The sequence below is a fragment of the Sciurus vulgaris genome (genome assembly GCF_902686455.1).
Source record: "Sciurus vulgaris genome assembly, chromosome: 12".
Classification (NCBI taxonomy): Eukaryota; Metazoa; Chordata; class Mammalia; order Rodentia; family Sciuridae; genus Sciurus; species Sciurus vulgaris.
The window spans coordinates 37,746,352-37,818,440 of NC_136473.1; the positions used below are offsets into that span (position 1 = coordinate 37,746,352).

The window sequence follows — 72,089 nt, forward strand, 5'->3', positions numbered from 1 at the left end:
TCTTAGGTGTTTAGAGAAGTGCTGATGCTACTTACTGAAGGTGTGCCTTGACTCTGCAGAATAAAATGGATTGTGGAAATTTTAGCTATGGAGATGTGTTTTGTTAATCTAAGGTGACCCTTCATGCAGATATACACTTATGAGAGAAGTAGAGAATTTGCAACATGGAGAGAAGGAGCTGCTTTAGCAGACAACCTGAAATCAATATACTTATCTTTTCTTTCTGTGTTTTAAAGTTTTCTCTGAGATAATTTAATAATCATTTAATGATCATAGAACAACTCTGGATCAGGCATTGCATATGCTGAAGGTACATTGTGAGCAAGGACAGAGAGAGCCCTTTCACAACAAGATCACTGGTGCCAGGTAACAAGGTTGCTCTGATAGTGTGCTCTTGTAAAGCAGTACTGGACTTGACTGTTGTCCTGAGACACGCCTTGTTTTCCTGGGAGAACCCATATAAACATTCTTAGTGACTGAGAAATCTTGTGTCAAGGGACTTGAGTAAAAATGTTGAAATACAAAGTTTGAAAATGCTAATCTCTCTAAAAGCTGTCTATCTGATGATTTCTATATAGTTCTAGCATATCCCAGAAACTAACTAAACAACTTTCCCATGAGACCCATAAATTATGAGAAATATTCAACTAAAGAAAACTGCCAACTTTCCAAAAGCTACACATTTTTCAAAGCTTTATCAGAAAGTCTGGTCCCACTGTGAGGCCAGTTAGAAAATTAAAAATAACCTGTCTATGATGCTACTCTTGTCTAATATTTCCAATAGGATTCATAGCTAAAACTAAAATTTTAAGACATATATTTGAAAAGAACACTTCTATTTAACTTTTATCTGCCTTAAAGCTAAATTTTGGACCTTACCTACAAAATCTGAGTTCTCTTCTCCACCCTCCACAGTACTCTGGGGTTCTTCCCTTACAGTGCCACAGGAGCCTGTCCCCTCCTCAGTCCAACACCTTTAGGAAAACAAGGTTCCTATCTATTTTGGTCATCATTGTATATTCCAATGCTGGCAAAATGCCTAACAAATACTAAGCACTCATAAAGTTTTCTGAATAAATGAAAAACAATATGCATTGTTTTAGAAAATTACTTTTTAGTTATATGAGTAAATATCTTGCTCATACACGGTTGATTTATTAATGTATACCTATAAGTTTATTTTTATTTTCATACCTATGAGTTATTAAAGTCGAGTTAGTTAATGTCAAGAGCATGATTCTGGAGTTAAACCTTCCAAACAAACCCTGGTTCCTTCAGTGACTTCAAGTTGCTCCTGTTACTTACTGTTGGAATACTCCTGAGGATAAAATAAGAGAATTAAACTGCATAGCCCAGTACCATGTTTGCAATACTTCTTTCATTAGTCAAATAAAGCATGTCATAAGTTATATCCCACCACCCAGGAAACAAGTCCTTCAACCCACACTATTAGCTGTTATTTACAGGCTTTTCCTTTTCAAAGAACTGACCTCAAAAGTAAGCTTGGGCCTTTTAGAAATACTAGATGTGTTAAAAACTAGACATGTTATTTCTTTCTGTTGTCTACTCAGATGAAGTAGCAAGAGACTTCAAGAGAGCAAACATTGTAGTCAGTCCACCAAAAATTTCTACATGACACATCTATCAAACCCATAAGGAGCAAAACAATAATCATCAATTTTATTTGTACAGCAAAACACTGTGCTATGACTAACATGCTTTTCTTTGAAGTTGGCATTTGTGAAATGTTCATAGGTACAGATTTTCTGTTGACTGGTTTAACAATTCAACATCTGGAAAATGTACACAAAGATGTTAAACCTAGTGCTGCTTAATATAGCAAAAACAATTTTAAATATAAACATTTGCCACTTGGCTTAATTAAAATTTGATTAAAACCATTGTGTGCTCAATACTTCAGAATTTTCATCCACTTACGGTCTTGTGTCAAATTTGAACATTAACAAAGAGAAAATCTTTATCTTCCTACTCAGAAATACATTTCAAAATTATCTAAAAGATAAATCAACATAAGAAATATAAAGCAAGAAAAAATAGCAGTTTCCTAAATGGTTTCCAACAAAATGTTAACTTCCAGGTGTTCATGTATTTTACTTATGTAACCTCATCATGTTTAAATGAGTAATAACTGTATTCATTGCCTTTTCTGATATGCAGCCAGATTTGTAAATCAAGTTTGATTTGGAAAACAAGATCCTTGCTAGCCCATCTCTACAGAATTTATCACAGTGCAATAATTTGTTGAAAAATATAAATATAACTGCTGACTAAATGTAAAAAAATTAATGAGCAGTCTACTAAAAAGAAACATAAAAATCTTATGCATTTTTTTCTGGAAGAAAAACCCATGAATTGGTTGCCTTAATAAATAAGAAATCTTGACAAGAACTTCACAGACCAAGATCCCCTTTGAATTGAGAAGAAAAACTACCAATCTAAACCAGTTCTTGCATAAGGTTTAGAGCAGTAACAGAGTTGTGTTTGCATCCTCCTTTTTTCTCCCTCTCAATTTCACATTCAAACACTCAAGACCCTCCTGCTCTATCCCACTTTTAACAAAACCTGCTTTCAGGGAAGTATTAGATATCTGTCATGTATATGTTGACATGAACTCAGTTCATTGTTCCTTTTCCCAGGTGTCTTGGTGAGATTTAGCTTGAATAATCTCCTTTTGCTTTGTAGTCAGGTTTTTTTTTTTTTTTTTTTTTTTTTTGGTGATCAGGCTCCAAAGTGATGCCTCTGGGCCTCAGATGTAAAACTGGTTGGGGCAACTTACTTAGAATACAGCATTTTGTACATCAATGCTATGTTTGAAATGCATACGACGTGTAATTGACTTTTAGTTACACATTTTTAAAAGGATTGGTGGGTTATTGTTATGGTTTGGATTTGAGGTGTCCCCAAAAAGCTCATGTGTGAGACAATGCAAGAAGGAGCGGAGGAGAAATGATTGGGTTATGGAAGTTTTAACCCAATTAGAGAATTAATTCCCTGATGGGATTAATTGAGTGGTAACTGAAGGCAGGTAGGGTATGGCTGGAGGAGGTGGGCCATTGGGGGTACTGCTTTGGGGTACATATTTTGTATCTGGCGAATGGAGTCTGTCTCTCTGCTTTCTGATCTGCTTTCTGCTTTTCCTGTAAACTGCTTTCCTCTGCCACACACTTCTGCCTTACCTAAAGTCCCAAGGAATGGAGCCAGCAGTCTGTGGACTGAGACGTCTGAAACTATGACCCCTAAAACAAACTTTTCTTCCTCTACAATTGTTCTGGTTGGGTCTTTTAGTCACAGTGGCCAAAAAACTTAAATAGTTAGGTTCACATGAGCAGCCTCTGCCCCACTGATATGAAAAAATTGTTCTATCTGTCCCTGCAGATGGTAATGGATGATTTGACCCAATACCTTACCACTGTCACCAAAGATAAGTTAGTCAGGAGCATGACCAGCTGGTTTCATGGGATGAAGTTCTACTGCTGTGTCTTAAGGCCAGCCTACACCTGGAGGACCTATATCAGGTCCTAACTCACTCCTGCTGAGTCCCACTGATAAAGAGAGTGCTAGTTCTTTAACCAACCAAGACCTAGTTTCCATGTGAACTCTTTCAACATGATTCTACCCATTCCCTTCATCTGCGTATGCAGAATCTGATATAGTTGATAAGTTGACACTCTAGACTTGCCTCTTCAGAAAGAATCATTGTACCACCTACTTGTGTTTTGTCATGGGAGGCCATGTCTTCATGTAAGGCTCATGCATTTAAAGAAAAAACAAGCTACCTTTCCTCCATGTCTTAAACAAATGCAACGTGAAAACTATGAAATGATAAGTTTTGATCTTACTAAAGGAATTTCCGACCCAAATAGGTGTCAGAAATAGGTAAGGAACTATTTTGAGGGTTCTGAGGACCATTTCCAAAATTCACAAAGTTAATCATCTGGCTGCAGTTAACTCCAGTGAAAGGACAAGTTGAAGGTTTTTTTCTCCTTGAATTTTGAGCAGAGGTTTTTCACTCCCAGCAAAGTATAGACGTACATATTCTGTATGGTACTCTATATTTTTGAACTCAAAATTATGAAAAACTTCTCATGACACCAAAATTTTATTTTAAAATATACATTAATCTAGGCTGAGTTTGCAGCTCAGTGATAGAACACATGCTTAACATGCATAAGGCCCTGGATTCACTCCCAGCACCAAATAAGTAACAAATAATGCATGATCTAATCTAGGCTCATAAGGATTATAAATGTTAACATTTACTGAGGTAAAAATGCTTTCATGTCCTCGTCTTTTGGCGACTCCAAAAATGCAGTTCAAATGATAGGAAAATTATTTTGTAAATTTATTGAGAAGTTTCATAAAATGCCAATTTTCAATCACTCATCCAAGCATTAATTTAATACCTATGTCCAAGAACTGTGCAAGCTACTAAGAATACAATGGTACAGATGACAGAAAATGCAGCTGTTAATTCTGTTTAGCAAGAGAAGAGCTGAAATCCCTTGCTACCAAAACTACTCTTGTCAGATGAAAGGGACAGGAAGAGGATCAATTGCAAATGCTCAACCAATTTTATCCCCATACTGCTTAGACAGAGTTGATTATTCCTGCCCCTTCTCAATAGACCTCTCATTTCTCTAAATAGTCTTCCTTGTTCCCTCATCTCCCTGACCACTGTTGAGGTGAAAGTCCAGAGTTCTGCCTTTGGCCTCCTCTCTAATATATACTATTCTCATGGCAAAATCTTCTGGGCACAAGGCTCTAAACATTTTCCATAGTCTGAAGACATAAATTTATGTCTCCTGTTCACACACATCTTTGAGTGCTGTACTTATACATGCAACTTTGAGGTCTGCACATTGGCTATTTAGAAGCCATCACAAACTTAACATATCCAAAACTAAACTAAGGTTTTCTCTACCTCCAATTTCCCTGTGTTGGTTAATGGGATAATTCCATCCTTCCAGGTGCTCACGTCAAGACCACTGAATTGGTTCTTGACTTCCATCTTCCTTAATGTATCCCAGTCAATATGATAGTCATCTTACTGACTCTGCCTCCAAACTATGTCCAGACTCTGACCATTCCTCCTCACCACTTCCATTTCTCACACATCTGTTGCTTAAATTATTGCCCTTGTCCCAGATGACCTTTCAGATTCTGCTTTGCTTCCCTTAGAATCAATTCTTAACATATTAGAGAAAGTGGTCCTTCAAATATTTGGCTCAAATCACTCTCGCTCTCGTACTAAAGTCTTCCAAGGGTAAACTTCAGACTAAGAACCAGTATTGTCACAATAGTCAAAGAGGCTCTACAGAACTTCCCTCATTACTGCTGCCACTTCATTTCTCAGTGCTCTCTCTTTATTACTGCACATCAGACATGGTGGTTTCCTTGAGGATATTTCTAAAATGCACCACCAGTGAGTAAAATTCTGCTTCAGGGCCTTTGATCTTCTCTCCTTGTTGCTGAGAATATTCTTTCCAAATACCTCCTAATCTCACTCCCTCATCTCCTTACTCAAATGTTATTCTCTAAATGAAGCTTTTTCTAAGCATTTTATGTAAAATTACAATCCCTCTCAGTCACTAGTATTTCCTATTTCCCCTTTTCTACTTTAATTTTATCCATAATTATCATTGTGTGACCTCCCCCTATTTTTGCAATTCATCTTTCTTATTGTCTGTCTACATTCATTGAAGTATAAGCACTGCTAACAGAAAGGAATTTTTGTCACTTTGTTCAAAACTTTATCTGTATCTAAAACTCAGTCTAACACATAGTAAGTGCTCAATAATAACAAGTAAACCAATTATTAAAATGTTTTATAATTATAATAGTTACTGTTATTGAGTTTAATGGTGGACGTGTTAAATCAGTCAGAAAGGGCAGAGAAGGCTTCTCCAATAACTTTACAATCAAGGATGGATGATTGGCACAAACTAGTCAAGTAGAAAAAAGAAAAAAAAAATCTGGCAGTGTCAGTATGGTTATGGCCAGGGGACCAGAATTATGTGCTCTAAGACCAAAAAGATACTGAATGCTACTGGAGAAATAAATACACAGAGCAGCAACAGCCAGCAAGAGCCCAGTTTCAAAGGGCATGTAAGTCATATAGTAGTTTGAATTTTTGTCCAAAGGAGAGTGAAGCACCAGTTAAGTTATTTTAAGTTGAAGATCAGTGTGATTAGACCGCCATTTTTAAAATTTGCTTTTTCTCTAATATGGAGAATGATAGGAGACAGCAAGGTCTCTATTCTCCTAGAACATTAATTCTATGGAGAGCCAAAAATGAAAAAATCAAATATATCTCATCTGTTCAAAGCATTCATTTTTTTTCCACATTTTAAAATTTCAGATGTAGGCTATGATAAACTTACTACCTCATTTTAAAAGCATGAGGTAATATGTGGTATAGAAGGAAAATGTGATAATATGACAAAGAGATAAATATAAGAAAGAGTAAATAGAAAAACATTTTGGGCCTATCACAGTGGTGGCATTTAAACTAAGATTTAAATGAAAAAAAGAAGCCCTCCACAAGAGGATATGGAAGGATCACCTATCAAGCAGAGGAAATAATCCATACTAGGATTTAGGAGTAGGCATAAATTTGGTGTGTATATCAGTTGTCTATTGCTACATGAAAAACCACCTCAAATTTCTGAGATTTAGTACAGCAATTTGTTACACTCCTGTGGGTCAGTCTTGTGGGTTGGGATCAACTATAGTGGCTCATCCCATAATGGTCAGGCTTGTAATATGACTAGTAGTTGACTGGAGATTGACAGAAACAAAGGAAGAAACCTAGTCATCTGTCATCCATCAAATAGCAGAGTATGGTTCAGCCTTCATCCACATAAAAAAAAAAAGAGAGATCCCAAATGTGCAATGTTTATTAAACCTCTTCTTACATCATATTTTCTCAGGCCTCAGAGGTCAGAGCAATTCACATGGTCCAGCCTAGTATCGATGTGGGAGGGCCACACCAGGGCATGAATTCCGAGAGGGTGACTCATTGGTTCACTTACGATAGTATCCCACAGTGAGTTTGAGGAAAAGGATGAAGGTCAATGTGGCTAAAGCCTAACCAACAAAGGATAAAGGGTAGGAGAGAATAGATTTAGGGAGGTAGATGTATAAGGTGCAGATGATGGAGAACCTGGAAAGGTTCAATTGTTTTCTAAGTGAATGGAGGGATACCATAATGTTTTAAGCAGGAAATGATTCAGTTTACACAGTTCAGTCTCACTATATATAACGCATAATCACAAATGTGTATGGTAATAGGGAAAGAAGGTAAGCAGGACTGTCAATTATGAGACCACTCTGCCAGAGATACTGGGAAGGGACAATGTGCATGACCAGGGATGGCAGCGGTGAGACGAGAAGTAAAGGAAGAGAAGATCCTTGGGAAGGAGCACTAAGGCTTGATGACATCTGGGGGATAAGGGACATCAAGAGCCTGGTTCTCTACCCAGTGAAAGATGCAGGTTCCAGCAGCTGACAGGGTACCCAGGTCCAGGCAGTGACTTCTTCCTAGTAAACACTCTAAATTTGCTAAATGAATGATTGTGTTATGAGAGCCTTAACCCAATCAGTACATTGATCCCTGTCAGGGATCAATTATATATACCTTATAGGTATATATAATTGGTGAGCTGATCTTAGCCTCTCTCTGCTTTCTGATCATCATGTGAGCTGCTTCCCTCTGTCACGTTCTTCTGCCATGATGTTCTACTTCACCTCAAGCCCCAAGGTATAGAGCCAGCTCTTTATGGACTAAAACCTCTGAAACCCTAAGCCCCCAAATAAACTTTTCCTCCTTAAAATTGCTCTTGTTAGGTCTTTTAATCACAGCAACGAAAACACTGACTAAAACAATGAAGGAATACATTAACAAATCAGCACTCCCTTGATGTTTAGTTTCAATTGTAATTGTGTGAACACAGTCAGGGACTGCTAATTCCAAGTTTTCATCCCACTCTGGGGTCAGCATTACTGCTTTCTTATATTGTCTATTGCTATATAGCAAATTATCCCAAAAGACAGTCGCTGAAAACAACGGCATTTATAAGGTAGGAATCAGGAACAACTTAGCTGGATGGTTCCGACTCAAAGTCTCTCATGAGGCTGCAGACAAGATGTCACCCAGGTCTGCTATTGTGCAAAGGCTAGCCGAGATTGGAGAATCCTGTGCTGGGGTTGCTTATTCACACAGCCAGCAGGGTGGCCTGTTTGCTGGTAAGAATCACAGGTCCTGCCCCATACTAGGCTTCTCCACAGACCAACTGAACATCCTCAGACTACAGCAGGTGGCAGCAAAAGTTGTATCCTCTTAATGACCTAATCTCAGAAGTCATACATTAACACTCTACCCATTAGAAACCAGTCACTGTTCAACCCATATTCAGAGGAGAAGAAGCAGATTACATCTTCTGAAGGGAGGTGTGTCAAAGAATTTGTAGGCAGATTTTAGAACCACCAGAACTACTAATAATAATCACCACCTTCTGAGGACCTGATATGAGTCCAAAATTTTACTAGCTATTTTACATATGCTGTCCATTTTGCCATCAGATCTGCATCTTACAGATGAGTGGACCAAGTCCTGGGTTTGCTGACTTGGAGATATCAAAACCCTGAGGAAAGAGGTAAACAGAGCTAGAACTCTAAATCCAGTCACTCTGACGCCAAACCACTTTCTATTTGGCCCCCAACACATACAGTCCTTTCCTTAAATTGCACATAAACCTTTAGGGGAAAAAAAGTTGACATTTCAGAAAACTAAATACAGCATCCATTTGTTTTAAACTATGTACTACTCAGAAGTTCTGACCACTTTGTCATAAATATAACATTATATTAATTTAAAACTCACTGTTTTGAATTCATGATAATCATTAAAGCTTGTAACAATTTAAACTTATTAAACAAGTTGTTGGTATAAAAAAGATCCCATTTTAAATGTGATAGCTTTCACAGACATCAGTCACATAAAATTTGAAATCATAATATTTTCACTAAAGCAGGCCTAGCAAGATTTATATAGTCAAAAGCTTCTTGGATGAGAGTTTATGTCTCCTTTTGTCCTGGAAGCAGTTAATACTAAAAATTTTTGCTAAGACATACATTTTCACTGGTTCACTATTTCAGACTGACTTCCTTCTTCATCCTCTCCACCCACAATTATATGAAGTTTTAGCCTTGAACCCAAATTGTTAACAATGGGAAGTTAATAAAGAAACATCTTTTGGGGAGTACCTCTGACACTTGTAGATATGCTAAGAAGTGTAAGTTACAGCTGCACACAGAAGCCAACCTGCTGAGCTTGGAAATGTGCTTAACTTGGATTGTGCCTGCCGTGAATTATAAGCTTATTTTGGAGGATGCTGAACATCTGTCCTGAACAAAACTGACTGACATAAAGAAATCACAGTGGAATTGAGCTTCCAAAGCTCTGAGAGAACAAGTTAGAATCATGTTCTCCAATCTCCAGCCTGAGGTTGACGCCTGCCTTCCAAATTGGTTCACATCTATATCTGAATATAGACTAGGCTATGCTAGGAAAGGACATGCCCACCTCCCCTCAGGGTGATGGGGGTCTCTTGCTTGGAGATGCATTTTTATTTTTTTCCTCTGTGAAGTCACTAATAATTTCCTTAAAAAATTTTCCCTAACTCATATCCATACATTTCTGCTTTCTCATTTTCTCTCGCTCTCTGGTTTCCATATTTCCATCCCTCACATACACAGCCAGGTCCTCCTCTGGCTGCCTGTTTTAAATGCAGTATTTACTAATTTTGGAAGAGCCTGAAATATACTTACCATCTATAGGAAAAGTTCACTGTGTGCCAGACACACTTCCAAGTGTAGATCATACACTCATTCTCCTCATCTCATCACTACCATATAAGGAAGATAATTTTAAAATGAGGCAGCCAAAGCACAGAGACTAAGTGATCAAGTGACATATGTACCGTCACAGACCCAATAAGGGACAGAGTCAAGGTAAAACTCCCATTCTGAATAACTGCCCAGCTTCCTCTCAAGCAGACTCCAGTGTGCACAAAGAAGATTGAAACTGAGTGCCAACAAAGGTTTAACCTTGATTTCCAATGTTCACATTGCTTTTGCTCTTTCAGCTCTATAATTCAGGAAATTTGTAATCCTATTACCACATGGCTCATTATTCCATGGATTTGAATAGAACATGAATCAAATTTAAAAAAACCCCAAACACAACTAAACAGTAGCAAGTAAAAGTCTGATGTACATGGTACAGCAGTCTCCCCTTATTCTGCAAAGGATACATTTGAAGACCCTCAGTGGATGCCTGACTTCACAATTGTACGTAACCATATATATACTGTTTTTCTTCTATAGTTTACATGTGTACTTATGATAAAGTTTAGTTTGTAAGTAGTCACAGTAATAAATCAATAACTAAAAATAGAACAAGTGTAATAATATACTGTACTAAAAGTTATGTGAATGCAAAAATATCTTATTGTACTTGCATGTTTTCACAAAAAGGAAGCATTTTATGGTTTATATTATGCATGCCTGAATTGTTGATGTCACTACTCTTTCACTTTGAGGCCAATATCAAATAAAATAAGGGTCACTTGAACACAAGTACTGGTCTACCTTGACAGTCACTTAATAGACAACTACTAAATAACTAACAGGAAGGTAATATGTACAGCATGGATACTGTAGAAGAGGGATGATTCATATCCCAGGCAGGGTAGAACAGAATGACATAAGATTATACAATACTACTCAAAATAGTGCTCAATTTAAAACTTGAGAATTCTTTATTACTGGAATTTTCACTCAGTATTTTCAAATTATGGTTCACTATGAGTTAGTGAGTTACTGAAATAGGGGGAAGACTGAATAAGGGAGAGAACTACTATATATGTTTATGTTATCATCTTCAATATTAATAACTACTAATTTTAGTTTTCTATATTGGAGCTAAAGGGGCAGTTTGAACTAAAGAGCCATTCTATGAAATGTGTGAGGGATAAGGTATCCCTCTGTGACTTTGCAGGCAGATAGCCTGGGTTTGAATCCCAGTTCTACCGCTTGCTTTTCTGTGCCTCAGTTTTCACATATGTAAAATGGGCATGATGATGATACATACTTTGTACACTTGAAGTTAAAGGCTTAAATACATATTAAGTTATTAGAGCAGTGCTTGACACATAATAAGCTCTTAGAATGTTGGCCACTATTTAACTTGAGCAGGTATGATTTTCACCCACATTTTGCACATAAAGGAAACAGAATGAAGGAGTGGTAGAATGACCTCTCCTTTCATGATCATACACTGGGTAATTAAAGCAATTTTTTACTTCAAACCAAGTGTTCTCTTCACACCACACAGTCTTTTACAGAGGCAAAGAAAATGCAACTCCACTTTAGTTTGCACCTATCAGTCCACCATATCCCTTATCCTTTAACATCCCCACAACCCCCAAACTCCCACATTATGATGCTGTGGTTATGTGATTTTGCCTACAGGACAACCCTGGTAAAGACAGTGCAGTTGCTGATTTACCATAAACACTGTTTAGAATTGCTAATTTAAACCAACATTTAATATTTCCTGAGAATATTATTACCCCCAGATTTAGAGATAATCATCTAAATTATTGAATATTCCACAGTGACTTCTTTAATTCTCCAATGCCATTTTTAAACTACTTCTGAATGGCAGATTGTCACCAGAGGCAGCCTAAGGTAAGAAACAGAGAGGCAGCTTAGCCTAGAGGATTTTGACCTTTTGCTCTTGCCTGTGGCTGGATAGTGACTCTACCCATAGGTCTGTAGGGAGGTAGCCCCTTGAGGAAGGAGAAGGTCATGCTCTTCTAGGGATAGACATACATTCATGATCAGCTGACAAAACTCAAATGAGGTGACACCTTCCTTCCTAGATGTCTCTGGCAACCAGTGAGACGTATCGTGCCTTTTAACAGCTAGTGTCCTGAGGCTTTTTTTTTTTTTTCCACTTGTTCGTAAATAGAAATATTTCAAAGTCATCACCCCTAAATTTGGCCCTATGTGAACATGGACTACAAAAAGTACCATGTTCTACAGATACTGAAGTGTGAAATACTACAGCTTCTCTCCTAGAAGCTTAGGATGCATTAGGGGCAATGCAACTACATTCAACTTCTGTAGAAATGGCATTTTGTTTAAAAAAAAAAAAAACAAAAAACTCAGTTAAAGTGAAGTGCAAACAAGGAAGTATTTTGTACATAGAACTTGACATTTAACTTTAATATTGGGGAAAGAATGGTTAGCAAAAGACTAACTTGTTGCATGCTAAGAATGACTTCAGAGACAAAGTAAGACCCAAGTACCTGGGAGCTGAGGATCCACTTATTGTTGCGTGTGTCAATGTCAAGCAGTGGAAGACCATAGTTCAGATTTTGTGTTGTTTATTCTATGCAAAGTCAATTTACAACCTTAACACTAGAAAGTCTTCAAAATACTAAGTTGAGATTCTTCACATAGTCCCCTTAGGGATTCTTTCAAATATCTTGATAGTGTTACCCATAGCATGCTAACATACTCCATCTGAAAGAACAGTAATTATGAGTTTGATGTAAACATTTCCTACTCCACATTCCATCTTGGCTAATTGCTAATATAAAAACAATATATTTATTAATCAAGTAGCTTAAAATGGGAGAATGCATTGACATAGACTTTAGCAAAATGCATTAATTCACAGGAAAAAAAAAATACAGCATCTCCCTATTTTTTAAACATTTCTAAAAAGATTTCATTTGTTTTTCTACCTTTAATTATATTTGAGACTGTCTCAGATAGCTTGTCTTATAGCCTGAGTCAGAAAGTTACATTTCAAAATCAACTGGGAGAAGCATACTATTCTTTGGACAGGAGTCAGCTCACTGTCACATGCTTATCACAGCAATCATTTCTCACTCATAAGATGTGGAAGTTCCAACTAAGCAAATAAAATGTAATAATAATAATAATACCAAGCTTGCATTAGAGAGATGATGTACATACCCATCCACTGGGGTAAGAGAAGGAGATAAAGGGCACAATATTGCATGATTTGTATCACTTGGAGTACAGGACCTGAGAATTCATAAATCTGTGTATAGGGAAAGGAAAGTCTTAGTCATTTTAACAATGTAAATAAAAATGAAAATGATCAGTTTTCTGTATTTTCACTCATTCACTTGTTTCTTAAAAAATCATAAAAATATTTTAGAACTTATCTATAAATGAAATAATCAGAAATTTTTTTTATTTATTCAACAAATATTTACATTTACTTCCCATGCAAAGTAAGCCACATGTAAGCAACCCTCAACTCAAAAATCAGGTTCCCTAACCAAAACACACTTGTAAATTCACTGTTTAGAAGTCGAAACACTTTCTAGAGACGTTATGAAATAAATAACTGTTAGGTTTCTAGGTCAGTCAATAAAGGCCCTTTTAATTAATAATGAAGCTAAAATTTTCTGCTTCTGAAATGAAAAATAGAACAGGATACAAAGTTAACAAGTTTTTTTCCTCAGTGTTGGAGCATATAGTTATGGTAGGTATCAGTAGTGAGTCTCGTAATTAGACCAGAATCTAAAATTATGGGTGCATTAAAGACCACAATGGAACCCATGAGTGAATACCAAAAGACATCCAGGCTGTTTAGTTTTTAAAGAAGCCAGTTTTCTGTGTTAATACATATCATCTATGTCAAGAAATAGTGGCCTTAACTAATTAATTAAATTCTTCCAGTTCCTGCTTCACTTAGAACCATCTGTTTATGTGGTTTCATTCAACCTGTGACACTCGATGTTATTAACAGCACCTGAAATACTATACCCTTCTGATATTACTTCCTCAGCCTAGTTAAACCGGTTTCACTAGAGAATTGAAGGGTAAATGCAGTTGAACAGAGACGCTGATTTGGAATGACTGATACAATTTAGTATTTGTTGGTTAATAAGAAATAAACTTAAAACCAATACTTCACACTCTAAGTATGCTGAAGATATATAAACACAGTTTATAGCTTAATTGGGGAGATAAGCTAATATGTGTGTATTTTTAGTAAGAATTGATAACAATGCAGGGTTTGTGGTGGGATAAAGAAATCACAGTTAAATGAAGAGAATTAAGATTTGAAAAGTTTGAGCTTCCTGGGAAGTAAAGAAGACCTGAACGGAGACTTCTAGACAGGATGAGGATGAAGAGAATATGTAATCCCACATTGCTACCTGCTTCTACCAGAAAGTTCTTCTTACCTGCATATTCTGAAAATAAAAACCACAGAGGTGAAGGGATTGTAGGGATCAAAGGGATACCAGTCTGATTATGATGGGGAGTAATAGGGTTATTCATTTATTCATTCAGTGACAACTTGGTCTTTAAAGAAGAGTAATTCACAGTTAATGGGGTAACAGTAAAAATCATTACAGTTTTTTTTATTATTATTTTAAACAGTAGAATGACTTTCTAAAAGTGATGTAATTGGAGAAGTTAGCCCTAGAGCACCGTGAGTTGCATTCAAGAAAACACAAAAATCTCTTCATGGATGTCAAGAAAATAAGAAGAAACAAGAAAATATAGTAATTCTTGTTTCATATATAACATGTATAGATTAAATTTCCCCCTTTAAACAGATTTCAAAATTAGAATGGCATGATGACATGAAGCAGCAACGAGACCCAAAACTAAATGACAACAAGGACTGAAAATAGAAGAAAACATGGACCATGAAATGATTATAAAAGAAACCAGTGTTGCAAAATAAATATCATATTACAATGCAAGGAGCAGATCTTTTACCAAGAAATTGATATTTCACAAGTGATAAAATTTTCCATGATGTAATTTTTAAATTTCTATAGGAATATTTCTTTTTCTTTCAATATAGTTTATCTGCTTATTTTTATAATAAAATGCTTTATATTTTATCAAAATAAAAGTAGACCCCAATTCTACTTTTATGAATACTCTTTCTATGTAAGAGTATTTTATGTACGCGCAGATTCTAAATTAAAGGGGGAAAGCCTATTTAGGAACACAAAAGTTGGAAAAGCTATTAAATGCACCAGAGCTAATATTCAGATTATATGCCCTTTTAAAGAGCAAACTTGTGCATAAACTCCCTTGAGTTTAAAAAATCTTACACAATTACTTTCTGAGTACTTGTTTGGGCATATTACCTGAAAAAAGCAAACCTTGGTAAAAATGGATCAGTAATTCAATCTTCCATTAGTCTGACCATCCCTTCCCAAACCCCCTGAACTTCCCTAACTCATCATCAATTTCATTTCCAGGTTATTTTAATGGTGGTGGAGCACTTGACTGACTTCTCAAAAGTAAAAGGCTCATTTCCCCTTCCTCACATTGACACAGATCCAGTCTGCTTGGGGAAGGCAAGTGACAGGCTCAGTGTCACCTCTACCTTCCCTGGTGATAAGGAAACCTGCAGCATTTTGCCTTAGGCTATGTCTCTTATGAGAAATTGGACACAAAGATTTGATCATTCTGACTCCCAACATTCATTAAGATAGCACCACATGCCCTAAGTTCAGGAACACCTGAGTACCCTAATTCTGCACACCATTCAGCCTCCATTCTTGGCTATTTGTATCTGCCCTGAAAGTAGACCTCATAACCCCCATCATACATATCATATGCAGCATCGATTAGTTTGATAGAATAAAGGAATTTCTTCTTTCTGCTCAAACCTGGTAATTATTTTCACTTCCCACACCCCATAGTCCTTTCTTGTATCATCTCAGACTAATGGCTAAAAAAGGGAAGAGAAAAAAGGCAGAACACTGCAGGCACAGGGCTAACTGGTGTCACAAGCAACTTCCTTCCACACCTGTCTGATAACAATATCAATGTCTCCTGACTATGGTGAGCTGACAGTTACAATGGACCAAAAAGCCTAAGAGCTTCACCTGCTACCCAGGGTCTGTCTTCACAGTCCTCTCCTACTAGGATCTTTTGACATTTCTTCCAGAAAATATTTTTTTAAAAAGAAAGAGAAGAGACCTAACAGACCATCTAAGTTCAAAGCTTTGGCTGAAGTAAATACACTGACAATTCTGTCAAAACATCAGCTTTCCTCTGTTTATTACTTTGTACTGGTATATATACTACAATCTTTCAAAACCCCTGGCATGCAGACTTGATAAGTTGACCTCAGTGCCCAGAAATCACATTGTCACCATCTGTCTTGTTTGCCTCCCTCTCACCTGAGTTGACCACATGGGATGTTGGTGCTCTGGGGAGGCATCCCTCACTTCTGACCGAATCACAATCCCCCATTGCTCTGGACAAATGAAAGAACTCACTATTGTCACACCTTCAGTATTTGGCAAAGACAGATCAAAAAGACCCAGCTCCCTTACTCATCATTTTCTATTAACTAACATGTTTAAGAGATTTGATATCTTTGAAGGAAAAAGAAATAGTGCTGTGCAGTCTGTAAAACAAGGCACTGTCTATACAGAAACAAGAGACCCTGATATTTTTTTCTTCACAATTGCACACTTAAAGAGAATCCCAGACCAGAAGGCAGGAAGATCTCCTGGATGACCTTCTCTCTGTTTCCTGCCAAAGGAGGAAGAGGCTCCTGAGACTATGCAGCAGACTGTGGGAAGTCAGGGTTACGTGGCTCCAAAAAATCTTAAAAGCTGAGCAAACGTTATTCATTAAGACAAATATTGGTGCTTTTGACCAGGTCACTATTTAATGAGAAAAGAGATAAATGCTTGAAATTTCACCATAGATTCATAGTCAAAAGACAAGGCTAAGAAAAATATCTCCATACATACGAGTTTTAAAAAATATCACAAAGTTTGCATTGTAGAAGCAGGAATCTCCCAGATGAATAGGTGGAAACCGGAATTTAAGGATTAGCTGAAATAGTGTTGGAATTAGAACATGGGATATGGAACTAGTGTACAGCAGTTTGTGGACCCCTCTGATTGAGAAAAGAAGTGTGTGGCTATATACCATGGTTACCCCCCATCCTACCTCAGTCTTCACTTTTATCCATTTTTTTAAAGGCCATTTATTTACTTAATAACCTTTAAATGGTTATAACAAAACTAGTTTTTATACGGTATATTTAGTCCTTTAAGCACAAGGTGACCTAAGAAATATTAGAGTTCCCATTTAACAATTGAGGAAATGATGACAGGAGTGTTATTAAAGTTCAATATCAGAAATAATGGACTAACCTTCTGCCTTGGATGGGAAGAGTAGGTGAGGCCTCCCTTCTCTGAGAGAGATTCTCTCCATCTTTACTGACCACTGACTCCTGAGGAATGTTCCCCACCTATCTCTTCAGCAAAGATGAGCTTAGTTTCCTACTTTTGCTAATGTCTTCTTATTTGCAGGCTCAGCTAACAACCCTGACCACCAACTAATCCTGTGTTATTATCTTCTTATTTTTAAATATTTGAATATTACCTAATTAGGGCCAACACCAATCTAGACAGTCCTTGACTATTTTGTTCTCATATTTGTCTTTATCCTCCAGATGTGGCTTTACTGCATGTGCTTGACAAATCAAAAACAAGCAAAACCTAAAAGGTGTCTGGGTGTGGGTGTAAGTATGACATGTCATCTCTTATCACCTAGAAAGTACTCTCAAAACTTTCCTTACACATTCCCTGTGTCTGTCCACTCACTGACCAAATGAGAATTAACAATGGATACATAATGATCCAGACTCAAAATTCACTGATCTTTGTGAAATGACTCAAGTCCTAACTTCCTCATTAACAACAATGTTTGTTTAGGTTGCCTGCTGCCCTTTATTGATAAGAAAAACACATTAAGGTAAACAGCTACAGTATTTTGAATTTATAAACAGTCATGATATAGAATAAACAAGTAATAAAGGAAATCAAGACTAACTTACAATAAACAGAACTATAGCATCTTCCTGTCATTCACATGGGGTTTATTTGTGAAAAAGAATGAATTACTGAATTAACCATGGGTGTGTGTCATTTATTATAAAGTACAATATTTTGAGGAGTGCAGCATATAGACCTGTTAAGGCCAGCAGAGATCAACCGAAATGCCATGTCATAAAGGGCTGTAATTAGTGATCAAAGATAGAGACAAAGGAAGGTAGGGAGGGGAGAAGAGAGGGATGAAGGAGAGCAAGTACACAACATTACTTGATAACTCATTGCAGGTAAGACAGAGCTGTTCTCCCTGCTCCCAATTCATTCTTCTTTTCAATTCATCCTGCTGCCATGATCACCTCTAAAATAGACCTAATGTTGCTGCATCTCTTTACCTTCCACCTAAATCCTTTTGTAGGCAACAGTGGTTCTGTAAATTCTTTTGGATTGTGACTAACAGAATGGAATGCATTTTACCTCTTGATTCAGTACAAATGCACATGTGCTTGCATATTCATTCATACACACACACACACACACACACACACAGTAGAAGACATGTTCAGTGGAGAACAAATTGGTGGTTTCCAGGAACTAGGGAGTGACAGGAAGTGGGTGTAGCTATAAGGGGTAGAACCTTGTGGTGATGGTACAGTCCTGCATCTTATTTATGGTGGTTATTATACAAGACTACACGTGTGATGGAATTACATGGATCTTTATATGGCCATTCAGACAAATAAGTGTGTGCATGACTGGTGAAGTCTAAATAAACTCTGAATCATCCCAATGTCAAATTTCTGGTTTTGAAATTATACTGTGGTTATAGAATGCTAACATTGGAGGAGAATGGAGGAGGGGACCCATGGGCCTCTCTGGATGTCCTTGCTAGTTCCTGTAAATCTTTACTTGTCTTGGAATAAAGAATTGTTTTTTAAAAGTTTTTTTTAAAGAAAAATACACTTCATAAACAGAAGTAAATTTCATTCAGCATGGATGATGTCTTCTGATGTTTTTAAATTCTCTTTCTTTGCATTTATTTTTTGATTTATTTAAATGCAGACTGTGATTTACCAAATGATTTCATTATCTATTTCCTGGATTATGAGATCAATAATTTGAATACCACTGATCTTAAGAAAGACTCAATAATTTGGCATGATCAAGGCTCAACTTAGCCTTCTATTTTCATTTCCTATCTCTATCCACCAGTCTCATTCTTTAATCACAGGAAATAATTCACCATCATTTTATTCAATGTTTTAGTGTAAGGTCTTAGTCACTTTGGAATATTATTCTCTTTTTCTTCTATGCTGTATTTCCTCAATTTAAGCACAGTGCTCATTTTCTGACATCTTACCTGGATAAACTCTTTACCATAAGCTCCTTTGGCACCTTATACAGATTTCTACTAAATTTTATCTCACAATATATGTCAAATGTCTCATTCTATGGTTAATAATTCACACTGGAGACCATGTTTGCTCAACATTGGGTCCCAAATGCTTATACAACCTTTGGACAAGCTACTTTCTCAATAAATGCTGAAGGAACAAATGAATGAAATATCAAGGTGGAAAATATATTGTCCTTTGTCTAAGTCATCTTGCTTTTGACTCAAAACTAGTAGGACAAATTCTGTGGGGGTCTTTTGTGTATTTTATAACATTTGGGTTATATAGATAATAAAAATACATTCCATGTAGAGAATTTGGAAAATATAGACAAGTAAAAAATTCAAAAACATTTAACCCCACTCTCTAGAGACAATGATTACTAATATTGATTTTTCCTTGAAGTGTTTTATGCACAAATTATACACAAATGTATACATGTACATGATACAGTTGAAAACATAATGCTTATATGCCTTATTTATTGTTTCTTGATTGGAGAATCTTCCATATCATTCAATGTTGTTTAAAACACCATTTCTAAATACTTCACTATAGGGATGTACCATAACAATTCTGATTTTTAACATGTAGTTTATTTTTTAGCTTTTGTCACTACAAATAAAGCTGCCATGACTGTCCTTGAACATGTATTTTCATGTAAAAACAAATAGAAACAAAACCTCTTACCATCATTGTGTAATGCCTTTCATTTTGGCTAGTTTTCACACATACACACACATATAGATAATTAGTTTTCGTGGGTTGTGGGTAGATTGGCAGTTGTCTGAAATGGTCTGTGGGTTGCTGGAAGAGCAGACTCACCTAATACAATTGACCAGGGCCAGGCCTCAGAACAGTTAGACCTGGAATAGGGTGTATAGACTGGCTTTGTACCATTTGAAAGTTTGTTCTTTTAACAAAGTTGGTGATAAAGTTCTTAAAATGTTCAATGTTGTTCAGATGATGTAGGAAAACATGCAAACCCAGCTTTTGAGCCATTCCAATGCACTCGCAAGCACAGTAGTCACCTGATTTGGCTCTTGTGTTGGCTCTGTTCTACAAGCCACAGCACATAGCTTCCGGCTGGAGCTAGATGAGACTCAGGCTGCCTCCTCCTATTTCCCTGTCCCCTACCGCCTTCCACTGGCACCCATTCACATGCACCTTTTTCAGTTGCTTCCAGCCGCCCAGATCCTCCCTGACACTCATCGGACCAGGACAGAAGCTCTTGAGCCTGGCCCGCAGTGCTCACGCTGCACTCCCGCGCTCTGCCTCCTGCCTGAGGCTTCAGAGCGGCAGGAGGCCCAGTAGCCAGGCACTCTGCTCCTGCACTGCCCTGATCAGCCCAGCATTTAATATGTAACACAGTCGCGCAGCTCTTGGAATTCCACCTTGTGGAATGTACGTGCTCCCACCCCGCCCCCACCCCGCCGCTAAATTCTCACCCCCTCCAAAAGTCTTCCTCCTCCTCAAAAGGAACACACAAACACTTCTTTCCTGATAAAGAAAAGCACAGAAATGTTGCTTTGACCTTAAGATTGTTGAAATAGGAAGGGGGGGGTTCTAACCCTGGAATTGCCATTCCTTAATTATAGTGAATATAGGGATGGGATGTCATTTATTTCTCAGTGACTTCCTTTGCCCTTCAATGGTCGTATTCTTAAATGCCTGAACAGAATGAGAACGGCATAAGGTCATCATGTGAGCCCTGCACAGTGTAAACACGGTCCCTGCACGCAGCAGTATTGTTGCAGGTGGGCGGTAGCAGGACTCTGTCCTGGGCAGCATGCACACACACCCTGCCGGCCGGGCACCTCACCTGGGGTGGAAAACGCGCCTGGGAGCAAAGCTACGAACAAAGAACAAAGGCAAACGCTCACATCCCTCGTGTTCTTTGCTGCCTAGCACACTCCTTCTCCATGTGGTGCTGGCTGTCATTGTGCCCAAAGGTAAAAATAGCTCTACTTTCAAGCTTCACCTCAATAAATTAGGACAAGGGTTAGAGGCCAAGGTTCTAGCAGAGGGATCCTTGGTTGCAACAATGGGATGGCCCCTCAGACCAAGGGGAGGTTAGTCCTGGGGTCACAACCTCCGCTAATTTGCTTCTACTCACTTCATTTGGCTCTGACAGCACCACCCACCTAAAGATCAGGTGCATGTTCCTTGATTCTGAATGGTCTTTGAAAAATGAATATGTTCAACTGAATCTATTTATCTTGCAGGGAAATGAATATAATTCCAGTCAATGTTCAAAAGACACATTTTTTTTAGCCTGCACAGTAGTATATGGTTAAGGTAAGGTAGCGTGTCAAGTCAAAGTCTTTTGTGAATCCAGGGCAAAGCTCTTTTCCAATGACATAAGGTAATTATGAATAGAAGGGTAATCCTCCTTCAAGTCCAGCAGGAGCTCGATTCCAACTATTCATATTGGTCATACCCACTTGGAATGACAAAATCACTGATGGACAACGGAGGACACTGATATGCATTATTCACAGGGGCCTCTTCAAAGAAATTCCATAAATTATAGGTTTTCTGAAACTGAAAGCTTCAGTGAGCTGGCAGAGAATGCCAAGGGTGACAAGGTGTAATCAGCATGAGTATTGTTCCTGCTTAATTTGTCCCTTATAGGCGGCTGCATTTTATGCCCTAGGAAGAAGGGCTCTCTGTGCTTCATCAGCACTGCCTTTATCTCTTTCCAGACACCCTAATCCACTGGTTTTTGACCTTGGAGGTTTTTAGAATACCAGGACCAGGGTCACACTCTAGTGAGTCTTCATTAATCCAGAGCAAGGCCTGGGCTTGGTAGTTTTTTAATCTTCCCAGGGAAGTCTTAACCGTCTCAGGCTCTAGAAATAGTAAACTAATGACTCCCATTCCTTAAAAGATTTGCACACTTTTTTAACCAATTAAGAAAAATTAAGTTGTTTTGTCTGGGAGTAACTTCCCAGTACTGATTAAAAAAAAAAAAAAAAAAAAGCCTGCAGCACATCAAAATAAGTCAGGGTTTTCCATAAAAACAGAACCCATAGAATACATATGGAGAAAGAGAGAATCATTTTAAAGATTTGACCCATGTGATTTTATGGGCTGGCAAATTCAAAATATTCAGGTGAGCCAACAGGTTAGTGAGTCAGGAAAGAATCGATGTTGCAGCTCAAGTCCAAAGGCAACCTGGAGGCAGAATTCATTCCTCCTTGGTTAGGGCTGGCCGTTGGGTGTCAGTTTTCTCCTTAAGATCTTTAGCTGATTCAACTGATTGTATAAGACCCAATCACATGAAGATAATCAGTTTTACTCAAAGTCCACTGATTTAAATGCTAATCACTTCTAAAATAATATCTTCATAGCAACATTGTGACTGCTATTTGATCAAACAACTGAACACCATAACCTTACCAATTGCTACATAAAATTCTCCATCACAGTAAACTTAATTAGGATATCTGGAGTAAAGAAGACCCAGGTCTGTGGTCATCCTGAAAAGTGCTTCAATTCCTTGTATCCCAACTATCCTTTAATTATTTTAATAATTTAGTAAGAACTAATTATTTAATGTTTGTATCTCCAGAGAGGACAGGAGTTGTTACTCTGAAGTGATAGACTTCAGAAGGGTGCTATGGAGCAGAACAGAAAGCACCAGGGGGTTAAGTCCTTGAATCATTTGAAGGAGGAGGATTGGCGAGATCTGAGACAAATGAATGCATGAAGTTAGGACCCAGAAGTAAAGATGCAGCCTCCATTGCCTTTTAATGCCTCCAGGTAGGGGCTGGAGGCTTTCTTTTGAGGCAATCTCTGGCATCAGAGTTCATTCCTGGCAGATGAGGAAAGGGTAACATAGTTACCATACACAGAGGCAGGAGCACTATGTTACACACACCCTGTAAAGGAGGACCTAGAGCCAAACCTATGGGGAAAGCCCTACTTGCCCTGATAGGTCAATAGGAAGTGTGAAATATATCTGCAATACAGTTGTAGACAAATACCATTTTGCCCTCCAGCTATATGTATAAAGTACAGACTTAATGCCAAGTTAAAATATAAGATATGTCAATCAGAAGGTGGAACTCTTGCATTTCATTGTGCTAGTTATCTTCTACTCACCCTTCCAGACCCGCACCCCACCTTTTTCTCATCCTTACTGACTTGTATTGGCTACACCAGGGAACACCCTTGTTTCCTGCCTTGGAGCAGGAAGTGGGACAGGTGGGATGGAGACTCTCCCCTGGGGTGCAGGATCCTACCCTGCAGACCAACTGACAGCATCCCTCCCTCTACTAAAAGTCCTGTAGGTGACCCTCTCTACAAAGTCCTTTTCTCTTTCTTTTCAGGGGCAGGGTTGTAAAGTTGTCTATTGTTACTTGTCCTATAGAACTACAAATCAGCAAGGAGAAGAAGCCAATAGAGGGAGTATAAGAACTGGTAACTGTGAGAGTTCCCTGCTCTCCACCCACACCTTTGTCGATGGCACCTCTTTCCTATCAGGGCATTGTCTGATGCGACACTCTATCAAGAACTTGAGACTTGAGCAATATCCATGCAGCCCTGAGTTCTATACAAGCAGCAACTATCTAGCTGATTTATGTGCAAGGCCAGTATACTGTGGGCTAAAGGTAGGATGCACGTCTGCCACATCTTTCCCGTGTAACCTTGGAAAGATAACCTCTGACCCTCAGTGACTTCATATATAAAGTGGCGGAAATATTATTCCCTAAGGAGTGCTGTTTTAAGAATTAAATAATTTAATTTAGTACATTTAAATCGCAGAAGAATGCCTCAGATGCTCCAGCTATTAAATCCCTCAAAACTCTTTTGGGAGATTCAGGAGGTCAAAACTACTTTTACAATAACACTAAACCACAGTTTTCTCTTTTTACTTACCAACTTTTGTACTCATGGTACAAAAGCAACAAGGGTAGAATGCTGACACATGGACACAAATCAAGGCAGGGACACAAGCTGAACTGATGGTCATTTGTCGTCTTTGCTGCCATATAGCTACAGTGAAAGAAAAAAAGGGGGGGACAGAGGGAGGAAGAAAGTCACTTAACAAGGCCCTTTTTGTGATGAAGTAAATTTATTTATTTTATTAAATCTCAACTCCTGAGTGCACATCTTTTTTAATATTCAGCATGACAACAGGAAGCATGAGTTAAGTACTTTAACTGCATGCCAAAGAAGGTAATATACTTCTGCAATCCTTTGAATTGTGAGCTGAGCTAGCCACTTTTTTCATGAGATACTCTTTTCCTTGAAAGAGCTATTGAAAGACAAATGATATAATCATTGTCTTGGGTATCTGTAAGACATTCTAAGTGAATGACATGAGACTGTTACTTCAAGAAAAAAAAAAAAAAAAACTTGTATCTGCCACAATGAACTTGACAGTTTCCAATACTTAGATACCTTTCTAATGAGAAGGGAGACAACATTAACAAAAGTGATCTTTTGATATTGTTTAGTGATATGTGTCAGCATTTCGAAGATCTACATGAATCACACATAGGTAAAAGATCCATTCACATTACATGACAAATCAATAGATAACAGCAGAGTATGAATTTCATTAATATGGTTTCAGATTCTACATTACAGTTAACTAATTTTAAGAAATTTCTTGTCAATCTCTAATGTAGTATTGAAGAAGAATATTTAAAATTATCCAAAAATGCTATTAAAATTCTTTTCCCCTTTTTTACCACCTATCTTTGTGAGGCCAGGTTTTCTACAGCTCGTTCAACCAAAATAACTTGTTGCAACAAATGAAATGTAGAAGTAGATAAAATAATACATCTGTCTTCTATTAAAATTTTCAAAAACTGGTCATCTCACTACATTTTTTATTTTAGAAAATACATTTTTTCATAAAAGTTTGTTATTTGAATTTCTTTTCTCTTTTTTTTTTTTTTTTTGCTACTGGAGATTGAACCCAGGGGCACATAACCACTGACCCACATCCCCCAGTCCTTTTTATATTTTATTTTTGAGGCAGGGTCTTGCTAAGTTGCTTAGGGCCTCACTAAATTGTTGAGGCTGTCTTTGAACTCAAAATCCTCCTGTCTCTCCAGCTGCTGGAATTACAGGCGTGCACCACCATACCCTGCTATTATTTGAATTTCTATTCCAGTAAACATTAATAGAAATTATCCAAATAAGCAGAATTTTTTCTTATGTGTTCGGTCATTTTTAAAAGAGTAAAGAGATCCGGGGACCACAAAATTTGAGAACTGCTTATTCAAGTTCTCATGATTATACAACTGAAGTAAGCTTGGGAGAATGCCTCACCAAAACAGCATTCTATTTCTGCCCTTAATTCTTAGCTAATATCAACCCCTCAACTTTCCCTCCCTGTTTCTCTTCATCTAAATCCTGCCCATTCTTTAAAGCAAATCTAAAAGCATTACCATGTCCAAAAAGCACTTCCTGAGAACTATAGGACACACAAATCTCACAATTCCTCACATTCACTGTCCTTATGTCTCTTGCCTGGTATGTTCTCTAGTTGTTCAATATTCACGTCTTATCCCACCAACATGATTGTAAGATCCATGAGGGCAAACACTCTGCTAAATACTCCCCCATCTTCCTATGTTGGGCACAGTTAGATACATATCTGCATGATTTAATTTAAATGCAATGATCCAATTTGAATGGTGAACATCAGAACAGATCATCAAGAGATTTTGTCACAAAATTTCCTGCTATAAATCCACTTTCACACATGGCCTTGCATGTGTAAAAGGAGAATCTTCTGTACATAATTGTCTTTTATCTGCAAGAGACTTTTCTTAAAGTGGATTGATGTTTAGTTCAGTAAATGATCCTAGGGCTGGGGAGAAGGGAAGGCATATCTGATCTAGGCTCTTCATTAGCAAATACATTTTATTCAAACACGCAGAATCTCATGACCAGCTACATTCCTTGAGAGAGCTATATTGACAGTGAGCATCTGTTTAAAGCTGGATGAGAAATGAGAGGAACTATGGAGATGTGTATAGGTTCTAAACAATAATTTTAAAAAAACCTCAAGTATGGTAATTATTGTATTAGAATGCTGTGATTACTGATTATTCTTTCATAAATTTCTGTAATGTGATTTGTATTAACTTTTTATAATTCCATTATGTATTTAAAATCTAGTTGTACAGTTATTAAATAGGACTTGTACCAGTTGGAATTTGTATCAGAAACCAATTGTGACTTACACAGTGGGAATATGTATGTTATGGTGAATTTTTATATGTCCAAATTTTTATTTGGCTGGATATTTGACCAAATATTACTTCTGGGTGTATTTGCAAGGGTGTCTCTGGGTGAATTTAGTTTTCCCTCCCCAAGGAGGGTAGGCACCATTCATTTTGTGGGGTCCTGAATTGAACAAAAGGACAAAGGAGAACTTTCTGTCTGACTGAATTGGAACATTGGTCTTCTGCCCTCAGAATGAAATTCATACCATCATCCCTCTGGTTCTCAGAACTATACCACTGACTATTCTGGGTCTCCAGCTTGCAGATGCAAATTGTGAAACTTCTCAGCCTCATGACCAATTGAGCAAATTCCTTGCAATAAACAAATAAATATGTGTGTGTGTGAACACATGCATGCAACTGTATCATGATGGTTGTACTTCTTTGCAAAGTCTCAGTTAATACAATGTGTTATGAAATACTGGAAAGTGGAAGCTCACAAAAAAATTCTCAGAACATTGGTGAAAACAGAGAAAACTGGGCAGCCCAGAACCCAGCCAAGTCTCTACCAGAAGGTCCAACTTGGGTTCCAATGTTGGTGCTGCCTTCCCTGGATACTCACCACTGCTATAAATTTCCACAGATTGCCCCACAGTTATTCGGCAGGAACATCTGCTTGACCAAGTTCAGGTTACTAAGCAGTAGCAGCAGGGAGAGAGGATATTTGTTCCTTTTTTGGTTTCTGCTGGAGATCTCAGCCCTCCTTCCCACCAAGACTTGCTCAAATGCTGGAGCCAAAAACTATCTAATGTCCACCACAGCATAAAACCATAGCATTGGAAAGGACTATGCACAAAAATCATACTAAATGCATTGCAATGGGTTAAATGAATAATGCTCCCCATTCACTAAAAAAGGAAATTATTTTATGTCTTCTAAAGAAAACTTTGAGAAGACTATCTAGACTGCACTATATGGCAGCAGATATTTCAACTTGCCATCATCACTCTTTTTAATTATTTCAAACCCTGCCCATTGTTTCAGGCCAGTCTTAAATCTCTATTCTTCCTTTTCTGTTAAAACAATCAACTGGGGGTGATCCAAGATGGTGGACTAGAGGGTGACTGCATCCCCAGTCGCTCCAGAACCCAGGATTCAAGAAGGGAAGGCATTGAGAGACTCGGATTAAAACAGAACCACAGGGTGAGTCTCTCCCACCCGGTGAAGCTCAGCCCAGGTGGCAGGCCTGGATTTGGGTGGCTTATTAGAGTAGGGCAGGGCAGCTAGAGTCTCCCCCAGGCAGCCCTGGGCACTCTGACGGTGGGCTCCTCCCACAGGGCCAGATTCTCCAGCTTCTCTGAGTAGGCCCCACAGTGAGAGCCTTTCTGCACAGAACCAGCTCCAAGTCCCTGAGCCAGCGTGCTGGGAGCTCCGGCCCACCTGCAGGTTGCTTCAGAGACCAGGACAGGGCAGCCAGGGACTTCCCCAAGCAGCCAGGCTCCCTCCGGCGGGAAGCGCCTTTCTAGGCTAGCTTCTCAGAGCAGACCACCCAGTAAGAGCTTTTCTACACAGAGCCAGCCACAAGTCCCCAAGCCAGCAGAGACCTCCGACCCACAAGCAGCCTCTGGGACCAGGGCAGGGCAGCCAGAGACCTCTCCAGGCAGCCCTGCCCCCTCCAGCCGCAGGCTTTTTCCACAGGGCAATCCAAAATGGCAGACTAGAAGGTGACTGCACCTCTAGTCGCTCCAGAACTCAGAATTCAAGAAGGGGAGGCATTGAGAGACTCGGACTAAAATAGAGCCATGGGGTGAGTCTCCCCGACACGGTGAAGCTCGGCCTAGGCGGCAGGCCCGGATTCGGGTGACTTATTAGAGTAGGGCAGGGCAGCTAGGGTCTTCTCAAGGCAGCCCTGGGCACTCCGGCAGTGGGCTCCTCCCACACGGCCAGCTTCTCGGAGCAGGCCCCCCAGTGAGAGCCTTTCCACACAGAGCCAACTCCACGCCCTGGAACCAATAGCAGGCTAGGGGCAGCTTTCTTCAGAAGCACTGCATTATCAAGTTACTCCAAGCCTTCAGGCTACTGAAGGCTGGGAGGTGATACACTGGAAAACTACAGGGACACTATAAGCCAATAGAGGAAATCTGCAATATCACAGAGTCCCATTAACATCTGACCAATATGAGAAGACAAGGGAAGAAAATGTCCCAAACAAACCTAGATACTATATCAATAAAACCCAATGACAGCACAGCAGAAGAAATGTCAGAAAGGGAGTTCAGAATGTACATAATTAAAACAATCAGGGAAGCAAATGAGGAGACAAAAGAGCAAATGCAGGCATTGAAGGAGGAGATGAAAGAGCAAATACAGGCATTAAGTGATTGCACCAATCAACAGTTAAAAGAGCAAATACGGGAAGCAACAGATCATTTCAATGAAGAGTTAGAGATACTGAAAAAAAACTAAAAAGAAATCCTTGAAATGAAGGAAACAATAAACCAAGTTTAAAACTCCATAGAAAGCATAACCAATAGGATAGAACACCTGGAAGACAGAACCTCAGATATTGCAGACAAAATAATTAATCTTGAAAATAAAGTTGACCTAACAGAGAAGATGGTAAGAAATCATGAACAGAATCTACAAGAATTATGGGATATCATGAAAAGGCCAAATTTAAGAATTATTGGGATTAAGGAAGGCACAGAGAAACAAACCAAAGGAATGAACAATCTATTCAATGAAATAATATCAGAAAATTTCACAAATATGAAGAATGAAATGGAAAACCAAGTACAAGAGGCTTATAAGACTCCAAATATACAAAATTACAACAGACCCACACCAAGGCACATTATTATGAAAATACCTGACATACAAAATAAAGACAGAATTTTAAAGGCCCCGAGAGAAAAGAATCAAATTACATTCGGGGGAAACCAATAAGAATATCAGCAGATTTTTCAATCCAGGCCCTAAAAGCTAGAAGGGTCTGGAACAACATTTACGAAGCCCTGAAAGAAAACAGATGCCAACCAAGAATCTTACACCCAGCAAAACTTACTTTCAGATTTGACAATGAAATAAGATCCTTCCATGATAAACAAAAGCTAAAAGAATTTACAAAAAGAAAGCCGGCATTACAGAACATTCTCAGCAAAATATTCCATGAGGAAGAGATGAAAAACAACTATGCAAATCAGCAACGGGAGGAACTAGCCTAAGGAATAGCCAAATAAAGGAGAAACCAAATCATATCAATAAACAAAAATGAGCCAAATAACTGGGAATACAAATCATATCTCAATAATAACCCTGAATATTAATGGCCTGAACTCATCAATCAAAAGACATAGACTAGCAGATTAGATTAAAAAGAAAGATCAAACAATATGCTGCCTGCAAGAGATCCATCTCATAGAAAGAGATACCCACAGACTACAGGTGAAAGGATGGGAAAAAACATACCATGCACTCGGACACAGCAAAAAAGCTGGAGTATCCATCCTCATTTCAGATAATGTGGACTTCAAGCCAAAACTAGTCAGAAGGGATAAAGAAGGACATTACACACTGTTTAAGGGAAGCATAAATCAGCAAGACATAACAATCATAAATATCTATGCCCTCGAACATTGGCTCATCCATGTATGTCAAACAAATCCTTGTCAATTCCAGAAATCAAATAGACCACAACACAATAATACTAGGCGATTTCAACACACCTCTCTCACTGCTGGATAGATCATCCAAACAAAAATTGAACAAAGAAACCATAGATCTCAATAACACAATCAACAATTTAGACTTAACTGGCTTATATAGAATATACCATCCAACAAAGAACGAATACACTTTCTTCTCAGCAGCACACGGATCCTTCTCTAAAATAGACCATGTTTATGCCACAAAGCTACTGTTAGCAAATACAAGAAGATAGAGATACTACCTTGTATTCTATCAGATCATAATGGATTGAAATTAGACATAAATGACAGAATAAAAAACAGAAACTTCTCCAATACTTAGAGGTTAAATAACACACGATTATATGATGAATGGATAACAGAAGACATCAGGAGGGAAATTTAAAAATTCTTAGAAGTAAACGAGAACAAAGACACATCATATCAAAATCTGTGGGACACTATGAAAGCAGTACTTAGAGGAAGATTTATTTCATGGGGCGCATTCAACAAAAGAAGTAGAAATCAACAAATAAACGACTTAACATTACAGCTCAAAGCCCTAGAAAAAGAAGAGCAGACCAACATCAAAAGTAGTAAAAGACAGGAAATACTTAAAATCAAAGCCGAAACCAACGAAATTGAAACAAAAGAAACAATTGGAAAAATTAACAAAATAAGTAGTTGGTTCTTTGAAAAAATAAACAAAATTGATAAACCCTTAGCAACACTAACAAAGAGAAAGAGAAAACTCAAATTACTAAAATTCGGAATGAACAAGGAAATATCACATCATACACGAGTGAAATACAAAACATAATTAGAAGCTATTTTGAAAATCTATACTCCAACAAAACAGAAAACCTCGAAGATATCAACAAGTTTCTAGAGACATATGAATTACCTAAACTGAGCGAGGAGGACATACACAACTTAAATAAATCAATTTCAAGCAATGAAATAGAAGAGGTCATCAAAAGCCTACCAAAAAAGAAAAGTCCAGGACCAGATGGGTTCTCAGCCAAGTTCTACAAAACCTGTAAAGAAGAGCTCATTCCAATACTCCTCAAAGTATTCCATGAAATACAAGAGGAGGGAACCCTCCCAAACTCATTCTATGAAGTCAATATCACCCTGATACCTAAACCAGACAGAGACACATCGAGGAAAGAAAATTTCAGACCAATATCCTTAATGAATACCGACGCAAAAATTCTCAACAAAATTTTAGCAAATCGCATACAAAAATATATTAAAAAGATAGTGTACCACGATCAAGTGGGTTTTATCCAAGGGATGCAAGGTTGGTTCAACATCCGGAAATCAATAAATGTCATTCACCATATCAACAGACTAAAAGTTAAGAATCACATGATTATTTCGATAGATGCAGAAAAAGCATTCAATAAAATACAGCATCCCTTCATGCTCAAAACACTAGAAAAAATTGGGGTAGTGGGATCATTCCTTAACATTGTAAAGGCTATCTACGCTAAGCCCATGGCCAATATCATTCTAAATGGTGAAAAACTGAAAGCATTCCCCCTAAAAACTGGAACAAGGCAGGGATGCCCTCTTTCACCACTTCTATTCAACATCGTTCTTGAGACTCTGGCCAGAGCAATTAGACAAACCAAAGAAATTAAAGGGATACGAATTGGAAAAGAAGAACTCAAACTATCCCTGTTCGCTGATGACATGATTATATATTTAGAGGAACCTGGAAATTCCACCAGAAAACTCTTAGAACTCATAAGTGAATTCAGTAAAGTAGCAGGTTACAAGATCAATGCTCATAAATCCAACGCATTTTTATACAAAAGTGATGAATCTTCAGAAAGAGAAATTAGGAAAACTACCCCATTCACAATAGCACCGAAAAAAATAAAATACTTGGGAATCAATCTCACAAAAGAGGTGAAAGACCTGTACAATGAGAACTACAGAACACTAAAGAAAGAAATCGAAGAAAACCTTAGAAGATGGAAAGATCTCCCATGTTCTTGGATAGGCAGAATTAATATTGTCAAAATGGCCATACTACCTAAAGTGCTACACAGATTCAATGCAATTCCAATTAAAATCCCAATGATGTACCTTACATAAATAGAGCAAGCAATTATGAAATTCATCTGGAAGAATAAGAAACCCAGAATAGCTAAAGCAATCCTCAGTAGAACGAGCAAAGCAGGGGACATCGCAATACCAGATCTTCAACTCTATTACAAAGCAATAGTAACAAAAACAGCATGGCATTGGTACCAAAATAGACAGGTAGATCAATGGTACAGAATAGAGGACATGGACACAAACCCAAAAATACTAGACAAAGGTGCCAAAAATATGCAATGGAGAAAAGATAGCCTCTTCAACAAATGGTGCCTGGATAACTGGAAATCCATATGCAACAGAGTGAAATTAAACCCATATCTCTCACCCTGCACAAAACTCAACTCAAAATGGATCAAGGACCTTGGAATCAGACCAGAGACCCTGCATTTTATAGATGAAAAAGTAGGTCCAAATCTTCAACTTGTTGGCTTAGGAGCAGACTTCCTTAACAGGACTCCCATAGCACAAGAAATAAAAGCAAGAATCAACCACTGGGATAGATTCAAACTAAAAAGCTTTCTCTCAGCAAAAGAAACTACCAGTAAAATGAAAAGAGAGCCTACAGAGTGGGAGAATATCTTTGCCACTCATACTTGAGATAGAGCACTAATTTCCAGAATCTATAAAGAACTCAAAAAACTCTACACCAAGAATACAAATAATCCAATCAACAAATGGGCTAAGGAAATGAACAGACACTTCAGAGAAGAAGATGTACAAGCAATCAACAGATATATGAAAAAATGTTCAACATCTCTAGTAATAAGAGAAATGCAAATCAAAACTACCCTAAGATTTCATCTCACCCCAATTAGAATGGCGATTATCAAGAACACAAGCAACAATAGGTGTTGGCGAGGATGTGGGGAAAAAGGTACACTCATCCATTGCTGGTGGGGTTGCAAATTAGTGCAGCCACTCTGGAAAGCAGTGTGGAGATTCCTCAGAAAGCTTGGAATGGAACCACCATTTGACCCAGCTATCCCACTCCTTGGCCTAAACCCAAAGGACTTAAAATCAGCATACTACAGAGATACAGGCACATCAATGTTCATAGCTGCTCAATTCACAATAGCCAGACTGTGGAACCAACCTAGATGCCCTTCAGTTGATGAATGGATAAAGAAACTGTGGCATATATATACAATGGAATATTACTCTGCCATGAAGAATGATAAAATTATGGCATTTGCAGGCAAATGGATGAAATTGGAGAATATCATGCGAAGTGAGATAAGCCAATCTCAAAAAACTAAAGGACGAATGATCTCACTGATAAGCGGATGAGGACATATAATGGGGGGTAGGAGGGGTTAGCGTTAGGGTTAGGGTTAGGTTTAGGTTTAGGGTTAGGGATAAGGAGGGTGGTAAGAATGGAGGAAGGAAGGACTGTATAGAGGGAAAAGAGGGTGGGAGGGGTGGGGGGGAAGGGAAAAAATAACAGAATGAACCAAACAACATTGCCCTTTGTAAATTTATTTTTTAATTAAAAAAAGAATGTAAAAAAATAAATTAAAATAAAAATAAAAAATAAAACAATCACCTACCCATTGCCTGAGATACATATATTTATGAACATGCCAGAATCTAAATGAATGAAAAGGTTAAGATGAAAAGAGGGATCCTGATGACAATTGCGTATTTTAAGAAAACAGCATCCCAGGGCTGATATTAAGCAGTTAACAAACAAGAATGCATTTCAACCATTCGCAATCTACCTGAAAATATAGCTAGTTATTGGCATCAGATCTGCCATTTTGCTGCTGCCATTATTTTCCCTCCCCCACACCACTTTACAAAACAGATTGTTAGCCCGCGAATGTCCTAGTCAGTCATTGGTCCAAATTGTTAGCCCTCAAACCTCCTCACCAGCCAGTGGTCCATTGTTATTAGGCCATGAAATTCTACTACTTAAGAATAGCTTCCCAGAAATTCTCTCTCCTCCTCCTGGCTTTCATTCCCTCTTCTCCTCCTCATTCTTGATCCCTCTCCCTCTCCCCCTCCCTCCCCCTCTCCCTCTCCCCCTCCCTCCCCTTCTCCCTCTCCTTCTCCCTCTCCCTCTCCCCCTCCCTCTCCCTCTCCCTCTCCCCCTCCCTCCCCCTCTCCCTCTCCCCCTCCCTCCCCTTCTCCCTCTCCTTCTCCCTCTCCCTCTCCCCCTCCCTCCCCCTCTCCCTCTCCCCCTCCCTCCCCCTCTCCCTCTCCCCCTCCCTCCCCCTCTCCCTCTCCCTCTCCCCCTCCCTCTCCCTCTCCTTCTCCCTCTCACCCTGCAGGCAGACACTCTGCCTTTTCGCTTTATAAAATCTCTTGCGTGAGTTCCTGCGTCCAGAGTGATTTCTGGGTGCTTTCACTAGTGACTTCCTGTATCTCCAGGAGTAAGTAGGCTCCAGTTCAAATCCCACCTTCTTTATTTCCAGCCAGGAAACTTTGGGTTAAGTTACGTAACTCTCTAACCTAGAGTGGTTTTATTTAGGAAAAAAAAAAAAAAAGAATAAGGAGGTGGAGAGAAGATAACAATGGTAGTTCTTATGGTCGGGTTTAAATGAGAAAATAAACATAAGGTAATCAGCAAGTACCTTATTCATAGTCACTTATTAAATGGTAACTACAATTTGCCAGGTGCAGTAACGCTCACCTATAGTCCCAATAGCTTGGAGGCTGAGGCAGGAGGATCACAAATTCAAAGCCAGCCTCTGAAAGTTGGCAAGACTGTCTCAAAGTAAGACAAAAAGGGCTGGGGATGTGGCTCTGCAGTGAAGCACACCTGGGTTCAATCCCCAGGACCAAAAAAATAAATATTAAGGACTTCAACGTCAATTCAGATTTTAAACAATTTTTGAATGAAGCAATAATCATCCCTTTCAAAATTTCAGGTTTTAGACCAAGTAACAGGCAACAGAAATTTACCCAGATTGATAGTTAACTAGCTACTTAATGTTGGAAGATAACTTAGCTATTAGGTGACTCATCTTTAAAAGCATTAGTTTTTGCCAACTTTCAAATGATTCACACAAAATTCCGGGATCTTAAATGGTTGCATCAAGCATGTTCATTGCAGATCTAAAACACAAAGACAGAAGTTTGATCCCTCCCTTAGAAAATTCTACTCAAGCAAGCAGAAAATATTTCAATGCTGGTTTAGGAAAAGGAAGAGGAAATGGACCAGCATGCTGGGGAGGGAAGTAGGAACGCACTGCATTTGTGAGCACCTCCAAAGAATTCTGAAATGTTATTCACTGCTGAGAGGAAATCTGAGTTGACATGTTATTTTCTGAGCAGTTTATTAATGAATTGACTGGGGAAGGAGCCCCAGCAGCCTTCAATCCCATCCCCCAATTCAAAGTCCATGTCTTGTCACCAGCTCTCTTTGCTAGCTGAGAGAAGGGGAAAACCAAGATCCTGCAAAACCTGTTAAGAAGAAAAGAAACCTGATCTTTTCACTCCTCGCATGAATCTAGCAAAGCTTATTCCTTCAGTGGGAGCATGTGAAATGGAATTTCCATTAATCTTGGGCCAGAAGAAATGCCTTCTTTCTGTTCAGTCACCAATCCATCAGTCCAAATGAAGGGGTAGTTATGTTTTTTAACCAAACTGAAATGCTCTGCCTCTAGACTAATATCCAGAGCCAAAGAAATTAATCAGGTTTGTACATACGACTAAACTTCAAAATGTAATCTTCATTGATGGCTCTAACTCTGCAGTTCACCAGTTAATGGGAAAAACAGACCAATGAAAGGCATGGCCTGAGCCTTATCAAGGGCCAAGAGGTAATCCTGCTACCACTGTAACGAACACAAATGGTTCTTCTACGTATCATAGCAAAGTGACTAAAATCCGTCTCACCCATGAGAGAAGGGGAGAATAAAGAAGATTAAAGTGCATCTTGTGGGACTGGGGTTAGAGAGAGGAAGGATTTAGTGATACCAAGAGGTGTTCAAAATTAAAATCAGTTACCTCCAAGCTTATTTCAGCTCCTATGACTCCTCCTCCTTTGGGGTTTTCAAAAATCAGACTGGTTTGTGTACCACTGTCCAACTATAACTTCTGACATATACGTATGTCAAGTAATTCTGCAAAGGGCAAAGGACTCTCTAGATTTAGTGAAGAATCCATTTCAAATGCTCTCAGACCAAGCACAGAGCCTATGTCACATCTCTGCCTATGCTTGTAGCCAAATGTGTAAACTAGGATCTGTGGAATAAATCAATGTGATATGTCACAATCCAACTGGCATTTATTTAGCAATTATTACTGCAAAGTACTGTGCCCAGTATGTAGGGTGAACTAAAGAGTACTTGCCTATGCCTTTGTACAGCTTAAGATTTCTTAGACAAATATTTAACTACAGCAAAAGGCAAAATTAAGAATTAGAATTGGAGGAACAGCAACACTGTGCAATGTAATCAGGATGACTCTTCTTTTCCCTTCACTGCAGCCCTGTCACCTGCTAATGACAGTTGCCAAAGTAAATGACCCAACGGTTGAATCACTGCCACCTTCCTATTATAATTCTGCACATGTCCCCTTCCTGTGGAGCCCTTAATCAGCACTTTAACTTCAATCACCATGATTGCAAAGACCTGACTGCAGAACAATTGCAGAAAGTCATGTTTTCACCCTGACCAGTGTGGTTAGAAAAGTTACTATCTTCAGAGAGAGTAAAAGCTCATAAGAGACTGCAATTTCCCCCTTCAAGGTCTTTGTAAAAGTACCTGATGTGAATTCAGTAGTGTTTTACTAACCAACATATATGAAAATTTCTAATTAGAATATCATGGGATCATACACCTCATCTTTTTTTCCTTCCTTCTGATCTCTTCCTAGTTGTAATTAAACCAGCTGTGGCTATTTATGCCTTTTTCATGTTCCAAGAATAGCCTTCCCCTCTTCTTGTCAGAATCATTAGAAAAAAATAAAGTCTTAATACTAACTTGGATGAATCACACCAGGATCTTATTTGAGCCTATAATTAAAATCCAGTTTAATCCATGGAAATAATTAATCTAATCTGGCAGGCCTCAATGAGAAGCTACCATTGTAAATGTTCTTCCCCTACCCGAAGGAAACGTCTAAACAGAGCTCTCCAAACAACCACCCCGCTCAGCTCCAAAAGACCCATTCAATATTAGAACCAAAATAACATTAGGAAACTCCATTTTATGACCCAAAATAAGAGAAACTAACAAGATCCAATGCTAAAAAATGTTTGTATTTAAACTATCCACACCCCATAAGGTGCACATCATTGTCCTTCTGTGGCAAAGAGAAAAATTCAGAAAGTGGAATCACAATTTGAATCCAGATCTCTCCAGTCATATTGCTAGTGATCTGGTTCCTCCTGATGCTAACTCCATCAGAATGGTCCAAGGCTCCTGGACTCTGCAGCAGCATTAAGCAGGTCTACCCCAGCTCCCGGGCAATGACCCTGGGCTCCTACAGTTGCCAAAGTCTATGCCTGGAGAAGAGCAATCTCTTCGGAATCTCATGCTGATGAAAAGACGCTCATATGATTCCTGTAGCACAGCTGCCAATACTTCTTTATTTTTCTCTCATTTTTGTATTCTAAGTCTTTATTTCAATAGTAATAAATGTTCATAATAAAAACTTACTTAATTCCCTTCCCAAAAGTGAGTGCTGTTTGATGTGCATTGGTATGTACCATTCTGTAGACATTCCTTGTGTATTTGCATTCTACAGACTTTTTTATATTAATGTAATCATCATATCTTATTATGCTATTTCCTTTTTTCCATTTAATACATCTTGGTGCGATATCCATATCATTTCCTACAACTCTGGTTATTCATTTGAACACATGATAAGTTTTCCCATTACATGAATGCACCATGATTTTAACAACAACATTCAGTTTGTTCTCAGTGCATTGCTATTACAAACACCAACATAGTTAAACAATTATAAAAGTAGAGGAAGAATATAGAATTAAAAAAATTTCCTAAGAGAAGTAAAACTCCTCTTCAGCAAAATATAACAAACCAGAAGATAAAATAACTGTTAACAATATTGACAGTATTAAAGCAATAACTTTCTAAATATAGAATATTTAATTTAAAGAAATATTCACTATATACATCAGACAATTAGTATCCAGAATATATAAACAGCTTCTGTAAATCAATAAGAAAGTACTTCATCTAAAGAGTATACAACTAATGTTTTACCATAACAATATGATATTTAAAGTCTGTGTTATAATCAATTACGATAATATATTTCCTAATGTTGAGATATTCTTGTTTTCTGAGTTGAACACATTATGTTTAAGGTTTATTTTTAATCTTATAGTAAATTATTTTAATAAATTAGGATCAAAATTCCTAACATGTGGTTAAGAGTACTTCATTGAGATTTGTGCTTTAGATTGGTGTATCATTTATTTAAGGGGAAAAAAATCTATCTTTGTTACTATTTTTCAACCTTTCTGTTATATTGATAAGTACATTAGTATATAATATATGTATTCTTTTTTTTATTTTATTTTTTTTTAATTTTATTGTAAACAAATGGGATACATGTTGCTTCTCTGTTTGTACATGGCATAAAGGCATACAATTTGTGTAATCATAAATTTACATAGAGCAATGTTGTTTGATTCATTCTGTTATTTTTTCCCTTCCCCCCACCCCTCCCACCCCTCTTTTCCCTCTCTACAGTGCTTCCTTCCTCCATACTTGCACCCCTCCCTAACCCTAACTCTAACCCTAACACTAACCCTTCCCTCCCCCCCATTATGTGTCATCATCCACTTATTAGTGACATCATTCATCCTTTGGCTTTTTGAGATTGGCTTATCTCGCTTAGTATGATATTCTCCAATTTCATCCATTTGCCTGCAAATGCCATAATTTTATCATTCTTTATGGCTGAGTAATATTCCATTGTATATATATACCACAGTTTCTTTATCCACTCATCAATTGAAGGGCATCTAGGTTGGTTCCACAGTCTGGCTATTGTGAATTGAGCAGCTATGAACATTGATGTGGCTGTATCTCTGTAGTATGCTGATTTTAAGTCCTTTGGGTATAGGCCAAGGAGTGGGATAGCTGGGTCAAATGGAGGGTCCATTCCAAGTTTTCTAAGGAATCTCCACACTGCTTTCCAGAGGGGCTGCACTAATTTGCAGCCCCACCAGCAATGTATGAGTGTACCTTTCTCCCCACATCCTCGCCAACACCTGTTGTTGCTCGTATTCTTGATAATCGCCATTCTAATTGGGGTGAGATGGAATCTTAGGGTGGTTTTGATTTGCATTTCTCTTATTACTAGAGATGTTGAACATTTTTCCATATGTTTGTTGATTGCTTGTAGATCTTCTTCTGTGAAGTGTCTATTCATTTCCTTAGCCCATTTGTCGACTGGATTATTTGAATTCTTGGAGTAGAGTTTTTGAGTTCTTTATAGATTCTGGAGATTAGTGCTCTATCTGAAATATGATTGGCAAAGATATTCTCCCACTCTGTAGGCTCTTTCTTCACATTGCTGATAGTTTCCTTTGCTGAGAGAAAGCTTTTTAGTTTGAATCTATCCCAGTTATTGATTCTTGCTTTTATTTCTTGTGCTATGGGAGTCCTGTTAAGGAAGTCTGCTCCTAAGCCGACATGTTGAAGATCTGGACCCACTTTTTCTTCTATAATCTGCAGGGTCTCTGGTCTGATTCCGAGGTCCTTAATCCATTTTGAGTTTAGTTTCGTGCATGGTGAGAGATATGGGTTTAGTTTCATTCTGTTGCATATGGATTTCCAGTTTTCCCAGCACCATTTGTTGAAGAGGCTATCTTTTCTCCATTGCATATTTTTTGCACCTTTGTCTAGTATGAGACAATTGTATTTCTTTGGGTTTGTGTCCGTGTCCTCTATTCTGTACCATTGATCTACCTTTCTATTTTGGTACCAATACCATGCCGTTTTTGTTACTATTGCTTTGTAGTAGAGTTGAAGATCTAGTATTGCAATACCCCCTGTTTCACTCTTCCTGCTAAGGATTGCTTTAGCTATTCTGGGTTTCTTATTTTCCAGATGAATTTCATAATTGCTTGCTCTATTTCTGTGAGGTACGTCATTGGGATTTTAATTGGAATTGCATTGAATTTGTATAGCACTTTAGGTAGTATGGCCATTTTGACAATATTAATTCTTCCTATCCAAGAACATGGAAGATCTTTCCATCTTCTAAGGTGTTATTTAATTTTTTTCTTTAGTGTTGTATAGTTCTCATTGTAGAGGTCTTTCATCTCTTTTGTGAGATTGATTCCCAAGTATTTTATTTTTTTCGATGCTATTGTGAATGGGGTAGTTGTCCTAATTTCTCTTTCTGAAGATTCATCACTTTTGTATAAAAATGCGTTGGATTTATGAGCATTGATCTTGTAACCTGCTACTTGACTAAATTCACTTACAAGTTCTAAGAGTTTTCTGGTGGAATTTCCAGGTTCCTCTAAATATATAATCATGTCATCAGCGAACAGGGATAGTTTGAGTTCTTCTTTTCCAATTCGTATCCCTTTAATTTCTTGGGTTTGTCTAATTGCTCTGGCTAGAGTCTCAAGAACGATGTTGAATAGAAGTGGTGAAAGAGGGCATCCCTGCCTTGTTCCAGTTTTTAGGGGGAATGCTTTCAGTTTTTCACCATTTAGAATGATATTAGCCATGGGCTGAGCATAAATGGCCTTTACAATGTTAAGGAATGTTCCCACTATCCCTATTTTTTCTAGTGTTTTGAGCATGAAGGGGTGCTGTATTTTATCAAATGCTTTTTCTGCATCTATTGAAATAATCATGTGATTGTTGACTTTAAGTCTATTGATATGGTGAATTACGTTTATTGATTTTCTGATGTTGAACCAACCTTGCATCCCTGGGATGAAATCCACTTGATCATGGTGCACTATCTTTTTAATATGTTTTTGTATGTGATTTGCTAAAATTTTGTTGAGAATTTTTGCATCGATGTTCATTAAGGATATTGGTCTGAAATTTTCTTTCCTTGATGAGTCTCTGTCTGGTTTAGGTATCAGGGTGATATTGGTTTCATAGAATGAGTTTGGGAGGGTACCCTCCTCTTCTATTTCATGGAATACTTTGAGAAGTATTGGAATGAGCTCTTCTTTAACGGTTTTGTAGAACTCGGCTGAGAACCCATCTGGTCCCGGACTTTTCTTTGTTGGTAGGCTTTTCATGACTTCTTCAATTTCAGTACTTGAAATTGGTCTATAAATTGTGTATGTCCTCCTCCTTCAGTTTAGGCAATTCATACATCTATAGAAATCTGTTGATGTCTTCGAAATTTTCTATTTTGTTGGAGTATAGATTTTCAAAATAGCTTCTAATTATATTTTGTATTTCCATCCTGTCTGTTGTGATATTTCCTTGTTCATTCCGAATTTTAGTGATTTGGGTTTTCTCTCGTGTTCTCTTTGTTAGTGTGGCTAAAGGTTTATCATTTTTTTTTATTTTTTCAAAGAACCAACTATTTATTTTGTCAATTTTTTGTATTGTTTCTTTTGTTTCAATTTCATTGATTTCAGCTCTGAGTTTAACTATTTCCTGTCTTCTACTACTTTTGGTGCTGGTCTGTTCTTCTTTTTCTAGGGCTTTGAGCTGTAGTGTTAGGTCGTTTATTTGTTGAGTTTTACTTCTTTTATTAAATGCGCTCCATGAAATAAATTTCCTCTAAGTACTGCTTTCAGAGTGTCCCAGAGATTTTGATATGTTTCTTTGTTCTCATTTACCTCTAAGAATTTTTTAATTTCCTTCCTAATATCTTCTGTTATCCATTCATCATATAATAGCATATTGTTTAATCTCCAGATGTTGGAATAGTTTCTGTGTTTTACTCTTTCATTTATTTCTAACTTCAATCCATTATGATTTGATAGAATACATGGTAGTGTCTCTATCTTCTTGTATTTGCTAACATTAGCTTTATGGCATAATATATGGTCTATTTTAGAGAAGGATCCATGTGCTGCTGAGAAGAAAGTGTATTCGCTCTTGGTTGGATGGTATATTCTATAAATGTCCGTTAAGTCTAAATTATTGATTGTGTTATTGAGATCTATGGTTTCTTTGTTCAATTTTTGTCTGGAAGATCTGTCCAGTGGTGAGAGAGGCGTGTTAAAATCACCTAGTATTATTGTGTTATGGTCTATTTGGTTTCTGAAATTGAGAAGGATTTGTTTGACATACATGGATGAGCCACTGTTTGGGGCATAGATGTTCATGATTGTTATATCTTGCTGATTTATGCTTCCCTTAAGCAGTATGAAATGACCTTCTTTATCCCTTCTGACTAACTTTGACTTGAAGTCCACATTGTCTGAAATGAGGATGGATACTCCAGCTTTTTTGCTGAGTCCATGTGCATGGTATGTTTTTCCCCATCCTTTCACCTTTAGTCTATGGGTATCTTTTTCTATGAGGTGAGTTTCTTGTAGGCAACATATTGTTGGATCTTTCTTTTTAATCCAATCTCCCAGTCTATGTCTTTTGATTGAGGAATTCAGGCCATTAACCGTCAGGGTTATTATTGAGATATGATTTGGTTTCCCGGTCATTTGGTTCATTTTTTAATTTTATTTATTTATTTGTTTGACACAACTTGTTTCCTCCTTTATTTGACAATTCCTTTAGGATAATTCCTCCCTTTGCTGATTTGCTTCTTTGTTTTTCATCTCTTCCTCATGGAATATTTTGCTGAGAATGTTCTGTAATGCTGGCTTTCTTTTTGTAAATTCTTTTAGCTTTTGTTTATCATGGAAGGATTTTATTTCATCGTCAAATTTGAAGGTAAGTTTTGCTGAGTATAAGATTTTTGGTTGGCATCCATTTTCTTTCAGGGCTTGAAAAATGTTGTTCCAGGCCCTTCTAGCTTTTAGGGTCTGGATTGAAAAATCTGCTGATATCCGTATTGGTTTCCCCCTGTATGTAATTTGGTTCTTTTCTCTCACAGCCTTTAAAATTCTGTCTTTATTTTGTATGTTAGGTATTTTCATTATAATGTGCCTTGGTGTGGGTCTCTTGTAATTTTGTGTATTTGGAATCCTATAAGCCTCTTGAACTTGATTTTCCATTTCATTCTTCAGATTTGGGAAATTTTCTGATATTATTTCATTGAATAGATTGTTCATTCCTTTGGTTTGTTTCTCTAAGCCTTCCTCAATCCCAATAATTCTTAAATTTGGCCTTTTCATGATATCCCATAATTCTTGTAGATTCTGTTCATGATTTCTTACCATCTTCTCTGTTTGTTCAACTTTGTTTTCAAGGTTAAATATTTTGTCTTCAATGTCTGAGGTTCTGTCTTCCAGGTGTTCTATCCTACTGGATATGCTTTCTATGGAGTTCTTAATTTGGTTTATTTCCTTCATGTCAAGGATTTCTGTTTGGTTTTTTTTCATTATCTCTAACTCTTTATTGAAATGATCTTTTGCTTCCTGTATTTGCTCTTTTAACTGTCGATTGGTGTGATCATGCAATGCCTGCATTTGCTCTTTCATCTCATCATTCAGTGCGTGCATTTGCTCTTTCATCTCATTGTTTGCTTCCCTGATCATTTTAATTATGTACATTCTGAACTCCTTTTCTGTCATTTCTTCTGCCATGCTGTCATTGGGTTTTATTGATGTAACATCTAGATTTGTTTGCAGCATTTTCTTTCCTTATTTTCTCATATTGTTCAGGTATCAGTGGACCGCTGAGATATTGTAGGTTTCCTCTATTGACTTACAATGTCCCTGAGGATTTCTATATATATATCCCCTCTTAGCCTTCAGTAGGCTGAAGTCTTGGAGGTAGTTGATAATGCAGTGCTCCACAAGGAAGCTGTCTCTCTAGGGGTGGTGGCCTTCAGGTGGGGTATATTCCCTGCTAGTGGGCAGAGGTGCCTCCACTTGTTGACCAATGGTCATCCAAAGGGGAACTAGACTGCAGGCTGAGAAAAGGCCTGTTTGGGCCTGTGTCTCTGGTTTTATCGTCCTTGTGGGGAAACCTCACCCGGCAGGGAAGACTCACCCGGTGGGGAGGTCTCGCTGGTCAGTTCCCTCCTAGAGGTTCCCCTCAATTTACAGCTACCGCCTGGGCTGGGCTGCCTTCCTCTGCAAAGTTCCCAGGGGCCTGGCCCTACCTCCTGGGCCTGGGAGCCTCACCCTTCGCAGATGAATCTCCTTAGGCTGCCCCTCCTCAGAGAATCTGCCTGCAGTCCTGGAACCTTCGCTCAGCCCCTAAGCGTGCCTCTGTGGGGCTCTTCCACCAAGAAGCCTCCTAGATCCTGGGACCCTGCTGTGCACCTAATCGCCTGGCTATGCGGCCCCTCCTCTGAGCAGCCACCTGGGGCCCCGTACAATCGCTCTGAGTCCCAGAGACCCGCCACACACCTCTTCCTCCAGACAGCCACCCAGTATTCTGGTGCGGTCACTAGGAGTCCAAGCAACTCACTGCGTGCCTCCTCCCACCAACCACCGTAGCCCTGGACAATCAATCACTCCGAGTGGAAATGACCCTCCCCGTTCCTCCTCCTCCTCCTGGTAACTCCCCAGGTGTTTAAGAGTGGTTGCTCTGAGTGGCTCTGAATCCACATGACCCGCCGCACGCGTCCTCTGGGCAACCGCCCGGAGCTCTGGTGCGGCCACTCGAGACCAAGCGACCCACCGGGCTTCTCCTCCAGGCAGCCCCCCTGTGTTCAGGAGCAGTCGCTTTAAGTCCAAACAACTCATCACTCGCCGTCTCCTCTGAGCAGCCACCTGGAGCTCTAATGCAGTCACTGCGAGTCCAAACGACCTGCCGCGCTCCTCCTCCTCCTCCTCCTACTCCTCAGGGCAGGTCCCGGTGTTCAGAAGCGTCGCTCTAAGTCCAAACAGCTCGCTGCGTGGCTCCTCCTCTGGCAACCGTCTGTAGCTCTGGTGCAGTCACTCCGAATCCAAGCGGCCACGCTCCTCCTCCTCCTCAGGGCAGGCCCCGGTGTTCTGAGTCCACACAGCTCTCCTCGCCACTCCCCCCGCCCGGGCAGCCACCGGAGCCTCAGTGGTTGCTCCGAGTCCCAGCGCTGCGCCGAGCGGCCTTCTCTATGATGCTCCCAGTTGTCCGAGCTCACTGCTCCAGCGGGGGGAGGGGTGTCTCGCTGGCAGCTCTACTTCACAAGTTCCCTGCGTTCTGGGACCACCGTCCCATCCGGGACGCCTCCCCAATGGGAGAGACTCACCCGGCTGCTTTGAGTTGGTCCCAAGTCTCTCAATATCTCCTCTTTTGAATCCTGAGTCCTGGAGCAACATGAAATGCAGCCACCCTCTAGGCCACCATCTTGAAACCTCTCTATATTTATTCTTAATTCTGTTTATTCCATTCTTTTAGCTTTGGTCTTTGTTTTACTTGCGTTTGGCAGAGTTGTTTTATTTTTATTTATTTCATTTTTCCACTTTAGTGGTTTAGTCCTCATACATTTTAAAAATTTATTTCTAACTAATAACATAAAGATTATACATATAAATGGGTAACATGTAATGTTTGATGCATGTTTGCACTGTGTAATATTTAAATCAAGTTAAACACATTTGTCTCAAATAGTATTTCTTTTTTGGAAAAACTTTCAAAATCCTCTCTTCTTCCTTTTAGAAATGTACAGTACATTACTGTTATCTAAGTCACCCTACTACACAATAAGAGACCACCACCCCATCTTGTTCTTAACTGTAACTCAGTACCTACTGATTAACCTTTCCCCATCACTTCTTCCCTACTCTCTCTAGACTCTGATAATCACTGTTCTACTCTCAACTTGTAAGAGATCAAGACTTTTAGATGCCATATATGAGTGAGATCCTGTGGTTCCCCTTTCTGTGCATGATTTATCATTTAACATAATGATTCCAATTCAGTCCACGTTTCTGCAAACGAGAGTCTTTCATTGTTTCGTGTGGCTGCACGTGTACTGTTTTCTTCAGTTGGCAGACACAGGTGTTTCCAGTTCTTGGCTATTATGAATGGTGCAGCAAGGAACATGGGAGTGCAGATATCCCTTTGACATACTGATTTCATTTCTTTTGGATATATACCCAGCCGTGAGATGGCTGAATCATATGGTAGTTTTATTTCTAATTTTTTGAGGAACCCCCACAATGTTTTCCATGATGGCTGCATCAATTTACATTATCAACAATAGTAGCAAGGGTTCCCTTCCTTGCACATCCTCACCAACACGTGTTATCTTTAGTTATGTTGACAATAGCCATTATTACTGGGGTGAGCTGATATCTAAGTACGGTTTTTGCTTTTACTTTTTTTGTTAAAGTTGTTCTTAAACTTTTTACACACAAAGCTAAGCATATTTGTTTCTACATTCTCTTCATAGAAATTTTAAAAAGGAATCTTTGGGTATTGTCATACTCACTCTCCCCACGTTGCTTCTCAGGAAATAAAATAATAATGTTAAATAAAAACAGAAAAAAAAAACATTGATTTTTGGTCTGGGTGGGTATTACTTTCCTTATATTTTGCATCAGTGATTACTTTTGTCTGTTTCTTAGATCTCTGTGCTATTTTGATACTCTCTATTCCTAACACTATCATTTTGATACTATTACTGAATAATTCTTTCAGAGATAATCAGTGTATATAGTAAATTCTGGGTTGCTGCATGCCTAAAAATTGTCTATTTCTTCCCATAAATTTGAATGTTATTTGTGTGAGTCATTCACGTTTGTAAACAGTGTTCCCTTTTGGCAGGAAGGGAGTTAAGTGTAGGTGACCTGTCAGATCTTGTTAGACCCACTTTTGAGAAGGGTTGCGTTTTTATGACCAATGAGAAGTCTGATGTCACCGTGAGTCTTGTTCCTTTGTGAGTAAGTTGTTTCCCTCTTTTCTGAAATATACACTTTAATCAGGTGGCATGCAATTGGTGTCTTTCATTACCCATTGTACACAGGACTTGCAGCATCCTTTCATTCTTAAGGCTAATTAATAATTATCTTTACTTTGTGAATATTATCTTCTACCATTTCTTCAAATGGTTAAGATACAGGCTCTGGAGTCAAATAGCCTATGTTCAAATTTCTTCCACCTTATGAGATGTGGGACTTTAGGCTAATTGCCTAACCACTCTGTTCCTCAGTTCCCTTATTCTAAAAATAATAATGGTTTCTATCTTCTACAGTGGTTGAGGATTAAATAAGTTTTTCACAGTTGTCTTATATTCACTGAATAATTTCTATTTTCTCAGATTGGTTAGTCTTTTTTTTTTTTTTTTTTTTTTCCTTCTTTCCATATTGTTGGTGTTCCTTGAATGTCTAATATTACTTGGTTATCACTTTATTTTTACAAAGTTGCTTAACTGGACTAATGAGTGCAAATAACTGCACATTTTGTCTGCAGTTAAATAATATTGCTTTACTGTCAGTGTGTCCCCCTGAAGGTGAGAGTAGACTATTAGTATCTTCCACATGTATTCTCCTATGCATGTTTTCAGAGCTTCAGTTCCTCTGTTTAGCTTCCAGGACTCCCTTCACAGGTTTTGGATCAGTCAAAACTTCTTCTCTGACTTTCCACTCTCTCTTGCAGTTACATTACTTTCTTTTCACTTGTGTCATTCTTGGTGTTACGGATCAAGCACAGGCCTTTGTACATGCTAAGCACGTGCTCTACCGCTGAACACCACCAGCCTATATAGTGCTTTTGAAGACATATTTTATGTCATTAGAGGGGAGTGAGGCCAAGAGGGAGCTAGACATGTGCTCCGATGGCACTCTCAAGGAAGGCCTCTCTCAAGTACTATTTCTCTCTCTCCTCTCCAACTCCCTTCTGCATTTTCTGAAACTCGGAAATCCTGTGTGTGTGTCTCAGAAACCCTTCCATAGTTGAAAGTTTGGTTCCTGCATCTCTCCGGACTCACCAGTTACCACCCTCTTTCTCCCAAACTCCATGCTTGACCCAAATTGAATTTCTACTCATTTCTTAAATACAATATGCCAACTTTCACCTCTTGACCGTCACACTTATACCTTCCTTAGTCTGATCACTACTCATCCTATAAGGCTCTCATCCTCACTTCCCTCATTAGTAAAATGAAACTTTGGAACAAACTATGTTTAAAATTCTATGAAGATAAATAAATCATTGATAGCTGAACATTTCATTCTTACTTCCTCAGTAAAGTGTCACATATTCCACTGAAATATGTGGAATGCAAATATCTAATTCTTACCTTAGTCCTCTATAGAACACCTCACACAGAATTTTTAATTGAAAAGTATTCTTCAAATACTGAATAAGAAATTAGCACGTCAGCACAGCAGGTGGAGATGGATTCCTAAGAATAGTAGCCCAGCTACCCAGTTAAAACCTTTTTTAGTTTGGAGTACTGATAAAGAAATGGTTTCTGACAGAGCCTGGCAAATTTTCATCAATTAATATAAGAAACTCAAATCCTGACCTTGAATCAGAACACTTTTAATAGACTTTAAATTTTTTTTTTTTTCTCTAGACACCAGGGGCAATATATTTGAGCATGTACAGTCTCGCTGATAATAATTTGCCCTCTTGTAGCTTCAAACAAGAGAGTGGGCAAATAGTTTGCCTTGGATTCCGGTCACACAGTCATTTCTTTCCATGCTACAGGGCTGGGATCATTTTCTATATCCTGCTATAAATAGCACTCTCCAGGACCCCTCCTGGAGTCTTCTTAGGCTCCACCGCCAGCCTCACTCCTCAGCTTGTTCCTTATGTTTCCCATCCCCCAGGAAAGCTTGGCTTTCTGGAGACTTTAATACCATCCAAATCCCTATGTCATAAAAGACAAAACCTGTCAATAAATGCTGCAGCTGTGGTCATGGAAAGGGAGGAAATTCACTTTAAATCACCCTCTCTGTGATGAAAAAATGTCTGGTCCAGGAGGACATCACATGCTGTCTGGAAATGTGGTCACCAAAGTCACAGAGGAAGTGGTGGTTTCACATTGCTGCAAACACTGTCGTTATTGTTCACACTGGTGAATGTTTTCTGCTCTCACTAATATGAAATTCCACCAAATGAATATCCTAGAAAACAATCTCAAACTCCAAGAATAACACAAGTATGAGCGACCTGTCAGGCTTTCTAAAGAGATTCAATCTATTGACCTTTTATCCCCCAGGCACTCACGGAGACCATATAATTTATCAACCCTACTGAGACAGGTTTGAGAATGAAAGGAGCTCGATTAATAAATACATCGGGCCAGCAGACACACAGAGGACTGTCTTGGACAAAAGGAACATACTCCACCAGAGGTAAATATGCTAACTGCAGAACTTAGTCCCTTCATAAATTGTTTGGCTCTCTGGGTAACATGGTTCAAGGGATTAATCAATCCTATTCCCTTTTATGTTTCTATGAGGAGGCATTTGAGGAGGACACACCCTCCTTGCCCTTCCTTCTTATCCCCTGGGCTCATTAGGCGTCACATGAGTGACTACTATAGTTTATATCTGGAATGTCCCCAGAAGGTCCATGTGTTAAACACTCGGTGGTCTCCAGTTTGATGTGATTGGTAGAAACTTCAAGAGACAGAGATTGGCGAGAGATCTCCTGTCCACTACAGGTAGGCCCTCGAATGGGATTTTGAGATACCAGGTCCTTTCTCTTTCTCCATCTGTTTTTCCATCTCCTAGCCAAGAAGTGAACAGTTTTGCTCTGCCACTCATTCCCACCATGATATACTGCCACAGGCTCAAAACAACAGGGTTCACTTATCGTGAACTGAAACTTCCAAAACTGTGAGCCAAAACAAATCTTTTCTCTTTACAAGTTGATCAGCTCAGATCTTTGGTATAGTGATGAAAAATTGACTAACCCAATTACTTTTCTAACTAATGAGTTAATAGAGGAAACTGATCTCAACTTTTTCTGGGTATCCTCTTGGAATAGTACTAGCCTGCCTATGAAGAGCTGGTTCCCTCTCTGACCTTGCAGTCAGGGCCTGCACTCCAGTGGGAACCTGAAGTTGCACCAAACCACCCATGGCTAAGGGGATAAATCCATCTAATATAAGTGGGACATTGGAGCAAGACCTTTTGCCCACAAATCACAAACCATATCCTCCAATTGACTTTTATGAGTAATGAAGCTGACTTTAGATCTATATTTGTCTGTCTTTAGCTTTTAATTCTCATTTGGTTCTGAACTTAAAAGGGGAAGTAACAGGTGTTACATGTTGACCTCTAAGACTCACCCTTGTTATTTCCACAGCTTGCTAGAAACAAAGGCTAATGAGAATCTCAGGGATGTAAAAGAATGTAAGAAAGAGAGTATATGGACACATATCTCTCACCTTTGATGATAAAATGATTCTGTTTTTTATACCAAAGTAAGTTGAATATACAATGGTTTGGAAAAGGATTCAATATGGTATTAATTTTCACACACATTCTCTCTCTCTCTCTCTCCCTCTCTCTCTCTCTCTCTCTCTCTCTCACACACACACACACACACACACACACACACACACACACACACAAACACACATAACATCCTGAATAGATTCAGCCATGGAACTTTTCTCTAGTATATTCCTCTTTAAAGATGAAAAGACTAGCAGAAGTGTTGAAGAGAATAAATAAATATCTTAAAGTGGTTCTAAAAGATGGAAGTTTCTAAAACCATCAATCCCATAGATGTTATACTATAAGAAATTTGGTGATACCCATTCTGCACAAATATATCATGTATACATATACATGTATGCTCATGCATACAGACACTATTCTGAACATCACTCTGATCTTCTCAATCAAAAACCAGTGATCAATCTGTTACCTTTACTTCTTATGTGAATAAGAACTGACATCAGTATAAACATGGAAATAACATCCCTAATCAACAGATACCAAGAAAAAGTATAGTTAGTTAAATATATATAGATTATTCATCCATGTTATGTCAAGAGTGCAATAATTTGCAAATATTCAGTACTTCTTAACTAAATTTTGGTTATCTTGTTGAAGGACATAAAATTATTTTTAATTTATTATAGCCAGGTTAACTAACTTCTAAAACTTGTAATTATTGCTAGATAAGTAATTCCATTATTCTTATTATTTATTTTTATTGTAACATTACTTCAAAGGAAACAAATGAAATACAAATTATTTTCATCAGCTTTGCCTCAGATTACTCTAATTCTTTCTTTTGCTTTATTATTTCTTAGAGTTGACAAGGGCAAATTAATTAGCAGCTATTTGAATTTAAGAAGACTACCGATTTCTCCTGATAATTTATGGCAGTTTTATAATTAATATTGTAACCTTCCTGCTGTCCTACCAATTGGGCTAGCAAATGGCATTTAGACAGGATCAGTTGACACTAGATGTCAACACTTTCTTACACCTAAGTGCTCAAATAAACTTTGTGTTGAGAGAACTATGGATGTTAGTTTATGTAAAATTACCAGTATATTCATACTTTGTACATACAATGTAATGAGGTTAGGGAAAGGAAGATACTGCTCTAAGAATTGACTCCAGATTTAGATTTGTGCAATCCTGGTGTACTTATCTTCTTGAGTCTTTATGTTTCTGTTAAAATAGTCACCCCTGTTGGTCTAATTATAGCCCCAGAGGAAGATGGAGCACATGCAGGGAGGTAGGAGTAAGATGCTCAGAAATTACTCACATGGAGAGAAACAGGCAAATTTGACTTTTTGCCAGCTTCATCACTGAGCAAAAAAATGTACTTTTCACTGAGTGAAGGTTTGCAAATTTTGCCATAAGCAAAACACATTTTTATTGCATCCTGAGTAATTTCCCATGATAGAAAAATATTTCCACCTCAATTTAGAGTTTTTGTCTCACAGAATACTAAAACTTTGTTGAGAAGTAAAATACCTATCCCCAAGTTCATTTGGGTAGCAAGGAAACTAGAGGCTAGAGAGGGAAATTTACATACTCTTGCATATAAACCTTCTGGAAGTAGGAAAGACAGGATGTTTGGAAACCCCCAGTATAAACTAGGTACTGTCTGGGAAGTGTAGTGGGTGGGTAGCTTGGGGGATTTCCATGACCAAACAAAATATAACATCTGGATCAGAAGGGAGAAAAGCAAATAGCAAGTTCTCCTTGGCACAAAAATGTCCTATCTGTAATCCTATGTGAACGACACTAGAGCCTACTCAGCAGGACTGCCCTAACCATCAGCACCATAACCACTCTTCATGTTACAAAGATGGAGGTCAAGGCCTGATGGATGCTCTGAGCTCCTCAGTGAGGTTGCATGAGCCAACCAAGGCTCCAGAAGCATGTGAGATCAGCCCTCCACTTCACACAAAAGAAAAAATTAACTCTCATACACATCTTTTTCCACCATAATAATACAAAGTTCATGAAGATAAAAGTCAGGTCTTATGTATCGTCACACATCCCAAAATGCTGAGGAAGACCTAGCACACAATCCATAGGGGGTATCCAATAAACATTATCTCTTTTTTCCTTTTGTTCTATGATGTATCTTTCTTTTTGTAATTAATGAATCTCAAAAGGATTGTATGCTTGCTAAATAAGACTAAAAAAATTCACCCCTTGCTATCTAGAGATTTGCCCCTCAGAGATTGGCCCTACTAACTAACCTAAGATCATCTTTCCAAACAAATTTTCGAATTACAGGCAACATCCCTTGTTGGATGCTTTGAACTGACCTTCAGATTACATGATAAGCCTATTGACTATAAGCCAGCTATTGCAGATACTATCTGCATGTAACCTAAAGTATCCCTTCTGAGTTAAGGGGGGACCTGAGTAGTTGTGGTACTACATGAGTCCACAGTTCTTGCTTTGTGCCTGAAGCTGTAGAGGAACCAAAGAAAAAATGCCTGCTCCCAAGAGAACTAATAACAGGACAAAAATGGAGCCATTGCACATCCTGGGGAGATTTTCAGCATACCTGGAAGTGCCCCCATTTCTGCACTTAGGAGAGACTGCTTTCCCGTATCACAGCAGAATCTCAATTCTCAAGAACCAGAGAAATTTCTAGCTTTTCCTATGGAGAAAATGTGATAGAGAAATAGACAAAGGCAATCAAACATGTGTGTTTGTGATTGTTTACCTAGGGAAGAACAAAAGAAGCAGGTACTCAAGGGCTGCTCATTTTAAACAAAGGTCCCACTCTAAAACAAAATTAGAAGCAAGGGCTTGCTCTTCTACTCTTTAGTAAAGGAGAGGATTGATGAGATTCTCTATCACCATGAAATTAGCAATGAGTGGCATTTCCTACCATCAAAAACTATTTGCAAACTCCCAAGGAGGAGGAAAAAAATCAGAGATGAGAAGAAATAATATTATTAGACCTGACTTCAACAGTTCTTTCAGTATGTAATATATTGATGTCCTTTTTTTCTTAATTTAAAAGAAGGAATAAGTCCAGTTTCTATATGTGTCAACAGTCAAAAACCAAGCCAATATTTGTGTCTGATATTTTTCAAAAAGTCAAATATTTCTCAAATTTTCATTCATCAGTTTAGGTAAGGTTTAATGACAGAAACCTTAAACCAGTCCAATTCCAGAACACCATGGAAAATATTCTTGGGCCCTGGAAAGGTTGAATTTACAATTTAAGTAATTAGATTTCTGTCTAGACATTGAAGACATAGAGGATGGTTCTATTGTCCTCTGATAGTAACAGAGCAGAGCAGGTGGGCAGCAGGGGATCATGAAAGCCAGAGATGCTCAAAACTGTAGGTCCATCCTGAGTTTTCCTCATTTGTTCATATATTAACCCATGCACTAAACATTCATTTCTATATTTATTCTGTATTTAGAAATATATAATAATTTTTCTACCATAATTAGAGAAAAGAAAATGAACTTTGTATTAAAGACATTCAAAGAAATATTTGATTTCCCCCAAAATAAGAAAAATACAATGATTTCAGAAATTTACGATGGACTGGCATGTAAGTAATTGGTCATTAGAGGGAAATTCAGAATCTCTCAGCCAAAGTTCAATTTATGAGCTTATTGACTAAGAAGGAAATAAAAAGAGAATAAATCAAGGTGTTTAAGGACCATAATTCAAATAGTCATATCACCTATTATAGAAAGGAAAATGTACATTTCAAGTGAGAAGAGCTGAGTAGGAACTTAGACTCTCATGTGTACTCCATGCCTGATCCTGGAAAGGTTAATCAATAACAACAGGATTTAAGAAGTTTTAGATACTGCTGTAATGATTTTATATGCATGAAGTCATCAATCCTCAAAATAATCCTACAAGTTCATATTATTATTGGTCTAATTTTATAGCAATTAACTAAAAAATAGAGATAAGTAATTTGCAGAAAATTGTATAGCTAAGATACAGGAGAAGTGGGACTTCAACTAATGAAGATTCAAACTCCAGAGCCTCCACTTTTAATCATGCCACTTTATTGCCTATTATTTAAGTTCATTGAGTCACAATCTCCTCAATAGAAATATGGGAATACCACCTACCTCATTGTTCTGGAGTCAAAATCTGAAGCAGCTTAATGTAAAGAATGACAAAGATGGAGGACATTATCATGAGTGTAACAATATTTATGCTTAACAATGTTTATTGTATTATCTAGCAGAAATCAAAATTACCTATGTTATGTTTTAGATACTAGGTGTCCCCCAAAAGCTCAATTGTGAGACGATGTGAGAAGGCTTAGAAGTGAAATGATTGTTTAGAAAAGCCTTAACTCAAAAGTGAATTAATCCCCTAATAATTATGAACTGGGTTGTAACTGAAAGCAGATAGGGTGTGGTTGGAGGCAGTAGGTTTTGGGAACGTGCCCTAGGGGTATATATTTTGTATCTGCTAGGTGAGTCTCTCTCTGCTTCCTGATCATCAAGTGAGCTGCTTCCCTCCACCACACTCTTCTGCCATGATGTTCTGCCTCATCTAGAGTTCTGAAGAATGAAGCCAACTATCTATGACCAGAGACCTCTGATACCATGAGCCCCCAGTAAACTTTTCCTCCTCTGTCAGGTCATTTCATTACAGCAGCAAAAAAAAAAAAAAAAAACCTGATTAAAACAACATTCTTTAATATTGCAAAAACAGGCATAGTTAGGAAGGAGCAAAAAGATGAGAAAAAGAAAAAGAGAGAGGAGTCACAGAAAGGACAGTAAATTCCTATGCATTCTGAGAATCCAAAGAAGCACAGTTGAAAAAAAAAGGGGGGAGTCATAAAAAGGAAAAATTGCTATAATCATAGGTAATAACATAGAAAAACTTGTAATACATTGTTAAAGGGAAAATGATGAAATAGTCCATACAGTATTATTCTAATGTGAAAGAATATATGTGCTCTTAGGAACAGTGGAAATCTGAAATAGTGTGCATTGCAGTGCAGAGTGATGGCACTTTGCTTTAAGTCATGATGGACTAACAGGACTAAACTTACTCTCCTGCCTTAATCAATTAGAAAATTCAACAAAAAATGCATAAAACATCAGGTTTCAAACATTGGACAACAAGCGGTACAGGTCAGTGATCCCTGAAAGAACAAAAAATGAGTCCTGTAAATGTCTCAGCTCACTACTTGGAGAGTTGCCAGTGTCAGTGCAAAGAGAGGGAAACAAAATAGTGGACAGCAGTCTCACTAATTGGAGAAAACAGAGCTCAGAATCTGGAGACATTAAGGTAGGCAGAATTTACAGGACAGAATGAAGAAGAGAGACCTATGTAAAATGAAAGTTCCAGAGATCTGAAGAAGGGTTCCCTTGAGTCATTGGCCCAGTTCCGACCTCCATATGTAGTTAGGAAAATCACTAAGGCCAAGGGAAAGAGCCATCAAAACATAGGCAAGTAATAATAATAATAATAATCCCTGCAGCACACACAGTGCCCAGAACAGTTTACATATGCATCACTAAGAGTGGATAGTTACTTAATACATGTTCATAGGGTAGATTCTGGGTCACTGAGTAGATTCTGCCTTAGTGGGAAGGACAAATTAGTATCATAAAAAAGGACATTTCTGGGCCTACAAATGCTAAAAAATGATCCTTCAAAAAATTAAATCGTTTCCAAGTATCCAAATCAGGTCTCAGAACAAAGCCCCCAAATATTCAAAGGAAAACAAAAAATTAACAATACCCAACAACATCCAAGCAAAACTTGCCAGACACACAAAAAAGCAGAAAAATAATCAGACGGGGGGAAATCATCTAAAAGACACAGAAATAACAGGTATGATAGATTTGGTAAACAAATATTATCATAAAAATGCATTCCAATTGGACCCAGTGGTACATGCCTATAATTCCAACCACTCAGGAAGCTGAGGCAGGAAGATCATAAATGTGAGGCCAGCCCCCAGCAACTTACGGTAACCCTGTATCAAAATAAAATCAAAAGGGCTGGGATGTAGCCCAGTGATAAGGAGCTTGCCAGGGATGTATCCCAGTGATAAAGAGGCTCTGGGTTCAGTCGCCAGTACCACTAAAAATAATACTATAATACATATAGTATAGTATTCAGGAATCCAATTACACACACATGAGGTCAATTGGTATTGCCGTAAGTGTCACTGATATTCTGTTCTTATTTTCCAGTTCTTTTTCTTTCTGAGTTCTATCTTGGGTGCTTTAATTTGCTAAGTCTTCACATTCACTAATATTTTATTCTGCAGTTTTCCATATGTTGTCATTATGCTGCTTCATATGATATATGCTTAAGAAGATAGAGGAAAACAAACATGATGAGGATAGAAATAGACAATATAAAAAGGACCTAAGCAGAACTTCTAGATATGAATAAGAAATTATCTAGAATGAAAAAATCTGCAGAATAAAATATCAGTTAACTTGAAGACAGAGCAAAATAAATTATCCAAAATAGAACACACCAAGAAAAACAACTGGAAAAATAAGAACAGAGCATTAGAAACATTTAGGGAAATACCAATTGGCCTCATATGCGTGCAACTGGATACCTGAAGGACAGGTGAAAGAGTGATGGGGTAAAAATAATTTAACGAAAATCACCAAGTCCAAGAAGTGCAATAAATCCAAAGCATAAAAATATTAAAACTACACCAAAGCATCTGAAAATCAGATTGTGGGGGAGGAATAATAATGAAAAAATCTTAGCAACAACCAGGGTGAGGGGTGTCAAACTGCATACAGATAAACAAAAAAAAAAAAAAAAAAACAATAGCAATAGAAGTGTATTTTCAAGGTACAGAAAGGAAAAAAAAAAAAAAATCTATCATCCTAGAACTGATATCAGCAAAAATATCCTGCAAAAAAAAGATGAAATAAAGATGTTTTTAGACATACAAATACTGATACAACCTATTAACAGCAGACAAGTAATATAAGCAATTTGTGTGTGTATGTGTGTGTGTGTGTGTGTGTGTGTATCTATATATAGTCCAATCTATTCTTCAAGCAAAAGGGATATAATACCACATAGAAATTTGGATCTACACATTATGCTAAAGAGCCCTGAAATGATTAGTGTGGATAAATATAAAATAATTTTTTCTCATGTTTTGAGTCTCTTTAAAAGAAAATTTATTAATACAAGCATGTATACTATAACATACTATAACATGTTGTTAAAATTATGAGGCTAATGACAAAAGGTTAGAAGGGTTAAAGTGGAAATATACTGCAGGACGATTCTAACACTCTGTGTGACTTAGTAAATATAATTTGAAAGAATATTGGTGTTTTAGTAAGTTTTTTTGCCACGGTGATGAAAAGATTTGACCAGAACAATTTTAAGGGAAGAAAAGTTTATTTAAGGGCTCCTGTATTCAAAGGTAAGGTCCATAGATAGCTGGACCCATTCCTCCCTCAGGGCTGAAGGTGAGGCAGAACATCATGATGGAAGAGTGTGGCAGAAGGGAAGCAGCTTACATGATCATCAGAAAGCAGAGAGAGAGAGAGGAGGAAGCTCTTACTAATTGATATGAGACCAGCATTAATCCAATACCAAAACCAAATAAAAACATTTCATGACAGGAGTTGTTAGCCAAAATCTCTTGTGAACATAGATCAACAAATTATTAGCAAACCAAGTCTAACAATATATAAAAATGGTTATACATCATGATCAAATGGGGTTTACACAGGAATTCAAAATTGGCTTGATATTCAAAAAAAGCAAACAATCTAAATAAAAACTACACAAATAGTTTAATAAATCTATTTTTAAAACATTTTGACAAAATTCAGCACTCATTTATGAGTTTTAAGAATTGTAAATTAGGGAGTTTCAAGATGGCAGACTAGAGGGTGACTGCATTTCATGTCACTCCAGGACTCAGGATTCAAGAGAAGGAGGTATTGAGAGACTCAGGACCAACTCAGAGCTGCTGTGAGTCTCTCCCACGGGTCAAGGCTCCCCGGACTGGGCAGTAGTCCTAGAATGCAGGGAACTTTGTGGAGTAGAGTTGCCCAGTGACAGGCCCCCACTGGAGTGGTGAACCCGGACAACCAGGAGCATTGTACAGGAGGGCTGCCCAGTGAGAGACTTCAGTGCAGGGTGAGGCTCCCTGGCTCAGGAGGGAGGTCCAGACTCCAGGGAATGTCGCACAGGAGGGCTGCCCAGCCCGGGCGGTTCTGGATCAAATGGAACAACTCAGAGGAGAGCTGCCCAGAGAGACTTCCCCACAGGGTGAAGTTTACCCACCAGGACAGTAGAACCAGAGACACAGGCCCAGACCAGCCATGCACCAGCCTGCAGTCTAGTCCCCCTTTGGCTGACCATCAGTCAACAAGTGGAGGTGCCTCTGCCCACTGACAGGGAATATACACCACTTGAAGGCCACCACCCCTAGAGGGGCAGCTTCCTTGTGGAGCACTGCATTATCAAGTTCCTCCAAGAATTCAGGCTACTGAAGGCTAGGAGGTGAGTTATTGGAAATCTACAGAGACACTATAAGTCAATAGAGGAAATCTGCAATATCTCAGAGTTTCACTACTCGAGGGGTAGATACCTGAGCAATATCAGAAAACAAGGGAAGAAAATGTCCCAGACAAACCTAGATGCTACATCAATAAAATCCAATGACAACATGGCAGAAGAAATGACAGAAAGGGAGTTCAGAATGTACATAAGTAAAATGATCAGAGAAGCAAATAATGAGATAAAAGAGCAAATGCAGGCTTTGAATGATTGCACCAATCAACAGTTAAAAGAGCAAATGCAGGAAGCAAAACATCATTTGACTAAAGCATTAGAGATACTGAAAAACACAAACAAACAGAAATCCTTGAAATGAAGGAAACAATAAACCAAATTAAAAACTCCATAGAAAGCATAACCAATAGGATAGAACACCTGGAAGACAGAACCTCAGACACTGAAGACAAAATATTTAATCTTGAAAACAAAGATGACCAAACAGAGAAGATGGTAAGAAATCATGAACAGAATCTACAAGAATTATGGGATATCATGAAAAGGCCAAATTTAAGAATTATTGGGATTGAGGAAGGCACAGAGAAACAAACCAAAGGAATGAACATCTATTCAATGAAACAATATCAGAAAATTTCACAAATCTGAAGAATCAAATGGAAAATCAAGTACAAGAGGCTTATAGGACTCCAAATACACAAAATTACAACAGACCCACAACAAGGCATATTATAATGAAAATACTTAACATACAAAATAAAAACAGAATTTTAAAGGCTATGAGAGAAAAGAATCAAATTACATTCAGGGGGAAATCAATACAGATATCAGCAGATTTTTCAATCCAGACCCTAAAAACTAGAAGGGCCTGGAACAACATTTTTCAAGCTCCGAAAGAAAATGGATGCCAACCATTTTATACCCAGCAAAACTTACCTTCAGATTTGATGATGAAATAAAATCCTTCCATGATAAACAAAAGCTAAAGGAATTTACAAAAAAAAAAAAAAAAGCCAGCATTACAGAACATTCTCAGCAAAATATTCCATGAGGAAGAGATGAAAAACAATGATGCAAATCAGCAACGGGAGGAACTAGCCTAAGGAATAGCCAAATAAAGGAGAAACCAAATCATATCAAAAAACAAAAATGAGCCAAATGACTGGGAATACAAATCATATCTCAATAATAACCCTGAATATTAATGGCCTGAACTCATCAATCAAAAGACATAGACTGGCAGATTGGATTAAAAAGCAAGATCCAACAATATGCTGCCTACAAAAGACTCATCTCATAGAAAGAGATACCCACAGACTACAGGTGAAAGGATGGGAAAAAACATACCATGCACATGGACTCAGCAAAAAAACTGGAGTATCCATCCTCATATCAGATCATGTGGACTTCAAGCCAAAGTTAGAAGGGATAAAGAAAGACATTTCATAGTGCTTAAAGGGAGCATAAATCAGCAAGACATAACAATCATAAATATCTATGCCCCAAACAGTGGCTCATCCATGTACATCAAACAAATCCTTCTCAATTCCAGGAATCAAATAGACAACAACACAATAATACTAGGTGACTTTAACACACCTCTCTCCCCACTGGACAGATCTTCCAAACAAAAATTGAACAAAGAAACCATAGATCTCAATAACACAATCAACAATTTAGACTTAATGGACATTTATAGAATATACCATCCAACAAAGAGCAGATATACTTTCTTCTCAGCAGCACATGGATGCTTCTTTAAAATAGACCATATATTATGCCACAATGCTCCTGTCAGCAAATACAAGAAGATAGAGATACGACCTTGTATTCTATCAGATCATAATGGATTAAAATTAGAAATAAATGACAGAATAAAAAACAGAAACTACTCCAATACCTGGAGATTAAATAATATGCTATTGAATGATGAATGGATAACATAAGGCATCAGGGGGGAAATTAAAAAATTCTTAGAGGTAAACGAGAAAAAAGATACATCATATCAAAATCTCTGGGACACTATGATAGCAGTACTTAGAGGAAAATTTATTTCATGGAGTGCATTTGATAAAAGAAGGAAATAAAAAAATCAACAAATAAATGACCTACCACTACAACTCAAAGCCCTAGAAAAAGAACAGAGCAACACCAAAAGTAGAAGACAGGAAATAGTTAAAATCAGAGCTGAAATCAATGAAATTGAAACAAAAGAAACAATTGAAAAAATTAACAAAATAAGTAGTTGGTTCTTTGAAAAAATAAACAAAATTGATAAACTCTTAGGCCCACTAACGAAGGATGGAGAAAACTCAAATTACTAAAATTCGGAATGAACAAGGATATATCACAACAGACACGAGTGAAATACAAAACATAATTAGAAACTATTTTGAAAATCTATACTCCAACAAAACAAAAAATCTTGAAGATATCAACAGGTTTCTAGAGACATGAATTACCTAAACTGAACCAGGAGGACATACACAATTTAAATAGATCAATTTCAAGTAATGAAATAGAGGAAGTCATCAAAAGCCTACCAACAAAGAAAAGTCCAGGACCAGATGGGTTCTCAGCCAAGTTGTACAAAACCGTTAAAGAAGAGCTCATTCCAATATTTCTCAAAGTATTCCATGAAATAGAAGAGGACGGAACTCTTCCAAACTCATTCTCTGAAACCAATATCACCCTGATATCTAAACCAGACAGAGACACATCGAGGAAAGAAAATTTCAGACCAATATCCTTAATGAACATCGACACAAAAATTCTCAACAAAATTTTACTAAATTGCACACAAAAATATATTAAAAAGATAGTGTACCACAATCAAGTGGGTTTTATCCCAGGAATGCAAGGTTGGTTCAACATCTGGAAACCAAAAAATGTCATTCACCATATCAACAGACTTAAAGTCAAGAATCACATGATTATTTCAATAGATGCAGAAAAAGCATTTGATAAAATACAGAATTCCTTCATGCTCAAAACACTAGAAAAAATAGGGATAGTGGGAACATTCCTTAACATTGTAAAGGCCTATGCTAAGCCCATGGCCAATATCATTCTAAATGGTGAAAAACTGAAAGCATTCCCCCTAAAAACTGGAACAAGGCAGGGATGCCCTCTTTCACAACTTCTATTCAACATTGTCCTTGAAACTCTAGCCAGAGCGATTAGACAGAACAAAGAAATTAAACGGATACAAATAGGAAAAGAAGAACTCAATCTATCCCTATTTGCTGACGACATGATTATATATTTAGAGGAACCAGGAAATTCCACCAGAAAACTTTTAGAACTCATAAGTGAATTCAGTAAAGTAGCAGGATATAAGATTAATGCTCATAAATCTAATGCATTTTTATACATAAGTGATGAATCCTAGAAAGAGAAGTTAGGAAAACTACCTCATAAAAATAAAAAAATAAAATAAAATACTTGGGACTCAATCTAACAAAAGAGGTGAAAGACCTCTATGATGAGAACTACAGAACACTAAAGAAAGAAATTAAAGAAAACCTTAGAAGATGGAAAGATCTCCCATGTTCTTGGATAGGCAGAATTAATATTGTCAAAATGGCCATACTACTAAAAGTTCTATACAGATTCAATGCAATTTTCCAATTAAAATCCCAATGACATACCTCACAGAAATAGAGCATGCAATCAGGAAATTCATCTGGAATAATAAGAAACCTATAATAGCTAAAGCAATCCTTAGTAGGAAGAATGAAGCAGGGGATATTGCAATATCATAACTTCAACTATAATACAAAGCAATAGTAACAAAAACAGCATGGTATTGGCACCAAAATAGGTAGATCAATGGTACTGAATAGAGGACATGGACAAAAACCCAAATAAATACAATTTTCTCATACTAGACAAAGGTGCCAAAAATATGCAATGGAAAATAATAGCCTCTTCAACAAATGGTGCTGGGAAAACTGGAAATTCATATGCAGGAGAATGAAACTAAACCCCTATCTCTCACCCTGCACAAATCTCAACTCAAAATGGATCAAGTACCTTGGAATCAGACCAGAGACCCTGCATCTTATAGAAGAAAAAGTAGGTTCAAACCTTCAACTTGTTGGCTTAGGATCAGACTTCCTTAACAGGACTCCCATAGCACAAGAAATAAAAGCAAGAATCAATAACTGGGATAGATTCAAACGAAAAAGCTCTCTGTCAGCAAAGGAAACAATCAGCAATGTGAAGAGAGAGCCTACAGCGTGGGAGAAAATCTTTACCACATGTACTTCAGATAGAACACTAACCTCCAGAATTTATAAAGAACTCAAAAAACTCTACACAAAGAATACAAATAACCCAATCAACAAATGGGCTAAGGAAATGAACAGAACTTCACAGAAGAAGATCTACAAGCAATCAACGGATATATGAAAAAATGTTCAACCTCTAGTAATAAGCAAAATGCAAATCAAAACTACCCTAAGATTCCATCTCACCTCAATTAGAATGGCGATTATGAAGAATATAAGAAACAATCGGTGTTGGTGAGGATGTGGGGAAAAACGTAGACTCATCCATTGCTGGTGGGGTTGCAAATTAGTGCAGCCACTCTGGAAAGCAGTGTGGAGATTCCTTAGAAAACTTGGAATGGACCCTCCATTTGACCCAGCTATCCCACTCCTTGGCCTATACCCAAAGGACTTAAAATTAGCATACTACAGAGATACAGCCACATCAATGTTCATAGCTGCTCGATTCACAATAGCCAGATTGTGGAACCAACCTAGATGTCCTTCAATTGATGAATAGATAAAGAAACTGTGGTATATATATATATATACAATGAAATATTACTCAGCCATAAAGAATGATAAAATTATGGCATTTGCAGGCAAATGAATGAAATTGGAGAATATTATGCTAAGTGAGATAAGCCAATCTCAAAAAACCAAAGGACAAATGATCTCACTGATAAGTGGATGTTGATACATAATGGGGGGTGGGAGGGAGGCAAGAATGGAGAAAGGACAGACTGTATAGAGGGAAAAGAGGGGTGGGAGGGGTGGGGGGAAAGAAAAAATAACAGAATGAATCAAACACCATTACCCTATGTATATGTATGATTACACAAATTCCTTTATTTCATGTACAGAGAAACAAGATGTACTCCATTTGATCACAATAAAAATAATTAATTAATTTTAAAATAAATTTTAAAAATGAATTGTAAATTAGGAATACAGGGAAATTTCCTCAACCTGATAAATGACATTTAAAAAAAAAAATGATACTAATACATTTAACAGTCCTAGTAGTAACTGAATGGGTCTTTTTTTCATCTAAATAAAACATAGGTACCACTTTATTCAACATTATACTGGATGGTCTACCAGTGTAATAAGCAATTTTTAAAAAACACATACATATTGAAAAGGAAATAAAATGATCTTTACTCAGAGAAACTTGATGGTCTATCTAGAAAACCTATCCAAGATTACTAGAGGGTGGAGAGTATAGTTTAGTCTGCTTGTCTAGCATGCACGAGGCCCTGGGTTCAATCCCTAGCACTGGAAAACAAATTATTAGAACCTACATATGACTTTAAAAAAGTCACAGGATAAAAGATCTATATTTTATTTTTATATAATAACAATGAACAAACCAAAAATAAAACTTTTAAATGATACCTTCATAAAATTAAGAAATATTTAATGAGAAATTAACAACAGATGCACTAAAATCTTTATACCAAAAAATAAAAAAAAAAAAATAGTACACTGAAAGAAATTGAAAAAAATCTATTTATAGGAAAACATATTAGACTCAATATCATCATTAAGAAATCAATTTTTTTCCAAATTCATTTGTATATTCAATGTAATCACAATCCAAATTTCACAGGTTTTTGGGTAGGAATTGTCAAGCTGATCCTTAAATATATACAAAAATGCAAATGACCTACAATAGACAAAACCAATTCTTGGAAAAAAACAGAAGATTTACACTAATACTAGAAAACTATACCATCACAAGACAATGTGATATTGGTATAATGATTATTATTCAACAAAACAGAATGTACAGTCTGGAGCTAGACCCACACACACAAGGCTAATTGCTATTAGACAATATACAAAAAAAAAGTGTGAAACACAGAGGATGAAGAGGAAGGAGGAGGCAAAGAAAACAAAACTTAATGCTTATATTATACACAAAAATTAATTCAAAATGAATACTTTTAAAAGAGCTAAATCTATGAAATTTCCAATAGAAAACATAAAAGAAAAATCAGATTAAGCATGTGATTTTAAATAAGACCAAAAAATATCCAACCAAATATGAAATAAAAAATTGGCAAATTTGAATTTATCCAAATTATTTTGCTCTTCAAAAGACACTTGAGAAAATTAAAAGGCAAGCCATAGAATATAAAAACAAAAATGCTTATAAGGATATATGAAAATATCTAAATACTCAATACATAAAATATATAAATATTACATATGCAATGTATAAGTAAAACCAAAAGGGAAATTACTTAAATCTTTTAAATGACTAACCCATTTGAATATTTCACCAATGATAATATACAGATGCCAAATAACCACATGGAAAAAAGTTCACAAGTGTTATTCATTAAGGTAATGAAAAGGAAAATACAGTGAGACACCACCATACACACACTAAAACAACTAATATTTAAAAGTGTAACAATATAACTTGTTGGTGCTACTGTTGGTTGGAAATTCAAAATGATGCAACCACTTTGGAAAACAGTTTGGCAGTTAAATATAAATTTAAGGTGACCAAGTAGTTTCCTTCCTAGATATATTTACCCAAGTGAAATAAAAATTTATATGCAAAGATTTGCACACTACTCAAAATTTCAGAGTAGTTTTAAATTTTATTTACAATAGTCCAATATTGGAAATAACACAGGTCTACCAACTGATGAATGGATAAACAAATATTGGTATAGCCATACAATGGAAGTCTGTTCTGAATTTTAAGAGATCAAACTGCTAAGAGATGCAGCAACATTGATTCTCAAAAGCATTATGGTAAGTGAAAGAAGTCAAACACCAAAAAACTTCATACTGTATGATTCTGTCTTTATTAAATTCTAGAACAAACAAAATCATATCAATAAACAGTATGTGGGGGAAAGTATTAACTTTAAAGGAACATAAAGGAACTTTGAGGTGTTTGAAATATTCCATATCATGATGAGGTAGTAGTTACATAACTGTAAATATTTGTCAAAATTTGTAGAATTTTGTAGTTTAAAGTGGTAAATTTTATTACAGGTAAATTATACCTCAAAACTGGCCAAAAAAATACTAAGTAACTCTTATTGGTTATTATGAGTAGTTTTTTCTCCTCAGTAGTTTACAGTGTCATTCAAACTTTCTACAATACATAAGAATTACTTTACAATCAGTAAGAAATATATTTTCTAAGAATAGTTTAAGTAAAAATTAAAAGAAGAAAATAAAAGAACTAAGGTGAATCACTGAGATATACACCATATGTGTGTGAATAATTGAGAATGGGACTTCCATTCATGGAAAAATATCATGATGATTGGATAAAGATAAGAATATAAAGCAGTCAAAAAACAATAAAAGAGAGAAAACATTTTAAATACATGAGAATTAAGAATTAATACACTGAAGCCAGATATACAAGCAAGTAAGAAAAGCATGGGAAAAGTGGTGAGGGATTCAAAAAAAGAAAGTATAAATCAGAGAATTGAATGGGGTCTGAAGCCATAGTTTTCATTGGGAAATCTGTTTGTCTTTAGGGACCTAGATTTAAATAGGCTACAACTTCTCAGAAAACAAGAAACAATACTTGGATCTGTAAGAAGAATATGAAATCATGTCAGGAATTTTTCAAATAGTCAGGAGTCCTGAAAGAGAATACCCCTAGATGGGTGAAACCAACAAAGGTCATTTTATATTAAACTAAGTTTCAATTCACCAGAAATACAGAGAAAGGCTAGACTTCTGTGCACATAATAACATTCATAATCAATAAAGCAAAAGACTTCAAAACCTCCGGAAAAAATAGAGAAATCCTCCACCAGAATGAGAAGATTCAGGGTCTCCCTCTTAGGACTTAATAAGTCAAGCAAAAAGAAATAAAAAAGAAAGAAAGGAAACAATGTATCACAGTTAACAAGATTAATATATTTTATCCCATGTACATAAAAAATTATGTTCAATAAAGAATATGCATTCTTTTCAAGCATCCAAAATGTTTATAAAAATTGACTAATCAGAGAGAAATCTCAACAAATTTCAAAGAATTGGTATCACACAAACTACATTCTCTGTCTACAACACATTTAGGATAGAACTCATCATCCATCATCATCATAATAATAATAATGTATACATACACACATGTATATCTGGAAATTTTTAAACAAAATAAACTCATGAGCCAAATAATAAATAATAATATAAATACTTTAAAGTAAATAAAAAGGGGATATTGGTTACTTTTGAAGAAAATAAAAAGATGCATCTACAAAGGTGTACATGGGAATTTAAAAAATATTATAAAGTTTTGTAATTCAAGTGTAGGCACGTATTTGCTATAAATTGCACCTTTATCTCACAGTCTTATGCATGAGAATGCCTTCACGTGTGGATATGACTTTTTACTTACTTTATACTCACATCTTGTACAAATGAAGCTCCTTCAGTGAGGGAGGAGGAGAGAGAAAGGAAAAGGATAAGGGAGGAACAGAAAGAGTCAAAGAGAAAGTAATAAAAATGGGATGGGGAGAAACACAAGAAAAGGAGAAAACTGAGGCAGAGACAGCACTGAAAACTGAGTAAGAGATGGTAAGGGAGAGAGGGACTGAGAAACAGCCTTTGTCTTTGTTTTTTGAAGCCAGTATGGAGCAAGGAGACTATAACTGGGCTTTCTAGACAATGGTTCCTTATTTTCTTCATCTCCCATTTCATTTGCAAATCTACACTCACTGTCCCTTTTCTGAGCAATTCTCAAAGTGTACTATGGGGCCCCACTGGTACAGCTAAGACCTTTTTAGGAAGTCTATAAAGTCAAACCTATTTTCATGATAATTCACTAAGATCATATTGGCCCTGTTTCATTCTCCTCCTCTCACAGGTCTGTGTGTCATATCATTTCTCCTTTGAGGAATGGACATGTGTTTATGAATTCTTATACTTCACATTTTCCCGGTTTGAATTTATAACGTGTTAAATACAGGTAGATCTGACCACCTTAAACAAGCTCATTTCACTCAGCTGTGCAGATGCTGCCCAGGTTGTATGAGCAGCACTTGTCTGCTTTTCGTTCTTGGTTTTCTTGCTTCAGTGCCCTCAGCATAGACGTGCCCACTGGCACTGATGAGACTCCATTCTCAAACTCCACTCCATTCCATCTTCTCCCACACCCACACTCACCCCAGCAGGCACAGGTGAACTCCACAAAATCAACCTTCCATCAACTGAATGAAGCACTGACCACAGTAGAAATGTTGACTGAACCCAGATCTCTGCACTTGAGCTTTCTTCCAGGTCCACCATCATGAAGTTCTTCAGCCTGAAGTCATTTCAGTTTGCTATCTGTTTCTTCACTTTCAAGCAACAACCTCCATTCACCTGAGTTCAGGTGCCCCTGTGCCAGCAGGAACCTATCTGGGTCACCTCCTCATGCATGACTCTCACTCCACTGCTTTTACCAGTCAGACCAGCAATCTTCTCAGTGTTTTCCTCCACCTGCCCCTTGTCATTTGTCAAATGACATCACCTTTTAATTCACAAACTCTCTAAAATTTACATTAACAATAAACACCTATCTGGTTAGATTAGTTGACAATTAACCATCCTTTTCCTAAAACCTATCGATTTTTTGAACTGGCTTAACTCTTCTTACCCATAGGAAGCAAAGGAGATACAGCAAAGGAGAGAGAAAGAGAAGGAAAAAAAGAGGAGTTGAGAGGGCAGGTGAACTGATTATGTCCAATCACCCAGTGTACATAATACCTAAAAACTTAAATTGAGCAACAAATATACAATTGATGGTAACTTTGAAATAAATATTTATATTCTTAGGGTTCTTTAAAGTAATAAGTGAATGATTGGTGATATATTCATTAATAATGTTAATGATACAGTAATATTAATTATATAATGAGTTCTAGATCATGAGTTCCCACCTATTTTAATGCACTTGTGGCAATTTCACTGAAACATTCAGAGAATTGAAAACTTGGTAGCTGGTGGATCAAGAGAGGGGAAAGGAGAAGAGATGCAGAAAAAACAATTGTGGCAACTTCATGGGCACGCCCACACGTGAATCATATCTGGGTAGCCTCTCACACTTAACCAATCAGTGGATGGAAATCATCAGTCAAATGCCTTAAGATTTTGTCTGTGTTTATACACTCTATTCTCCACCCACTGCTTCCCTGCTCAACTATCTTCATTGGGAATTATCGGCAAAACAAAAGGGGGGCGTTGTTTTTATAAAGAAGCAAGTAGACTGGTAACAAGAGCAACACAAATGGGGAATCTCCAATTAAGACTGAGAGTTCTGTAAAATCAGCCCTTCCACTGGAAATAGAAGTGCCAAGGAAGACATGACCTGTCTGGGAGGACATAACCTCTTCCCCCATTATCTTTTATTTGTTCTGGTTCCCTCGGGGAGTGTGCATGGCTTATTTCCTTGGGCACAGCCACATTAGATGGAGTTTGGGTTTCCTACTTTCTGGAAAAAGTACAGTACAGTGACATACAGTGAACAGGACCTGGATTCAAAGTCTGAGGAAAACTCTGGCCCACTAAATACAGTGGCATGAATTTTTTAAAATGCATATGTCATAGAGAAATCCAAACTATAGATAATACAATGCCTACGTTCAACTTTTAAATATAGCGGTTATTTGTAAGTAAAATTGGTGATTTGGAGTAATTTATAATTGATTTAGACAGTTAACCATATGAATCATCTATACTAGAATGTCCCTGTGTGAGTTCTTCAGTCCTGGACCTCCTGAGGAATGGTGTACAAGCATTAGATGCCAAATCAAGGGAATTCCCAGAACCAGCAACATGTTACAGTTTACATCTGGAATGTTCTCTCAAAGCTCATGTGTTGAAAGCATCGTCCCTATGAAGCAAAGTTCAGAATTGGGTCTTTTAGGCAATGACTGGATTATGAGAGCTGTGACCTCATCAGTGAATTAATTCATTTGATGAGTTAATCCATTGATAGCTAAATGGACTACTGGGAGTTGGGTCCTAATTGGAGGAAGTAGGTCACTTGGGGGTTGTACCTTGGAAGGGTTTTATCTTCTCCCTAGCCCTTTCTCACTCCTGCTTCCTGGGTGCCATAAGATGAACAGCTGTCCCCCACCATGCCCTTCTGCCATGATGTTTCTTGAAAGAGTGAATCATGGATTGAATTCTGTAAAACTATGAGCCAAAATAGATTTTCCCTCCTCTAAATTGTTCTTGTCAGGTATTTTGGGACACTATGACAAAAATCTGACTAACACTATGTTCCTCCCAAAGGAAATAAGTGATGACATTCCTCTACCTATTTTATCAAGAGCTCCTGGCACACAGTAATCTAGTATTTTAGGAGAATATAAATGAAGCATGGACTATAGTACCTGCCACCAGAAAATGTGCACCCAGATCACCATCAAACAATGAAATGGTACATGATTAAATGTTACATGTGTGGTCCAGAGAACTACTATTTTTGATAAAGGAGACATCTGGGAGCTAAAGATGAAAGAAATGCTGATTTCAAAATATGGTGCTTGATCAAAATCCAAACAGGTGAGAACAGGAATGATAGATCCCACAGATCAGAGAGCCCCAATGGTATGATTTTTGCAGAACACATGTAGGCTATGCTATGCTTTTAATGTGTCACTGCAAACTGGAAACTTAATACCTAAGTTCACATGTCAACCATGTTAGGAGGTAGGGCTTTGGGAGGTAATTAGGATTAGATGAGATCATGAAGGTGGGGCTCCTCTTATAGCACTAGCAGCTTTATAAGGAGAGGAAGCAAGGCCTGATCTAGCACACTTGCTTTGTCTTGACATGTGATGCCCTCTCCTCCATGTTGTGATGTGGCAAGAAGACCCTCATCTGATGTCAGCACCATCCTCCTGGACATTCTGGCCTCCAGAACTGTGAGGCAAGTAAACCTCTATTCTTTAAAAATGACTCTATAATATTCAGTTATAAACTAAGACAGGTCCCCATCCAAATTGTGGTAGTTGGAAGGTGAGAAGTCAGGAAAGGCTAGACAAACAACATTGTCAGCTGCATCATGAGAGATGAAAAGGAGGTGAAAGTAAAAACTGCTCAAAGAACTGACAGGTAGTTCAGTACAACTGAACATCATGGCTTGGGAACAAAATATTGGAGCAGTGTGAAATGAGGCTGGGAAAGTAGCCACAAAATATCAAATCATGAAGGTCCTTGAATACTGTGCTCAGACATCCAATTATGTCAAAGCTTCCACAAAGATAATACTCACTTCAGGGAAATGTCACAGAAGGCAACAGGAGAAAGTCAGCTTCAACCTTATCTGGAAAGCTTCCATGCCCCTGAGCTCCCATTACACCTCTGTTATACCATGAAAATAAATGAAGTTAAGAGTTCATCCTGTAGATTTGGTGACTGGAAAGTCAGCCACAGGCAGGAGGGAATTGCATGCACAGTAACAGCTCATCCTAGAAATACAGGCGGAACCAATCCCTGAGGAAGTAGAGACTGAGTACAGAACAAGAGAATAATGTAGAGTTGTGGGTTTTGCACTAGGACAGAAAGGAACTTGCAGAGCAAAAGCCCATCTCTTGGATAAGAACAAGAGTGAGAATGCAGTGCCAGAGCTGGTCGAG

At 37.7% G+C, this 72,089-nt stretch overlaps 1 long non-coding RNA gene across 1 annotated transcript; it reads right to left on the reverse strand.

Moving 5' to 3' along the window:
* Window positions 1-653: 653 nt before the first annotated feature.
* On the reverse strand, window positions 654-51,188 carry LOC306642166. Its single transcript, XR_013758414.1, has 3 exons — window positions 51,131-51,188; window positions 1,195-1,318; window positions 654-974 (listed from the first exon to the last, which is right to left on the reverse strand). It is a non-coding gene; the product is annotated as an uncharacterized lncRNA (long non-coding RNA).
* Between the last annotated feature and the right edge of the window lie 20,901 nt (window positions 51,189-72,089).